The sequence below is a fragment of the Pelobates fuscus genome, chromosome 9, assembly GCF_036172605.1.
Source record: "Pelobates fuscus isolate aPelFus1 chromosome 9, aPelFus1.pri, whole genome shotgun sequence".
NCBI lineage: Eukaryota > Metazoa > Chordata > Amphibia > Anura > Pelobatidae > Pelobates > Pelobates fuscus.
The window spans coordinates 18,741,467-18,813,555 of record NC_086325.1 but is presented as its reverse complement, the minus strand read 5'-3'; the positions used below and the strand labels follow the sequence as shown (position 1 = coordinate 18,813,555).

The 72,089-nt window shown below is 43.3% G+C and overlaps 2 protein-coding genes across 2 annotated transcripts; both read right to left on the bottom strand.

The window, feature by feature from the left end:
* Window positions 1-33,512: 33,512 nt before the first annotated feature.
* On the bottom strand, window positions 33,513-36,849 carry LOC134573484 (CD59 glycoprotein-like). Its single transcript, XM_063433251.1, has 3 exons — window positions 36,790-36,849; window positions 34,808-34,912; window positions 33,513-34,124 (listed from the first exon to the last, which is right to left on the bottom strand). Exons 1-3 carry the CDS (start codon window positions 36,839-36,841, stop codon window positions 33,922-33,924), a joined length of 360 nt encoding a protein of 119 aa, XP_063289321.1. The 5' UTR covers window positions 36,842-36,849; the 3' UTR covers window positions 33,513-33,921.
* Window positions 36,850-44,515: 7,666 nt separating this feature from the next.
* On the bottom strand, window positions 44,516-71,685 carry SPACA4 (sperm acrosome associated 4). Its single transcript, XM_063433250.1, has 3 exons — window positions 71,567-71,685; window positions 46,867-46,971; window positions 44,516-45,231 (listed from the first exon to the last, which is right to left on the bottom strand). Exons 1-3 carry the CDS (start codon window positions 71,616-71,618, stop codon window positions 45,029-45,031), a joined length of 360 nt encoding a protein of 119 aa, XP_063289320.1. The 5' UTR covers window positions 71,619-71,685; the 3' UTR covers window positions 44,516-45,028.
* Between the last annotated feature and the right edge of the window lie 404 nt (window positions 71,686-72,089).

Below are 72,089 nucleotides of genomic sequence, written 5' to 3'. Positions count from 1 at the left end.
AGGGATGGGGGAGTGATGGTGAGAGGGAGGGGGGTGATGGTGAGAGGGAGAGTGGGGGTGATGGTGAGAGGGAGAGGGGGGGTGATGGTGAGAGGGGGGTGATGGTGAGAGGGAGAGGGGGGGTGATGGTGAGAGGGAGAGGGGGGGTGATGGTGAGAGGGAGAGGGGGTTGATGGTGAGAGGGAGAGGGGGTTGATGGTGAGAGGGAGTGGGGGGTTGATGGTGAGAGGGAGCGGGGGGTTGATGGTGAGAGGGAGCGAGGGGTTGATGGTGAGAGGGAGCGGGGGGTTGATGGTGAGAGGGAGCGGGGGGTTGATGGTGAGAGGGAGCGGGGGGTTGATGGTGAGAGGGAGCGGCGGGTTGATGGTGAGAGGGAGCGGGGGGTTGATGGTGAGAGGGAGCGGGGGGTTGATGGTGAGAGGGAGGGTAATGGTAATGTGACAGTGAGAGGGGGGTAATGTGAGAGTGAGAGGGGGGATAATGTGAGAGTGAGAGGGGGGACAATGTGAGAGTGAGAGGGGGGACAATGTGAGAGTGAGAGGGGGTGAGGCTGAGGGTGGTGGGGGGGTGATGCTGAGGGTGGTGGTGGGGGGTGATACTGAGGGTGGTGGTGGGGGGTGATGCTGAGGGTGGTGGGGGGTGATGCTGAGGGTGGTGGGGGTGGTGATGCTGAGGGTGGTGGGGTGGTGATGCTGAGGGTGGTGGGGGTGGTGAGGCTGAGGGTGGTGAGGGTGTGATGCTGAGGGTGGTGAGGGGTGTGATGCTGAGAGTGGTGGGGGATGATGCTGAGGGTGGTGGGGGGTGATGCTGGGGGGGGTAGGTGGTGAGGCTGAGGGTGGTGGGGGTGATGGTGAGGGTGGTGATGGTGGTGATGCTGAGGGTGGTGGGTGGTGAGGGGTGATACTGAAGGTGGTGGGGGATGATGCTGAGGGTGGTGGGGTGATGGTGAGGGGGGTGAGGGTGGTGGGCTAATGGTTAGACTGAGGGTGGTGGGGGTGAGGCTGAGGGGAATGATGCTGAGGGGGGGTGGGGGTGGGCTGATGGGGGCTGGGGGTGAGGCTGAGGGGGGCTGGGGGTGAGACTGAGGGGGGCTGGGGGTGAGACTGAGGGGGGTGATGCTGAGGGTGGTGGAGGCTAGGGGTGGTGAGGCTGAGGGTGGTGGGGGTGATGGTGAGAGTGGTGGGGGGTGATGGTGAGGGTGGTGGGGGGTGAGGCTGAGGGTGGTGGGGGCTAGGGGTAGTGAGGCTGAGGGTGGTGGGGGGGTGATGGTGAGGGGGGTGATGCTGAAGGTGGTGGGGGTGAGGCTGAGTGGGGTGATGCTGAGGGTGGTGGGGGTGGTGGTGAGGGTGGTGGGGGCTAGGGGTGGTGGGGGGTGATGGTGAGGGTGGTGGTGAGGCTGGGGGTGGTGGGGGTGATGGTGAGGGTGGTGGGGGGCTGAGGGTGGTGGTGGCTAGGGGTAATGAGGCTGAGGGTGGTGGGAGGTGAGGCTGAGGGTGGTGGGGGGTGAGGCTGAGGGGGGCTGGGGGTGAGACTGAGGGGGTGATGCTGAGGGTGGTGGGGGTAATGGTGAGGGTGGTGGGGGCTAGGGGTGGTGGGGGGTGATGGTGAGGGTGGTGGGGGCTAGGGGTGGTGAGGCTGAGGGGGGCTGGGGGTGAGACTGAGGGGGGTGATGCTGAGGGTGGTGGGGGTAGTGGTGAGGGTGGTGGGGGCTAGGGGTGGTGGGGGGTGATGGTGAGGGTGGTGGGGGGTGGTGAGGCTGAGGGTAAGGCTGAGTGTGGTGATGGTGACTGGGGGGGTGAGGCTGAGTGTGTTGGGGGGTGATGGGGAGGGAGAGCCTACCTTGATTTCCCTGGTGGTCCAGTGGGCTCCCTGGTGGTCCGGTGGCCACTGCTCTCGGTCTGCAGCTCTGCAGAGCTGCAGACCGAGTAGTCTCGCGAGATTTCAGAGCGTTGCCGTGGTAACCCGCGGCAACGCTCTGATTGGCCAATTCTCGCGAGTCACATGGTCTGCAGCTCTGCACACTGCGGAGCTGCAGACCAGTGTCTGCGATGGTGGCCGGGCAGCCAGGAGGGGCCCCGCACCCGGCGGCATACCGGGCAAGCCACCGGGCCCCCTCCTGGTGTCAGGTCCTCGGTCAGTGACCGAGGACCTGACACACTCTGCCAACAGGCGGTTTAGGCGGCTGCAAGGCCCCAGCCAGCGCGAGGCCTTAGGCGGCCGCCTAAACCGCCTAATTAGAGAGCCGCCTCTGCCAACACTGGCAAGAAGTGTTCTCAAATTTAGGATCCTATAGTATTCCTTTAAGAAACAAAAGGATTGTAATGTTTGTGTCAAATTGCAAAGTCAGGTTGCTTAAAGGGATTCTATAGTGTAAGGAATAGAAAGTTGTGTTGAAAGGCATAATCACTTACCCGATGCCAGCACCAGTCACCTTTGGCGCTGGGCCGACACCCGCCTCTTCTGATATGGGACTAATGTATATGCACAGCAAACACGTTAGGCCCATGGCTTCAATGCTTTCCTATGGGGGTTTTACTGATGCCCCTCATGCAGAGCAGTGCCAGTTAGGCAACCAACAGTTGCTTAACCACCAGCCAGTGCCTCTACAAGCGGTCTTTGTCCTGCAATGTAATCATTGCAATTCCTCCAAAAAAAAATAAATAAAAACCACAATGATTTACATTGCAGGAATAAGTGGGACTCAGACACTGCACCAAAACCACTTTAATGAGAGAGTGGTCTGGGTCCATATAGTATTCCTTTAACCAGATTGCGAGCTCTAGAGTCCATACTTTACCTTAAAAACAGAATCCAAAAACCCTCACCTCATATAGATGGACATACCATAGTGATCAGTGTTTGGCCACTACATTCGCAATGGTAGCAAATTGAGGGGAAAAAATAAAAACCACACAATCTGGAAACAAATTTCCACTGTATCACAGACTCCTTTTACAATACAAAGAGCCTCACGGGTGTTACTAGCTTCCAAAAATAGCACAGGCCTGAATGCAAAGAAAGACTGGCTCAGGTATACCCTCTTTATTTCCAAAATTCTAATTCAAAGCTAGTTAATTTATTCTGTTCAACCCATAATATCACCATCTCCCACAAGAATAAATCACAGCTACAACTCCCCATACACTGGCTGATATCATAACACAATTTAATTTATATACCGGGTTTTCTGTTTTATTTTTTCCCACTGGGTAAAGTCTGTCTGAAATCCATTGTCCATTGGTTGTTTGATAAATATGCAAGTTCTGTATTTTATATAAAAATGGTATTGATTTCAAACCAGACAGAAAATGCATTCAATAGAATGGAGCTTATTCATTCTGAATGAGCACATTTTGGACAGATTTAACTTTAGTGAATGAGAATTGAAAACCTGGTTGGGATTTGGCCCCAAATCCGGCCATCATTCTGTTTATTAAGTAACCTTTTCTAGCTCATTCATAGCCAGAATTGGAAATCATTCAACGGTGTGATCAATGTGTGACTGTTGCAGTCTGAAACCCTTGTACATTTTGTATTTATTTTTTTGCTAATACAGGCTGGAGGCATTCAAACTTTATTAAATAACCCTGCCAGGCTACCTTGGGCTACTGGGATATAAGCTGTGTCAATGGTCAGCACCCATGGCAGGTTAACTAACAAAGCATGGTAAAGTTGCATTCAATAAGTAAAAACTTAAAGGAACGCTATAGGGTCAGGAACAAACATGTATATAGTGTTAATACCACCTTTTAGATGCCTTGCCCCCCTTTAAAAGGTAAGAAACTTACCTTATTTTCAGCACTGGTTCAGCCCCTGATCCACCTCCTTGGCTGACATCATCAGAATTGATGATCTCAGTCAATCCAATGCTTTCCCATAGGAGAAGCATTAAATTGGCTGAGATCATCAAGAAGCAGGGGCCAAACACCAGCTTTGCCAATCAGCCTCTTCTCATAGAAATGCATTGACTCAATGTGTCTCTATGGAGAACGTTCAATTGAACATCAGTGCTGCACTGCCCCATGAAGCACCTCTAGTAGCCATCTGAGGAATGGCCACTGGAGGTGTCCCTAGGCCAGGGATAGGCAACCTTCGGCACTCCAGATGTTGTGGACTACATCCCCCATAATGCTCTTACACACATAATTCTGGCAAAGCATCATGGGAGGTGTAGTCCAAAACATCTGCCATGCTGAAGGTTGCCTATGCCTGCCCTAGGCTTCAATGTAACAGTGTTTACATTAAAGAGCCTGCAGGGACATGCTATACTCAACAGAACAACTACATTAAGCTGTGGTGGCTATAGTGTCCCTTTAAAGGGGAACCGTCCGTTCTCTGGTTACACCACTGTATAAAACATTGAAAATCCCCTATAAAATAACCGTTTCAAGTGGTGATCCGTTTTCTTTCAAAGGAACATTAAAGTTCTGGCAAATTACATCACCAGGTAGTTCAGTCTTGAAACAGCCAGGGCATACAGAACAAATTAGAAGGCACACATAATGATTGATGTTTAACCCCTTAAGGACCGAACTGTTTTTGCGATGTTGTACATTTGCGACCAGGCCTCTTTTTACACTTTTGTGGTGTTTGTGTTTAGCTGTAATTTTCCGCTCTCTCATTTACTGTTCCCATACAAATTATATATTGTTTTTTTCAGGACAAAAGGGGCTTTCTTTACATACCATTATTTATATAATCTCATGTAATTTAATTTAAAAAAAAAATGAAAAAATATGATGAAAAATTGAAAAAAATACAAGTTTTTTGAATTTTATGTGAAAAATATTTTACTCATCTACAAAAGCGAATGAAAAAAAACTGCTAAATAGATTCAAAATGTTGTCCTGAGTTCAAAAATACCCAGTGTTTACATGCTTTTTGCTATTTTTTTTCATGTTATAGGGCTATAAGTACAAGTAGGATATTGCGGTTTCAAAACATACATTTTTAAAATGTATCAATAGTGACATTGTAACACTATTATCTGTCATAAATTGCTAAATAACACCCCACATGTACATATTTTTTTAAAAGTAGACAACCCAGGGTATTCAATATGGGGTATGTCCAGACTTTTTTAGTAGCCACTTATTCGCAAACACTGGCCAAAGTTAGCGTTCATATTTGTTTGTGTGTGAAAAAAGTAAAAAATTAAATTGAACGCTAATTTTGGCCAGTGTTTGTGACTAAGTGGTTACTAAAAAAGACTGGACATAACCCAAGGTATTGCAAATGGGGTGTCTTCTTTTGCAAATGGTATGCCGTCATGGGGGTAATTCTCATTCCTGGGCTACCATACGCTCTCAAAGGCAACGTAACCAACCTGGCCATTTTCAATGTAAAAATATTTGACCCATATATTTGACCCTGTAACTTTCAAAAACGCTATAAAACCTGTACATGGGGGGTCCTGTTCTACTCAGGAGACTTTGCTGAACACAAATATTAGTGTTTCAAAACTGGAAAATGTATCACAACAATTATATCATCAGTAAAAGTGCTGTTTGTGTGTGAAAAATGCAAAAAAAGTCACTTTCACTGACAATATCATCGCTGTGATATGTTTTACTGTTTTGAATCACTAATATTTGTGTTCAGCGAAGTCTCCCGAGTAAAACAGTACCCCCCATGTACAGGTTTTAGGGTGTTGTAGAACGTTACAGGGTAAAATACAGTGATAGCAAATTACATTCTCTGGACTTTCGGCCTGGGTTGGCAGGCAGGTCCCTTAGATTGCAATCAAAAAAATAACTTAATTATGTAAAAATATTACATAAATACGCACGTAGAATTTAAATATATATGCATATTTATATATTTGAAGTCTACGTGTATATTTATATAATTATTTATGTAATTTTGTATATGGACATATGAATAGTTTGCATTCTTTTTATTTATTTATATATACATAGATATATATACAATTTCATTCTAAGTGTATTTTGATATAAATATATATATATATATTAATATCAAAATACAGTTAGAATAAAATTTCGTATAGATATATAATTTTTTTTAATTTTTATTATTTTTATTTTTTTTTATTTAATTTAAATTATTTATTATTCGTATTTTATAATAATATATATATACAATATATATAGTTATTATATATATTATATATATACGTGTGTAAATTAATTATAAGTGTATTTTTATATTAATATATGTACATATTAATATAAAAATACACTTAGCATGACATTATATATATGATATATAGACGTATATTATATAGGTATAATATATGTCTATATATCATATATACACACATATATAATAATATTTTTTTTTATTAACTTTCACTTTATTTTTTTTTTATTTTACACTAGCAGGGAGACTGCCTGTCAGCACAGACAGTCCCCCTGCAGGCAGAGACTAGGACACCTATTGTGACTATGTGGTCGCTCTGTTGGGCGATCACATGGCCACAGGGGTCCTAAACCGCCATGGGGAGACTGTCTGGGCTGCAGGCAGTCTCCCCACACCGGGACCAACACCGATCGCCGCCGGGGGAACGACGGCGATCGGGTAAGTACATTTTAAATTTAGGACGGTTCAGGACCGTCGTCGGTCGGCAAGGGAAAAATGCCGATGACGGTCCTGAACCGTCTAGCGTCCTCAAGGGGTTAATAGCAGACGAGGGCAAGATTTATAATGATGATTGACAGGGAGTCAACATAGATGTGATATGTTCCAGTCTAGAGGTATATGAAGCAGTATTGGTGTATAGATCATGTCTCTGCAGTCTCACTGCTTAATTATCTGATATCTTTGAGTTAAATAACTTTGTTTATGCAGCCCTAGTCACAAGTCCTCTGGCTGCGACTCAAAAAAAGCTGTGATTTTAACTCCTGTACTGTTAATTTAATTTCAATCACACAGGGGAGGCTGCTGTAGGCTATTGCAAGCAATTAACAGAGCAAGATAAAGTCTGCAGCTACTTAATGTTACATTAAAACTTGCTAGAAAGACACCATTCCATGGGGGTGGGTCTAATGAATAAAGATGGATGGAAAGCCTGTGTCTGGTCCCCACATGCCCCAAGCCGTGTGTATCAGGTAATGTCTTAAAGGGACACTCCGGCCACAATATAATTCTAATGTATTTGGCAGGTTTAGGCCTCATTAATATGCTGTATTGTTTTACATGCTCAAATAGTTATAGTTTTTGCACACAGAAAAAAAAACTAAATGCTTTGCATAATACTGCACTATAAGCCTGCAGCATTTGCCATGCCCCTCATGCCAGGAAGACTTTCTTATCAAATGTATGCACACAGTCGCAGTCCAACAGCACTAAGTGAGCGGCTTTTACAATCTGGCTGCAGACAGTCAGAGAAACTACAAACAGATATCTCCCTGGGTGTCCTCTCCTTCTAATGCAGGTTGCTTTATAGTTTAGATCAGGGCTGTCCAACCTGCGGCCCCCCGGATGTTGCTGAACTACAACTCCCATGATTCCATGGCTATCTGTTTCATTGAAAGAATCAAGGAGTTGTAGTTTGGCAACATCTGGGGGGCCGCAGGTTGGACAGGCCTAGTTTAGACCATTTACTAGTGTCAGTGGTTGATCTGTGTGCATAAATTTAATAAGGAAGTATTTTTCTGTTGTGGGGGGGCGTAACTAAAGAGGCGGGGTTATAGTGTAGTATTCTGCAAAACAGTTATTGTTTTATGCAAAAACTATCACTATTTGAGCCTGTCAAACTATCAAATGCATTAACACAGTATTGGTGCCCGGAGTGTCCTTTTAAAATAAACTAGTTTCACCACACTCCCCCTCTGGGATGGGGGCACTAAACTATCTTCGTGAGGCTCACCCATTAGCAGTGGGTGGGGGTTATTTCAAATCAAGAAGAGAGTTGGGCATACCTTTTGTCCATCCACTTACCTCCTACCCATGCACTTCAAGTGGGTGTTAATAACGGCATAAGGGGGGGGAAATGCCATTGTCCAAAAAAGGTCAAATAATAATCAGTTATATCGAATTGCAACAATATAAATTTTAAAAAGACCCAAATCTAAAAAACTAAATTTTTACCTTTCCTCAATGCTGATAATTTGGCATGACATGCGCACAGTCGTTATTCGGCTTGTGGCATTTTCTTCCCCATAACCCACCAATAAACACAGACACCAATTTTCTGTTGGAAAATAAAAGTCCACAGCTTTATTTCAATTTTTCAATAAACAAGATAACAAATTGGGGTCATTGCCAAATAAATTAATTTACCCCCACCCCCATCCGTACAGCATTAACCCAGACAATGACCCCATACCATAAACAATATATAACAATATAAATAACACATAAATATAACACACGGCCTACCAAAGAGGCCCCATAATTATAACTTTATTAACTGTAGGGGTGTACCGAGACACCCCTACACCACCAGGTTCGGAGCCACCGATGAGCTCGAACCAACAGACCACTTCCAACTCTGGCCTAATTCAACTTAAGCTTAGCCTAGCCACTTGCTAATCCACTTCCATCCCAATTACCCTAGCCCTATCCCGCCACAGCCCGAGACTTGATCCCTTAATGTCTCGAGCGCCCCCCACCACACAGAAATAGGGCCCGGGAGATCCCCTCCTGAAAACCGAGGTTAAGCAAGTCACAACCAACCTCCGAAAGGTGGACCCCATCCTTACGATAGTACCCAGGTAACATACCTTCTAGCTCCCAGTGCCTGACCGGGACCCCACCTGACCGCCTAACAAAAACAGACATGGCCTTGTTAACTTTCCCCCGACATCTCGCCACCGCAGCTGTGTCCCTGGCGTGTCTCCAATTAAATCTAGGAACCATCTCAGACCACACTATAACCACTCCCGGCACCCGCTCCCGGAGGCGATCCAAATCCCGCTTCATTCTCCTAATTAGCTCCCTCTGAGGGATAAGCCCTAAATCGTTACCCCCACCATGTATCAGTATTACGTCCGGGGGATTTCCTTCCAACAATTTACCAAAAATCACTCCGCTAATGCTCTGCCAGCTGAAACCACGAAAACCAAACCATTGTAACTGTACAGTGTCCTGAAGAAAGCCCAGTTGTGCTCCATTCCTCCGAACTGCGGCCCTCTTCTGTGCCCAATAAACGTAGGAGTGACCCACCAACCATACAACCCGACCTGGAAAGAAACACAAGTTATTAACTAGCAGAGCATCGACACCACAACTCAAACCCAACCAGACACCCCCTTCAAACCAACTTATCTGTTCGTACATAAGTCCTAAAACGCGCGGACTCCCACCGACCTATCTGTTTAATCCGATCATCCCCGAGTCCGAGCCGCGCTGCTTCCGTTGCAGCCCCGATGCGAAATGAATGAGTCCCAAATTGCATGGGATGCAAACCCAACTGTTGCAGCCCCATGCGAAATACCCTGACAAATTGGAAGCGCGACAGCGCAAGACCATCCTCGTGAACGAGGAAGCACCCCGAGCTTTGAGGGCGCATGCCCAAATATTTGTGCCCACACGCTACTGGGCAGACTACCGACCCTGGCAACGCAAACAAAATTATCGTCTTACCTCTCCCAAAGACATCCGTCTTGGAGCACCTCAGGCGTATCTCGACTTTGTCCTGCCCCAGCACCACATCCTCGAACCGGATCCCGTTCGCCCCGGACTTATTAGAACTGACCAGTTCGCCGATGCGGAACGCCCCAAAAAACGCCCAAACAAAAGCTACGGTAAACAAGAGTACTTCAAACGTAGATGTACAAACGTCATGCAGCCTTTCAGTCAAGCCATTTAGAATGTTAAACGACACAGGCCGTCTCGAGTCTACAGTCCTACGTCCTTTACGAAAGCCTCTCAACACCTGCTTCACCAAAAAAGTTTTTGTAATATCCTCTTTACCCGTGAATTTAAACCAAAATGCTAATGCTGACATGTAACGGTCCACCTTCGCGGGAGAAGCCCCTCCCGCGAATAACCGACACAACAACCATAATAGCGTGTCCAACCTACCAGCCGGCGAATTCGCCCCTCCAGACTGCCCCATCATCTCCTCCCATTCATACCATACCTTGGTGTACGCTGTCCACGTTCCGGTCGCCAGGGAACTTCTTATAAAGCCCCCAAGCAAGACGTCCCGAGCCGCCACATCTCCGCCGGGCATGACTGACCTGTCTCCTGAGCTCCCGGCGCCGCTGCCCGAAAACGTTCCCACTGCGAACGAGATAAGGCGTCAGCGATAACATTCAACAATCCCGGGACGTGTTTCGCCCTAAACACAATATTCCAAGACATGCACAGCAGTACCAAACGCCTCAACAACCGTACCACAGGCAGCGAAGAGGCCGAGATATTATTAACTGCCTGCACCACCGCCATGTTATCAGAATGAAAGATCACCTTCCTGTTCGCGAGCTCTTCGCCCCATAAAGATACCGCCACTACCACAGGAAAGAGCTCAAGGAAGGCCAGGTTCCTGATCAAGGCGCTTTCCTTCCACGCCTCTGGCCACTCTTCTGCGCACCATCTCCCTGCCAGGTAGGCCCCAAAACCTACGCTCCCGGAAGCGTCAGTATATAAGCCTATCGCTTCTGATGATGTCGCCTCATCCCTAAAATACACCCGACCATTGAACTCCTGTAAGAAACACAACCAAACATCCAGATCCGCCTTCATCGCAGCGGAGACTCTGATATAATGACCTGGCAATCGCGCACCGCAGGTTGCTCGAGCCAACTGCCTGCAAAAAACCCTCCCCATAGGGATCACTTTACAAGCAAAGTTCAAGCTCCCCAGCAGGGACTGTAACTGCCTCAAGGTCACCTTCTTCGAACCCCTGACTACCCCCACCCGCTGGCGGAGCGCTGTCAATTTATCCGCAGGTAACCTACATTCACCCTTCACCGAATCTATTTCCAGCCCTAGGAAGCTCAAGCATACCGTCGGGCCCACCGTCTTCTCAGCCGCCAACGGGATCCCAAAGACCTGTGCCACCCATTGCAATACCCCTAGTACTTGCCCACAACGCTCGGACCCTGCCGGACCTACGCACAAAAAGTCGTCCAGATAGTGCACTACTGCACCCCCAGCCGACTCCAGACGCACCACCCATTCAAAGAAAGAGCTGAACTTTTCAAAGTATGAGCACGAAATAGAGCAGCCCATGGGCAAACACAAATCCACGAAAAAACCCTCATCAAAGAAACAACCCAATAAGTGGTGACATGTCGGGTGAATAGGAAGCAACCTGAAAGCCGCCTCCACGTCCACCTTCGCCATCAACGCTCCCGGCCCAGCTCTCCGTACCAACTCAACCGCTTGATCGAATGACGCGTATGACACCGAGCTTAGGGCCGCGTCAATGTCGTCGTTAACAGACGCCCCTTTTGGGTAAGACAAATGGTGTATCAACCGAAATTTGCCTGGTTCCTTCTTGGGGACCACCCCCAACGGAGACACCCTCAAGTTCGGCAAAGGTGGGACCGCATAGGGTCCCGCCATCCTGCCAAGCCGTACCTCCGACATCAATTTGTCCCGCACCACCCCTGGGTGATCCCGAACGGATCGTAAATTCAAACATAAAGTCCCTGACCCCTTCCCTTTAAACGGTATCCTAAACCCCTCTGTGAATCCTTTCCTCAAGAATTCCGCGTCAGCCCGATTAGCGTAGCGCTTTAGCCACGGCAGCATCTCGCCTACCTTCACCGGAGTTGCCCCCAGTGGCAGCGGCAGGGGCCGTGGCGCCACTGGGACCTCCCCCGCTAGTCGATTTGCCTCTCTTGAAGCACCTATTGACTCCATGTGTACCGCCGCAACCGGAACACTCGTGTTTGAATCTGCACGACGAGCCCCATTTACATTGGCCCTCGTTGAAAAGCCAGCAGAAACCCTTCTTTTGTCCGGCCGGCGCCGCTCCTCCAGGTGCTGCACCGGCCGCCCCGTGAAAGGGCGCAGCCTTCTGCGCCATCATGAGCCGCATCCACAGGGGCAGATCCATCTGATCCCATCTCATGCTCGGGTTCGCTGCTAAACGTTGGCGGAACTGCTCATCGTATTTCCACCAAGCAATCCCACCATACGTCCGGTAAGCGTCCCCTATCCCGTCCAAGTAGCAAAAAAGTTGCGAACAGCGATCGGGAAACTTTTCCCCGATGACGCTGGCCAGTATGCAAAAAGCCCGCAACCAGTTCGCAAACGTCTTGGGTATCTTCCGATACCTACGCTTCTTCTCTTCCTCCTCCTTCTTCGCATCCTTTTTATCCTCATCCTTTAGATCAAGGAACTCCTCCAGAGGAAGGAGAGAAAAAACCTCTACAAACTCACCTTTCCAAATCCTGTCTTTCACCTCAGACTTCAGGTGACATCCCAAGGGGCCCGCGAAAGAGACATGTACATTCTGCCGCGCCGCGTCAGAAACCTCCCCTCCTCCTACCGAACTTAAGCCTGTCCTCTCACCTGGTTCGGGCGTGCTCCGTCCGGAGACACCACTCACCGCCCCCTTCGCCTGACCCGACGTCCCGGAACCTACTTCCGGAACCCATACCCTCGAAAATTGCGGTGAAGCCCCCCCCACCGCCCCATGAATCTAACAATGATTTTAGGCAAGTTAACATGGAATCAGAATGTGATGTAACAGGCAACTCACCGCCAGAGCCTCCGGCCGCGGAAGGCCGCGGGGTCGTTTTCCTTCCCTCCGCCGCGTGCGGCTCCGGGGTGTCCAATTGACGCCGACTCCCTTCCACCAGATCCCGCCGTGGGACCGTAGGTGTACCGCTCCATGACCTGTAGGGAGAAGAACACCTGGGTAGTCTGTTCGAGTGCCCATCTACCCGCCCTTCCTCCTTACGTTCCCTGTCGTCAACCCTGCGCCTCTCCCGCCCAGTAGCCAGGCCCTCTGGGCCGTAAGAACTATCCGGCCGTCCTTGGGTGCTCCCGTTGGATGACCCAGACTCGCTGCGCCGTTCCCTTCTCCTCCTGGCCCTGCAGACTGATCCCCGCCTACTGCACCCGTCAGTAGACGGGCTCCTCTCCCTGACACACCCTGCCCGTTTTTGCCTGGCGCCTGCCCCGCGCCGCCTCTTGTAATCCGCAGGCCTAGGGTTGTCTCTGTAATCATGCCGTCCCCGGGAGCAACATTTATGGCCCTCCCGTACACTCCTAACCCCGCTGTCAGAGTGTGTGTCATACCCCTGGGACAATCCCTCACTGTCCGCTCCCCTGTCCACTGGGGAAGCGCTGCGCTGGCCCTGACAAACGGAAGCCCCTTCCGCTGTCGCCCTGACTTGGTCCTGCTGCCCTAGCTGGGTGACCTGTCCTGCCGTCCCCCCGCTGCCTTGCCTGGGCCGTGCCTCGCCCGCATGATCAAGTCCCCCTCCACTGGAATCCCTTGCTGCCCTCTGAGGTGGCGTCAGCCCGTCCTTCCCAATCCCCAGTGCCTTTCCTTGCCGCCCGGTATATAAACCGGCGGCAGACTCACCGGGACGTGTCTGGGCTCCATCCACACCTCCGACATCCTCTGCGGTCCCGGTCTCCTCGGAGGCCGTCGCTACTTTTGCCGCCTTGCCGCCCGCCGTCCTGCAAGCAGCGCTCCTCGTGGTAGGCCGCGACACCATGTCAGGCCTAATCACCGCCCTTGCCTTACCGGCGCCACGTCGCACAGACGGGGCCGGCGGCGTTTGCGTTGGCTCCGACCGGCCTGCTTCCCCAACCGATGATCCGCTCGCCTCCCTGGAAGGACTCCGTCTCCGATGCGCTGCGGGCATCACGCCCGGGCTCAGCCGTTGGGGCGGTCTCGCCCTCCGCACCGAACGCCTCTCCACAGCCGCTGGGGGGTTACCGCTGGTCCCAGGAACCGCCAGTTGCTGCTGCAGCCATGCCATCCCCCTGTCTCTCACTGCTGCTCTCACACCGTCCAGGATCTCTTCAAGCGAAGCCATCTGAAAAACAGAAGAAAAGAAACCACACAGCCTGCCAAAACAATTAACAGGTAAGTGCAGATTCTGAATTAAAATGGCCGTTTGCTAAAATGGCCGCTTAATATACTCGCACTTTCCACACCCTTTAGCATGCTCCACCCTAAACCCCACCCCCGAATCTATAGCTCCACCTGCCTACTCCTTGGCTCTGTCAAGGCCCATTCCCCTGACTGCGCTGATCCATGGGCTTCAGTTCAATCAATTACTCCCTAATTGTCATCTTTACCTGGAACTGGCATAAGTGCCTGCTAGACAAAAAAGTGTCTAAAATGGTGATATATTCTTATTGTTTATAAAGCGCCATCATATACTGCAGCACGTTACACTTATAGAAAGGTGATATTAGGATGACCTCAAACAAGCTCAAACAAGCTTACAATCTATGAGGATTTGAGGTAGTTGAATATATTTATCGTTGGGTGTCTTGACTAAGGACTCTTACTAGTTAGGTGGTCAAAATCTGGATGTCCCTGTTCTATATTTACAGTACACTAACCAGCTGACATATACCTTGGAGGGGTTGATGTGTAGGTACATGAAATAGGAGGAACACCTGGCGGGCACAGGCAGATTGAGAGATGTGTCAATGGGATGAGATAGATGGGACATGTATGGGGGCATAAAATGGTTGGAGACACACACGGGGGGCATAGGGTGGAAGTATGGACAATTGGGGGTAGAAGGAAAGACAAGTGACGAAGGCAGAGAAAAAAATAAGTAGGATAGAGGTAGATACAGGAGTTTCGGATCAAATGTCAGCTGAAGAGACGTGAAGTGAGACAAGTGTCAGGATCGGGACAGGGATCCAACACGCAGAGTACAAAGTGTAGTAGGTACGTATACCGGACCTTAGAATGGCCGGACTTAACGTAAGGAGTAAGTAGAGAATGGTCAGAGACAAGCCGAGGTCGAGGGAACGAGAAGACAGGTAAGCGAGAGACAAGCCGGGTCAAAGGATAACAGAGATAAGCAGAGTAATACAAACAAGCCGGGTCAGAACCAAAGAGACAATAGACATACAAGAGCACTGAGTGACTAGACTGGCTAGAACCACGACAGGGCAATGAGCAAATGCGGGAAGCTCTATTAAATACCCCGGTTCTAGGAGGTAATCACACCCCCGACGAGTCCTGGTTCGTGTTCAGGGTTTGAGTGACAGGTCGAGCAGGGTTGGCGTCATGACGTCGGCTACTGAGCGTCACGTCATAAAAGGGCGTGGATCCCTCGCGGCCGGCGTGTAACCGACCGGAGGAACCGCGAGGAATGGAGGAAACAGCCCTTCTGAACGGGAAAACGTCTAAGTCTCTCCTCTTATCAGAGGTAGAGACTACAGGTACCCTGACAACAAGTCACTGTGTAATTTATTTAAAGTATATACTTGTGTTCACACACAGTCACATGTCTTACTTGACACACACTTTTAGCTCAAATCCCCCACATTCCACTCAGACATGGCGTCTTTCAATGTGTAAAGAGGTTTATTCACTAAAAAGTGAATTGTGTTGCGTTTGCTAAAGAAAAAAAAATGTTTTCCAAATCAGCTACCTGCCAGAGAGCAGATATTTTTGTAATAAAATTAATTGGTCCAGGGCCGGATTATCATAGGGGCTGATGGAGCTGCAGCACCAGGCCCGTGCCTATGGGATAGGCCCATTGATTTAAGATATTTTTAGTTTTTTACACTCTACTCTCCACATGCTCTTGCTTAAGTGTAGAAACTTAAGAGGAATGTAGAGGAACAAAACTGGTGAGGACTGGCTGACAATGAAATTAGATAAGGTAAAGGTGACTTTGCGCACTACGCAAATGCTCTTGCTGCTTGCGTCTGGCTTCCTTCTGCACTCACTACATACACTTTTTCTCTGTCCCAGACGGTATAACAGGAGCTTCTACCTGCAAGTAAGAAGGTTAGGAGAGGAGTGGACCAGCGAGTGCTAGGGGACAGTCCTTAGAAAGCATGGAGTGAGCGCATCATTAGACGCATTTATGCCAAGCTTAGGGTGCTGTCTGCACAGTATGTCCTTGGTTGGTCATCCTGCATGATTGACAGGTAGCCTGATGTGCAATTTACACCAGGCTGACCATCTAATTCTTTGTGCAGCATGTCTGTCCCTTTGGGCGGTTCTGGTTATGTGATTCACATCAGTGGCCCACCCTTTTACCCAGCCAACCGAAATCTATTATCACCGGACACTGCTGTCAGGGGGTATGGATTTACTTAAAAGATGAATGTAAGAGATTAGCATAGGGTATATGGTTTCTGATAGCTATATCCAGTGGTGTTCACACAATCCATGGGGCCCCGGTGCAAAACTGATCCATGGGCCCCCCGACAGACACAGACACATACATACACACAGACAAGCACACATACACAGACATACACACATACAGAGACACGCGCGCACACACAGACAGACACACAAATACAAAATGTTTAAGTCACCCTCCTGTTTCCTACCTTTTAGGTGCAAGAGGGTGACTTTCCCTGGGGTCCAGTGGTGGCTCAGACTGGTAGGAGTCAGAGTTCCCACTTTGGTTCCCTCTCCTTCCTCGAGCGGGCTCTCGCTGATAGCTGGGAGTGGTGATGGGCAGTCACTTCCTCCCAGCTGTGAGGTCATCACAGGGGGCCCGGTCACGCTGTTTAAGCGCTGCAGCGCTGACCGGGGCCCCCTGGAAATTCATCTCTATCGGGTGGCCCTAACAGCATGGTGGCCCTTGATGGTGGTTTGCCGCGCGGGCCGGGGCCACAACACATGGCGGCGGGCACCGGGTCGCAGGGGTCTGCAAGGCAGGCGGGCCCCCTGGAGTGACGGGCCCGGTCGCAACTGCGACCCCTGCGGTATGTACACCACTGGCTATATCCTGTGAGTTTTCTTCCAGCACCACCTCCCCCAGATACATGACGCTTGGGAGGTAAAACTGTTTTAGTGTTTTCTGTCGATAAGATTCTGTAATTAGGTCCATCATATTTGTCAGCACCAGGCCCAATGGGCTCTTAATCCGGTCCTGAATGGGTCATTGAACTAATGGCTAACCAGCAGATACGTAAGAGAAAACACACAACACAGGCTGCAGACATATGTGAGAAATACTGGGGTAGCAAAAAAAAAAAAAAAAGTCCTACCTCATCTCACACTACTATTCGAAAGTGTTATGAAATTGTAAAACCCAAGAAATGGTGCATTATCTCATTGTAATAGGTCACACGTTAAATTGTATACTGACAGCACCCATATGGCACAACTTAATATTGCAATGTCTTCCCCTTTTTTGTTGTTCCCATACTACCCAATTCTCCTGTGGAATTGATTAAATGGGTCGTCAGTCAAAATGAATGGCTCGCCAGTCACCTTATTTATTTAATAAAGATTTCTAGGAAAGAGGACAGCAGTCGGGGACATAGAAATATGGTTTGGGGGGTACATCTCATGACCTTACTGCACCTCTAATACCGTATGATATATGCACTGTGTGTCTAAAGCAGGAGGTAGTATCTACAGGACTCACTTCAGTGATATTTATTCTGAGGTGTGCACCCCTTAAGGACGGAGGCGATTGTACAAGAAGTCTAAACTCAGAAGAGCACCTTTTGGATGTAAAGGAACTGGAGATTTACAGCTTGAATATGCAGCCAACAAAGCGTGCAGTAACTTTGTAATGCTTGCTGAGATCATGTCAACAGAATCCATGACACAAAGTTCAGACTGGGGGATCGGGAGGTAGAGAACGGGAACCACAGGAGTATGTGCTTTATTATAAAAATTCGACCTAATAAAATTTAAACCAGGGGTTGTTTATTCACTAAACTCTGAATGTAAAATTTTAGATTATAAATTCATTTGGACAGGGCCCTCTTTATCTAGTGCATCCGCACGTGAAACATGTTTTGTTATAATTGTTTGTCTTGTTTAAGTACAGTGCTGTGAAGGACGTTGGCACCATACAAATTGTAAAATATAGGCTAAAACATATGACTAAAGCATATAACGAATAGTACAAATAGTTGTGTAGGCGCTTCTGTTAAATAATATGAAAACAATTCAATAAGTGTGTTTGAAGAAAGGTGTAATCCCTTATCACCTTAAAGTCAAACAATGTAAATCAGTGTGAATCACCCACACAAAGTGCATATAATATATTCAATATACCACGTATTGTAGGTATCCACAGTACATTTCCCATCTGAAAAACAAGTGAGGCATACATAGTGCGTTCTATAAAGTATACATTTCAGTGGAATTAAAATATGTAGAATACACTCACAAAGGTGGGACCGTATCAGGCTCTGTGTATACAGCCCTAGGGTGCCTATACAGGCTATCGATATGCCCCAGTCAGGAACACTAGGTCCACAATGATACGAATAGGATTCAAATTTATTTGAACAAATAGTATTAGAAATTGTGATAACAGAAAAAACAAACAAACAACAAAAAATAAGGCACATATAATAATAGTAAATAAAAAGAATAAAAAGAATAAGACAGCGCTAGATAACTTTTGGCAGCAACCTTAAAAAAAGGGAATCCCTCAAACCCTTTGAAATAAGATAAATAAATACAATAAAAAAGGCTGCGCACAAATATAAAATCCAATGGTTAAACAAAAAAGGAGAGAATTAGTCCAGCTATTGTGTCCTTACAAGTGTCCTTGGATGTTGAGGTCTTCTACTTGTATAGTGGTATCACTTGATATGAAAGATAAAAAGGAACAAGGAACAACCAATGGTGTAGTACGTAAAATTCAGGTATAGGTGTGAAAAGAAATAGTATAAAACTCACATTTACCAGAGCTAATATCCAGCTCTGGAGTGAAGTGCGTACAGCGGTTTAATCCCCGCTTATGGGATATAAGGCAGGTTCCTCTCCGTAAGTGGTTTTCGATTCTCGGAATAAAAAGAAGAAACAGCCAATAGTGCTCACTGTATGGCAATATGAATAAGAATAATAAAAAAATTTTGTACTTACAAAATAAGAGCAGGCACACTGCTCTTTGATGACAGCTTGGGTGGATTGATCCCCACCTAAGGATTTCTTTGAGTACAGGAAGCTTCCAGGGGTATTCAAGGTTTTTTATAAAACCAGTAAAAAAAGATAAAAATAACAATAAAAAGCCAGGGTAAAATAGAAATTATGTGTCTATAAAAAAGATAATTGGCACAAACAAATGACCAAATAATACTTTAATATATAAAACACAATATTTAAATATCCATAACGCGTTTCGTCACTCAAGGACTTTTTCAAATGGAATCCATTTGAAAAAGTCCTTGAGTGACGAAACGCGTTATGGATATTTAAATATTGTGTTTTATATATTAAAGTATTATTTGGTCATTTGTTTGTGCCAATTATCTTTTTTATAGACACATAATTTCTATTTTACCCTGGCTTTTTATTGTTATTTTTATCTTTTTTTACTGGTTTTATAAAAAACCTTGAATACCCCTGGAAGCTTCCTGTACTCAAAGAAATCCTTAGGTGGGGATCAATCCACCCAAGCTGTCATCAAAGAGCAGTGTGCCTGCTCTTATTTTGTAAGTACAAAATTTTTTTATTATTCTTATTCATATTGCCATACAGTGAGCACTATTGGCTGTTTCTTCTTTTTATTCCGAGAATCGAAAACCACTTACGGAGAGGAACCTGCCTTATATCCCATAAGCGGGGATTAAACCGCTGTACGCACTTCACTCCAGAGCTGGATATTAGCTCTGGTAAATGTGAGTTTTATACTATTTCTTTTCACACCTATACCTGAATTTTACGTACTACACCATTGGTTGTTCCTTGTTCCTTTTTATCTTTCATATCAAGTGATACCACTATACAAGTAGAAGACCTCAACATCCAAGGACACTTGTAAGGACACAATAGCTGGACTAATTCTCTCCTTTTTTGTTTAACCATTGGATTTTATATTTGTGCGCAGCCTTTTTTATTGTATTTATTTAACATATAATAATAGGTATCAAATAAATACAGCGCACAAATGGCCAATAAAAGCAGTGCATACATAAGGGATAACATAAATACCACCATAACAAGTCCCAATATCAATCAAGTCCAAAGCAAACACCTTTCAGCCCTAGATGGGACCTTCCTCAGTGCTGTCCGACTAGTCTATTTTCAGGGTTTGAATTTGAAGTTAAGTGAATAACACCCTAAACGTAACCAGTAATTTAACATTATACCGACATTGTATCACCTAGGATTGTCCAATGCAGTCGATTCTTTTGGACATATAATGTCTTCCTACTAAAGGACAAACACATGACTAATTCTGACCTGTGGTCTGTCAACATCATGTGCTTCAAGAACAAGTTCAGTCACTGAGCACTTCTAGTAGAACTCCTGCGATTATTCAAATGCATCGACATAGTTTGCAAATTGAGAATTTCACATATCACCAGGCAGCCCTTTTCATGCACTGTCCAAATGCACAACTTGGAGCTTAGTGTCCAGGAATCCATGAGTGGTCTGGTGACTTGTTGTAGCCTGAACACAAGTCCTGTGGAAGAGTATGGGAAGGAAGTGGTGTTCTGGTGAAGAGGTTACTAGCATGAATAATTGCCTGGTCACTGACCTAGTCCTTACAATAAGACAGTGGGTGTAATGAGACTATGTAAAACCTGAGTTGAATTCCCAAGTCTTGATGATGACCAAGAACATCAATGTTTACATAGCAGTGTTTAAATGCCTCTAGGGGCTGTGACTCAGACAATGGTTCTCAGACCATCTGATTGGCACTTTCTTGCCACACATGAACACTGTCCTCCCAAGTCTTGGATTGGCTGTCAGCATGGAGAACAGGTAAGTAAAATAGCTTTTTATGGGGCAAACCTAACTAACAAGTTGCTAATGCATGGGAGTACACATTTCCTAACGCTACAGTGTTCTTTTGACAACTAGGACTGCAACAAGATTAAGGGTCAAAAATTGGGTGGAGGGCTCAGAAGTTGGCATATGTCAAGATAACATGAACGCCACCATTCTCAATATGCCAGGCTTTCCAACATCAAGATTTCCACATCCTGACCCACCATCCCACAGGGGTTCCCTGGTCCCAGAAAGCTGTCCCCAACAAGCATAGCCAAAAAGACATAATTTGATACGACCCCGCCATGTTCAGGGTACTAGCGGTGTATTTTAGTTCTGTGTTGTCCTAAACATGGGCAGTTGGGCACTTTCCAAAATCTAAGTTTGCACCCCCCCACCTTTCCTCTTTAAGACCATTGTTTAAATACACCCAGCCTCCCTATGTTTGGAGAGCTGGAGGGGATTCTTTCCTTGGGGTCCAGTGTGGATCCTGTCCTCCAGGCAGTCAAGGGAGGCAGCGAGTGAGGAGTAATCTTGCTCTGCTCCATTGTACGCTGTTGGGGGGGGGGTGAGATAAATGAAATAAAACATTTTTATCTATGCAAGGCTTAGTGAATATTCCCCTAGACATGTGCGTGTGTATATATATATATATATATATATATATATATCGTTACAGGGTGTCTGTCCCATGTCCTACCTTCTACTACTGTATTTCTTATAACGTAGCTAAAGCATTACTGGATACATAGCTTGAAAGACCAAATGGTCAGTAGGCCTGATTATAATACAAGATACTCATGCTTTGAAAGGGTTAATATTGTTTAAACATACAATATTTTCTGTTCTTCCTGACACCAGCTTTTGCCATCTTTTATAAACATCCTGCACTCGGGAAAAAAAAAAAAATAATAATATTGCATTCTTTCTAGCACCTGCAATTATAATTGGGTTCCTAAATCTTATACTGTCACTTGCATCAGTTAACAGGAGACTAACAGCATTACATAATGTTATATGAAGAATTACACTTTTGAGACTCACATGATTGGTTAATGTATACACCCACAGACAAACGGTTTTATATATACACAATGTACTATGCATTAAAGGACCACTCTAGGCACCCAGACCACTTCAGCTTAATTAAGTGGTCTGGGTGCCAGGTCCTTCTAGGATTAACCCATTTTTTCATAAACATAGCAGTTTCAGAGAAACTGCTATGTTTGTGAATGGGTTAAGCCTTCCCCTATTTCCTCTAGTGGCTCTCTCACTGACAGCCGCTAGAGGCGCTTGCGTGATTCTCACTGTGATTTTCACAGTGAGAGCATGCAAGCGTCCATAGGAAAGCATTATGAATGCTTTCCTATGTGACCGGCTGAATGCGCGCGCAGCTCGTGCCGCGCGTGCGCATTCAGCCGACGGGGAGGAGAAGAGGAGGATCAGAGGAGGAGAGCTCTCCGCCCACTGCTGGAAAAAGGTAAGTTTTAAACACTTTCCCCTTTCCAGAGCCCGGCGGGAGTGGGTCCCTGAGGGTGGGGGCACCCTCAGGGCACTCTAGTGCCAGGAAAACGAGTATGTTTTCCTGGCACTAGAGTGGTCCTTTAAAACCTTTGAATGCTTATTTGATAATCCATCGGAGTTGTGTGACTTCATTGAGTTTTCCCAGCAGCGGATTACAGAGCTATAGGAAAGCAGAAACGGTGTGCACAAGTCCATGGCAGCATAAGGGTTTCCAGACCCGGCTGTGATTTCCAGCCTAACAGGTCATTTAGTGAGGTTATATTCAGGCTCATGGCAGCACAGCAGGGTGTGCGACGGAGCAGAGCACAGAGATCAGCGCGCCTTACCAACAGCAATACACATGGCCGCCTGCCTCAGGGGGCCCTAAGGTGGACAGCTCTTGGGCCCCTCATGGCATTTCTAGTAGTGTTTAACACCCCCTGGAATGTGCCACCCAAGGCATAGGTCTTATAGACTCGTGATAATTAGAGCCACGCTATTACCCTGCAGAGAGCACTGAAACAATGCTCCCGGCAGGGTCCGACCTTAGTGGGCTGGCCTTGCAAGATTAGCAGACAGCCTGGTGAGCCAGCAATTCAGGTCCAACAGTAATTCAGATGGTTCTGCAATTAATCAATGATATGGTCTTTTTGCTTTTTTTTTTTTTATTTTCTTGATAGGATTTACTTACAAAAAAAACTTTATAAACAAAGACTAGAAAATATGATTCTTCACTTGCTGGAAAGATTTGAGAAGAGCCAATGAGAAAGTAAGGATGTTGTGCACACAGGTAACATGGACTAAGCAGGGAATAATAATAATAATTATACAGAGACCGAATATTATAGAGATCGGTCTTGATTAAGAGAGGGATACCATACATGGGGGAGAGATTCTGAAAAATGAAGCTAGGAGAGGACACAGCATAGTAAACTGCTTCTAGATTTGCTTTAGAACACATGGACCACATTTCAATGCAAAGGATGAAAAGAAACAGGATTTCCAAGTGACATTAATTGCTGGCATTGTGTAGAAAGCAGAGGGTGGAGTTACAGTGAGCTGAGGGACAGCAGATTGTGGATTTTCTCTACGCTCCTCCTAATTCAAACTGTACATCTTCTCATACTCTGGATTATCCAACCAACCACATGACAACCAGAACAGCTATTCCAGTGGCTGCAGACAGCCTGGGGACGACGGCAGAGTTACAGAAGTCAGTGGAACAGCAGTATGCAGTCGTTTTGAAATTTGCACCAAGAAGTGTTTGAGACACTCCAGTTGCACACTCAACAGGGGTTCCACAACCTCTCTTCTTTAGAGACACTCCCACTGAAATAGAGAGAGTTTAATATATTACAATACATCAAATAGTGTCAAAGTGAACATTCCTTAGAGCTGCTCTGGGAAACCCTCACTGATTGGTTCCTAGGTGGCATTCTTAACATGGAAGTTGCCCTCCCTTTCCATCATGACCAAGATTACAACAGTAATGTATAAATCACCTTTATATGCTTCCCGAAGGTAATGATTAATTCCATCTACATATTTACAGGCACATTTATCATTTTCATATTGTATTTATCAGCTCAACTGAGGTATTTTGGAGGATCTTAGTGGATCTACCTCACTGGTGGCTAATCAATGATCATGCTGACTGGACGAAACAGACCACCCCAGCACTCCTGATGATCCCGGGAATGGCTGTCGGGTTTATATTGATGTATCTCTTAAACTACGAGGTTCTCAGACTCCAATTTAACTCTTGATAACTTGTAAATATTTCAGCCTCTGGTTTGGGGGATACTTATACCATTTCTGTTGGAGTTATCTCCTACATGGTGGAGCATAGTGGGCCATTTATCTATTTATTAATTTTTTTCATTGCTGTAGTATTGGGCGGAACATGTGCCGGATGACAAATATGTAGGGACAAATCGTTTGGCTGGTTTGTAGACTTGATTCCTTTTACAGAATTTCGGTTACTAGATAGCAACACTTAACTGTTGAGTGACATCTAGAGGCTCATTGGTAACATTGTTATCCACTTACTTTAAACAAGATACTTTTAGGAGAGCCTGCTTATATTTACGATTTTCACTCGTATATATTTAGTATTCGCTTCAGGCGATACCAATTTATTTAAAAAAAATTTATTTTTTCATTTGAGTATTACCATTACTATTTTTTGTGCACTATTGTGATAGTATCCCTATAGGAGGAAACCATTTTTAACTTTAGCAATAAAAGTTAATATGTATCTCACCACTACCTTCTTTCGATTTGCACCCAATTAAGGGCTAAACCACTTCATCTTGTGTGGTGGAACATTTTATGCAACTATTACTATAAATCAAATCGTGACGGACAAGAAATACCTTTAATGTATAAATATATACACATAACTAATGACAGGACAGAAAGCAGATATTCCTTACCAATTGTGGAGGTATAGGTTATGCACGACTGCATAAGTCCACAGACCGCTTTATATTTTATAAGACAGGTTCCATAGTCACATTGGAAGCATTCTAATGAATGGCCTGGAAGACAAATAGAGGTTAAACTGTATTACTGTATTGTGGCGGCAGACAGGAGGGATCACCAGTTACAGGGACACTTACAATTAAACAATAAAAGGATCAGGATACATGGTTTCCTTACAGCACAGCTTCAACATAGAGAAAGCAGAAGGCTACTCTCTCACTCCGGTATGACAATTTATAAAATCCCACCCACTACCAACCTCCAATGGCTGCATGAACCCAAAAAATGCTGGGCAGAACCTTAGAAATAGGATTTGTCCCCCAAATTGACCTGTAAAAAGTTCAGTTAGTCAAAAAATAACACCCCTTCCCCCCTAATGTTTATGTGTATTGACTGTAGTGTGTGTATGGGGCTACAGTGAGTTTGCATTAGGGCAGCTGTGTGTGTGTATAAGGGTCTTTAGTATGTATTTATTGGGCTGTTGTGTAGAGGGGCATAAGGGTTCAGGCTGTAGAGGAAAACAATAAAATAAAAATAATAATTTATGAGTTTAAAGACTATTAGCACATCACATGTTTTAAACTGCCCTTCTTCCCTCCAATTTAATACACTACCCCTCTCCCTACCCCCAATTTAATACACTCCCTATCTCCCTCAATTTCATAAACTGCCCTTCCTCCCTCCCTCAATTCAATACACTACCCTCCCCCTGCTCCACCAATTCAATACAATGCCCTTCCTAACCCCCATCGCCTAATTTAATACATCCTACAACGATGACCCGTTGTTTTTTAAGATCCTCCAGTTCCACGATCTTCTGTGCTCAAGCAGGCTATACTGCGAGCAAGAGGAAGGGGGAGTGGCTGGCTGCGTTCACTGTTGGGCCGCCGCGCAGTATGTGCATACCCGGCGGCAGGCGCGGACAAAGATTTTGAGCTCTTGCAGCCCCAGCGCAGACGGCCTACCGGGATGTAGATAAAGTCTTTCGAAGATAGAAATATTAAACCACTGGCAAGCATGCACTAGATATATGTATTGGACATTGAGTGCATATAGCAATTCCCAATTCTGCCCAACCAGACTCAAACCTCCCACTCATGGTTTTATACCTAGTTAAGTTTGTTTAAAGTCATTTCCTTTGGTAAAATATATGCAGAGGTTTGTATTGTATATCCCCATGTACATTGGAATATAGGGCCTCATCTGTATGGTATAGAAGGATATATCAACAAACAAGTGATTGTAATAGAATTGATACACACTGTAACGGACCGTTTTGCACACAAGAGGTTAAAAACCGTTTAGGCGGGGGGCGGGGCCTGGCTGCCAAGCAGGCTGGTCGCATGCAGAGAGAGCTCTGTCTAAGAAACCTGCTTAACACGTATGAAGCAAGGTTTTGCCACAGAAAACCTGACAACCTACAAGCTGGTGACACCCTACAAACGACTCTGCCTTTCTTTGAAGTGTTTTTGCAGCGTGGCAAGCAGCCTGAACCCGAAGTGGCCTACCTGTGGGTGTGGATGTGGGAGAGGCGGCCGATCTCCCCGCTGATCACTCTACTGGAAACAGTGAGCGCAGTAAGGGTTCCCGTCCCCCCCCCCCTGCCGGTGGGGGTTATCCTGGCGCCAGCACTTGAGCTTTACCTGTCTGTCACTAGTGGAGCTGAAGCCCTGTTGCAGAGGCACAACACTGGTACACAAGCCCAAGCACTAAACGGCATACAAAATGGCGGCGGCTGTGTGCTTCTCGGATCCATGTTGTGAGGAGCTGGATGTGCTGGGAAAACTAAATAAGACTTTCCAACTGTTTTGGGAGAGGCTGGCTGCCCGCATGCACACCGCTGGGCCTCCCACACTACCTACCCATACACCTCAGGTCCCAAAGCCCAAATTTAAGCATGGGGTCTGGGCCACAGCTACCTGGCCGGTCCGAAAAAATGCGTCGGCGTCCAGCCGGGAAAGACAGTCAGACGTCATCTACCTTCAAGGCAACATTTGCAGAGGTCCGTTCCTGACTTCCAGCGTGAACGACTGAGACTTCTGCATGGAGCACCTGGACCTCCCAACCAACAACTATATCAAGCTCCGACTGGGCTAGTGTGCCAGAAATCAAAGCTCCACTGGGTATCCACGGTAGCACCGGTAGTGAGGGTCCCACAATGGCGGAGACGTAAGAGGCAGAACTCACCTGCAGTGACAGCAGCACAGAGGTCTCAGACGTTGCTGGAGCCGGAGACATCGTGGAGAGCCCTGCTCCCGGTCTCTGACCAGACCTGCTGGCTCTCACCTGGGTCCGAGAGCCTGAAGTCTTCCTGTATACCCCTGCCCTCTTATCTACCAACTGCTGGCATCGGGTGACTGTGGACTCACTCTCCATAACTCTGGCTGCTACCCACACATGCAGCCTACTTCACAGTGCAGTTTTCTGGCTGATGCCCTCTCACTTACTGGGCACTTACACCTCCACACTTAACTCCTATCTTTCAGAACAAAAGGTTATTGTGATAAAATACATGTCATAATGTTCTCAGTTATGTCTAATTGTTTTTTTTTTTTAAATCAGTTATGATCTTCTATGAATGTTTGCTTGGGACAAGAGTCTACCTTATCAGTTATCACACCATGAAAAATTAAAATTTATAGAATGAATACGTCTACCTGCATATCTCTATTTTTCTTCATTGACAAGCTATACACAGTATAGCGTTTAGACATGCATGATCAGCTTGAATGTTACTAACCTTAACCTTGAGTAATCACACCAATTATGTTACCTAAATCTTGCTTTACCTAGCCTAATCAAAAATAGTGTACAGCTATAACATGCCTAGATGCTGTGGATATATAGTACATATATGAGCTTGTTTATGTAATCCAAACTACTTTATTTACTAATCTTCATGTCTGATGCCTCTTGTTTTCGAATCCCCTACATGTATGCTCTAGGATGTACAACACTGCATTAATTTGTGGCAATGTGCTCTTACTCCACATGCATACTAACTACATAGCAGTAACCCATCAGTTATGTTAAGCCTGTTTATATTTAAAAATGTGCAAACACTCGTGCCAATGTTAAACCTGTTTAACTCTATACATACAATGTTGTGGCGCTTGACAATCATATGTACCACTTTGCACAACAAAAATACAAAAAATTATATATATATATATATATATATATATATATATAACTGTTTAGGCGATATTCCCCCTTTCCAGATGCACAGGCAGCTACTGTAAGCACCAATCTCCCGAACAGGAAACACACGAATCCGGGAAACAGCCAAACAGGAAAGGCATACACTCAGCTTACACTCCTGGCAATCGGCATACAATCCAAATCCCCCAGTAACGAGACGACACTTCGTTTTGAGGGTCAAGCAGCAGCACAACAAAAATCCATTATGCTGAAATCTGTTATTTCAAGGGCCAAACCTCCCAGGCACCATAATCACAGGGCAAGAAGTCCTCTCCAGGCACAAGTGGCGTGGCTGGTTCCACCACACACACACACTACATTCTCAACTGTATTGGATTGAAAAAAAATTAAACACTGGTTCACACAATCACAGGTCCAGCTTACAATTCACTGTGCTACAAGGGTGTTGCTAGCTTCCAATAATACGAGGGGCCTGAACTCAAAGCAAGACTTTCTTATGTACCCTCTTTATTTCCAGAATTCCAGCCCCTCAGCCAGGTATTCTATAACATTCTCTTAAAAGTATCTTAAGGGGACACTATAGTCACCAAAACAACTGTAGCTTAATGAAGAAGTTTTGGTGTATAGATCATGTCTCTGTAGTCCCACTGCCATTTAGGAGTTAAATCACTTTTATTTCTGTTTATATAGCCCTAGCCACACCTCCCCTGGCTGTAACCGATGCAGCCTACATGAAAACACAATTATTTAATTTCCATCAGATGGAACTTAATTGAAAGGTATATGGCCTGCTCTGTACATTGAACTTAAGTTATATACAGGAAGTTCCTGCAGGGCCTCACATGTGACAGAGCAGGATATAAGGAACTTTAAACTAAACAGAATTTGCAAAAATGGAACTGTAAGCTTTAGATGACTATTTATAGGAAGTGTTTAGGGAGGCTGTGCAAGTCACATGCAGGGGACTGTGTCAAAGCTGGATAAACAAAGTGATTTAACTCCTAAATGGCAGTGAATTGAGCAGTGAGACTGCAGGGATGTGATCTATATACAAAAAACTGTATCATTAAGCTAAAGCGGTTTTGGGGACTATAGTGTCCCTTAAATTCAGAGCTGGTTATTTTCTTCTGATCCAATTAACCCATAACAGCAACCACTCCCACAAGATAATTCCATCTCCTCATTCCATCTCAGTTTCCTACCACCTTTCTAGATCATACAGAGCACCCCCCAGTAACACCTCTGCTGTGCTACATCATAACATAGAATTAGATCACATACACAGTTTCCCATTCATTCATCTCACCTGACTGGAAGCTCAAGAGGACAAAGAATAAAACTGCTATCATAGTCTTCATGTTTCCTTGCTTGTCTTCCTCCCTGATATTATTGCAGGCTCTCTTTCCACTAGCCCTCCTAGCCCATGTGATTGCCTTTTAAAGGAAGGCGATTTGGCTCCCTCCATTGGTGGTCAATTATTTGCCCAATCACAGCTTGTTTACCTGATAAAGCCTTCAGTAAACACTCTCCCTGTGTGGGTCAGCTCCCAGCCTGTAACAGGGAGGAGACTTGCAAGTCACAGTTTATTCATATCGTGGAAATCATATTATTTTATTATTTATATAGCGCCATCAGACTCTGTAGCGCTGTACATATATAACTCGACTATAGGACAGGCCTGGTGCACGAACATATAAATACATTGTAATTCCAGATAGACTACCAAACCTATGGGCATCACGGCTGGTATTATAATGACACACATAGCCCACCCTTGGAGTAGAGACATACATGTTATAGAAAGAGGGAGTCTGCATTTCAATGTATTCACATGCACAAAGCAACTGAATTTATATACCAGGTTTTCTGTTTTCCCACTAGGTAAGGTCTGTCCGAATCCATTGGGTGTTTGATAAATATGCCAGTTCTGTATTTTATATAAAAATGACATTGATTTCAAACCAGACAGCAAATGCATTCAACAGAATGGAGCTTATTCAGTCTGCGCACATTGCGGCCAGATTTAGCTTTAGTGAATATGAAACTGAGAACCGGCTTGGAATTTGGTCATTTCCACAAAATCTGGCCATAATTCTGTGACTAACCTTTTCTAGCTAACCCAGAGCCAGAATTGCTAAATGCGGACATCGTTCAACAGTGTGAATGGATTTTGGCTGATAGAGACTGGGGGCATTCAAACTTTATTACATAACCCTGCCAGGTAACTGGGAGATGAGCTAAGTCAATGGTCAGAGACCATGGCAGGTTAACTAACGGAGCAAGGTAAGATTGCATTCAATAGGTAAAAACGTAAGAAACTGTCAGTTCTCTGGAAATTACGCTACTGCATAAAACATCGAAAATCACATGACGTGTGCTTTTCCAGGTGGTTTCTTTGTTTTCTTTCAAAAGGTACCTTGCGATGTTGTACATTTGCGACCAGGCCTCTTTTTACACTTTTGTGGTGTTTGTGTTTAGCTGTAATTTTCCGCTCTCTCATTTACTGTTCCCATACAAGTTATATATTGGGTTTTTTTCAGGACAAAAAAGGCTTTCTTTACATACCATTATTTATTTATTTAATCTCATGTAATTTAAGGTAAAAAAAAAAAAATATATGAAAAATTGAAAAAAATACGTTTTTTTTACTTGAAAAATATTTTACTCATCTACAAAAGCGAATGAGAAAAAAAAAAACAGCTAAATAGATTCAAAATTTTGTCCTGAGTTTTAAAATACCCAGTGTTTACGTGCTTTTTTGCAAGTTATAGGGCTATAGGTACAAGTAGGATATTGCAGTTTCAAAACATACATTTTTTCAAATTTATCAATAGTGACATTGTAACACTATTATCGGTCATAAATCTCTGAATAACACCCCACATGTACATTTTTTTTTTTTTTTTTAAAGTAGACAACCCAGGGTATTCAATATGGGGTATGTCCAGTCTTTTTTAGTAGCCACCTAGTCGCAAACACTGGCTAAAGTTAGCGTTCATATTTGTTTGTGTGTGAAAAAAGTAAAAAACTAAATTGGACGCTAAGTTTAGCCAGTGTTTGTGACTAAGTGGCTACTAAAAAAGACTGGACATACCCCATTTGCAATACCTTGGGTTGTCTTCTTTTGCAAATGGTATGCCATCATGGGGGTAATTCTCATTCCTGGGCTACCATATGCTCTCAAAGGCAACGTAACCAACCTGGCTTTTTTTAATGTAAAAATATTTGACCCATATATTTGACCCTGTAACTTTCAAAAACACTATCAAATCTGTACATGGGGGGGGAACTGTTATACTCGGGAGACTTTGCTGACTTTGGGCTGCAGGCAGTCTCCCCACACCGGGAGAACCGCCGATCGCCGTTGTTCCCCCTCGGGTAAGTACATCTGACCGTTAGGACGGTTCAGGACTGTCACCGGACTGTCGGCAACGCAAAAATGCTTATGACAGTCCTGAACCGTCCTAGGTCGTTAAGGGGTTAAAGTTATGGCTAATCACATCACAATCTAGTTTAGTGTAGGAAAAGCCAGGGTATACAGCAAGACTGATCCTAGGTGCAGACCTTTTTTTGACACCCCCCATGTGGGAGTGGTCATATTAGTAACCCCTCTCCTTTGCAAATGTCCCGTCCAGACATGCATGTGTCTATGGTAATGACTCCACCTCTCATGGGAGCCCCACATCTATCACAAACACACTGCACCACCCCTCACTGCAGTCTGGGTGTATGTAGTAGACAGCCACTAGGAGGAGTTAACCCTGCAATGTAAATATTGCAGTTTATGAAAACTGCAATATTTACAGTTGCAGGGTTAAGGGTAGTGGGAGTTGGCACCCAGACCACTCCAATGGGCAGAAGTGGTCTGGGTGCCTGGAGAGTCCCTTTAAATATCTATTAAGAGTTAAATCTTTGTTTATCCAGCCCTAGCCACAAGCCCTCTGGCTGTGACTCACACAGCCAACTGTTGATTTAATTTAAATCACAAACAGGATGCTGCTGCAAGGTATAGCAATCAATTAACAGAACAAGATTTAAGAACTTCTAAAATAAACACTTTAGTCAGCAGCTACCCACTGTTACATTAAAAACTAGCTAGAAAAGCACCATTCCATCGTGACCGGTCCTGTGAATAACCAACTTTGTCTTGTCACCTCCCGTCAAAAAACAAGTTTAGGCCTCATTTTTTGCACACTCAAATATTTAATTTTTTTACACACAAAAAAATAAAAGAAGTTTTGCAGAAGGCTTGGAGGTGGGCCATTTCAATAATGGGGTTGATAGGCCTTTTGTTCACCCATTTACCTGCCACCCATGTACATAGGGAGGGTGACATGCCATTGTTCAACATTTCCCCTCTCCCCCCCCCCCCCCCCAATAAGTTTGCCACAAGTGTCCACACCCAGGGGTTTACAAGCCCCTAGACACTTTCCCACATTAGTTGTTTTTTGTTATAAGTCTGCATATTCCCCTTGTCAACTTTTCTAAAAGTTTATTCTTCAGCTAAAAATAAAAAAAAAAATAAAAAAAAAAACACACTTCATAAAAATAGTCCATGTAAACTAAGGTGGGAAGCCAACCAACCAGAATGTTCTGACAGGCAAGGCTCATCTTTTCCGAGACTTTCCTTTCCTCAGTGCTGTTATTTTGGGAGTTTAATAGATTACTCCCTAATCTGGCATCTTTATCTGATATTGACATATTGCCAGCAAGGCCTAATAAGTGCCTGCAAGACAAAAAAATATAAATAAAACCCACTCACCTGTTGTGTCTGGTCTTGTAATGTAATATACACATATATATAGTGCAGCACTTTACAGTGGATATTAAGACAGCCTTGTGCAAACAAGCTTACGATCTATGAGGATTTGAGGTAGTTGAATATATATCGGTGTTTTGACCAAGGACTCTTACTGGTTGGGTGGTCAAAGTCTGGGTGTCCCAGCTATATTTACAGTACACTAACCGGCTGACATACCTTGGAGGGGTGGATGTCTAGGCACGAGTTATGTCAGTGGGATGGGATATGCAGGGGGTGTAGTGTGGTTGGAGAGACACATGGGAAAAAAAAAAAAAACACATTTGCATTGGAAAGGGCTTGTGCCCAAAATGTCTGCCTTTGTCCTTCAATTAACATACTGGTATCAGAGAACTCATTTCCTCTCCTTTTTGCACCAGCACATGTGTCTCCTTCCCACAGTTTACTACCTCCGAGTGGGGTGCGTCTTAACCCCTTTCCTCCATGTTTTTGCTTATCTCACCGCTTTGTAGCATGGCCGAGCACAGACCAGGGTAGAGGCACTTCTATAAACTCCATGGTCTGAGAGGAAGCAGTTCAGCACTTCCTGTCAGACCAGGCTAGGTTACTGAAGCCCCTCTTCCTGGTCAGCAGGATCTTGCACCCGAGACCAGTGCACCCTAAGGCGCCACCTTATGGTAGCACCAGCCCTGTAAATGATAGCCAGTTTCGTTTTGAAATACATTTGCTAGCAATATTAGTCAATGATTTAATAGCAAGACACCATCTGATTTACTTACAAAATTTTATTTAAATAAAAAAAAAAAAAATCCACACAAACTGGAAAAAAGTCAGGTTGTTTAGTTCTTAGAAAGATGTGAGAAGAGCCAGGGAGAAAGTAATGTTATTTACAGACCGGAAACATGGGTCTAATCAGTGACTAGTATTTGTACAGAGATCTGTCGTGATTAAGAAAGTGATACCATACATGGGAGAGAGATTCTGAAAAGCAAAGAAAAATGAAGCTAGGAGAGGACACAGCATGGTAAACTGGTTCTGGATTTGATGTATGACAGACTGACCACAGTCCAATGCAAAGGCTTAAGAAAAAAAAAAAAAAAGTGTCCAAGCCACAGCCAGTGCAGAGACAGATGAATGGTTGTCATTTTGCAGAAGGCAGATCTTTGAAGTACGGGGGCTCTGATGGACCGCAATTGTAGTTATGCTTTCCTCTATATACATACTGGATATCTTCTCAGACTCAGGATAGTTTGAACAACCACAGGGCAACCAGAACAGCTATTCCAGTGACCGCAGATAGCCGGGAGGTGATGGCAGAGTTACAGAGGTCAGTGTCACAGCAATAATGTCTAGTTTTCATGATTGCGCCAACATTCGTCTCAAAGTCGTCCGTATCACACTCAGTTGAATTTCCACAACCTTTCTTCTTCAAGGACAATCCAGCTGAAAGACAATTAAAAAGGGACACAAGTAAAAAATAAATAAAAAAATAATATAAATAAAAAATTTCCTGACCCCATAGTGTTAAACATGTAAAGTGGCTGGCCCCATTCCAATGCTGTAAAACTCTCCATTAGTCCAGCGTCACATGGGTCTGCTGGCACTGGCTCCACCTTTTTGGTGGACATCAGAATTTATGCCTTCAGCCAATCCTATGCCTTCACCATAGGAAAGCATTGGATCGAATGAGATCATCAATTATGATCTCAAAAGGAGGTTGGGGCTGAGCCAAATGCTGCACCATATCAGTCAGAATCTCTTCAGGAGATGCAGCACTGATCCAGGAAGACCCTATTAGCAGCCATCTAAGGAGTGGCCACTGGAGGTGTCCCTAGGCTGTAATGTAACCCTTGCTTTTTTCAGAAAATACAGGCTTTAAAACAAAAAGCTGTCAGGGACTGACTCACTAAGCTGCAATTGTTCTGGTGACTATAGTGTCCCTTTAATCTCCTGCATTTCCAGACCACACTTTATACAATATATCAAATAGTGTCAGTGTCAAAGGGAACCCTCCAGGATTGATTTATTTGAGGCACCCTTAACATGAAAGTTGCCTCCCTTTCCACCATTACAAGAGTATACAAATACATACATAACTAGTAAAAACAGAAAGCCGTATTCTTTACCAGCTGTGTAGGTATAGGATATACAGCTCTCTAGAAGTCCGCAGGCAGTCTTCGATGGTATTAGACAGAATCCAGTTGTACAGCTAAAGCATTCCAATGAGTGACCTGGAATAAGATACAGGCTAAACATTACTGAATCATGGAGTCAGACAGGGTATTACAGAAACATTTACAATAAACGATAAGATGCATTGATTCCTTACAGCACCGCTCCAACATACAGGAGGCTATTGAGCCAGCCATTCACTCTGCTGTATGAAGACAAATTCATAGAATATTAAAAAAATAAGAAAACACACACACACACACACACACTACTAACTTTCAGTGATTGGTTTACCCCCCCCCAAAAAAAGTCTGAGTGCCATTCATTGTCTCCCACACCCATATAGTGGAGGGAGGTTGTAGGGAAGCTACAAAACCGCTCATTGCAAAGAAACAAACAAGAAAGAAAAATTAATCTCTCTCTCATATAATTTTTTCCCTTGAGAGTAAGTTTAAAAACCTGCAGATCTCTTTACCACTCATTAAAAGCCCTCCGCCTTCTTCCCCATCCAATTTCTGGGGCTGTTCAATTAGATTTTCCAATGCAGCTCAATGAGAAGTCTTAGCAAGGCAGGTGCTCTGAGCAATTGCTGCCGCAAGTGTAAGGAACATTAGTGTCAGGAAGACAAACACGTTTAGGCGACGACCCACAATTAAAATAATACTCACCTGTTTTACAGCAGTGCACTGGTCTCACCACAGCTGACCCTTCCTCTATAGATAAGATCATGAATCTCGACATCAGCCAATTTAGTGTTGTCCCATAGGAAAGCGTTGGGAGGCTATTGTGCATGCGCAGCAATGTGCTGCACTAATCAGCATCCCCTCAGATACATCACTGTGGGAAACATTCAGAGTTTCCATGCAAAGCGAAGAGACGCTGAACATAGGTGCCGCACACTGTAGTATCTCCCTGGACTGAAAAGGAAGGGAGGGCATGACTGCAGGCCAGCAGTAAGGGGGGTGTGGCTATACTGTATACATTGTTGCAATGTTAAATATAAAGCAGGGTCAAGGAGGGGCCTTATCAATTGCTCAGTAAAGTGAGGATGAAAAGCTGGTCTGTGTCAATAATTAATAAAGCTGTGGCCGTTGCCCTTAACCATAACTATTGGGTAGTGTTATTATTCCCAGGGGCAGCGGGAGTTGGGGGGTTTTGTTCTGGTCCAGCAGTGAATGTGAGCAGCTCTAGTGGCTGAGTGACTGCCACTAGAGGGGTAACCAGCCAGCAGTGTAAACACTGCATTAGGCTGTAGGGGTTCTGGTGACTAGAATGTCCCTTATAGCTCCACTGAGGGAACACTAACCAACTGGAGAGTAACAGCCAGAGGGGTGTAATCACAACTCTTAAGATTGAGTTCAATAAAAAAAAAAAGTGAGTTCATAGAGAGTTTAGAGTCGGGGACAGAGAAATTATATAATAAAGTTCTGTCCCCAACTCCAAGCTTTATATTAATTCACACATTTTATGCAAGTCTGAGTGGTAAATTAATTGGGATTACAGAATATCCAGATCCAGCTTTCCATTCACTGAGCTACAAGGTGTTGCTAACTTCAAAGCAAAATTCCATCTTTTGTACCCTCATTGTTTCCAGAACTCCAGCCCGGCCCTCAGCCAGTATGTTGCATCCATAACTCCCCCTGGAAGAACCTTAATTCAAAACTGGATCATTTCTCCCAATTAGCCCTGATCATCCACTCCCAAAAGTGTTAGTATCTACCACCCAGGCAGCAAGTGATTTCCACCCCAATAGGCTGTCCCTAATCCCCATCTCACTAGTTTCCTGCTGCCTTGCTAGATCTTGGACCTCAGCCCCAAACCAACAGCTCTGCTGGCTAGATCAGTATTTAGAATCAAATCACAGACCCAGCTCCCTATTCACTCACTGGGATAAATAATTAAATCAAATAAACAGTTTATCAGCCATCACACTCACCTAACTGGAAGCTCCAGAGGACAAAAAGCAAAACTGTTACCAGAGTCTTCATGTTTCCTTGCCAGCCCTCCTAGCCCATGTGATTGCCTTTTAAAGGAAGGAGATTTGGCTCCCTCCATTGGTGGTCAATTATTTGCCTAATCACAGCTTGTTCACCTGATGCACTGTTAGTAAACACTCTCCCTGTGTGGGTCAGCTCCCAGCCTGTAACAGGGAGGATGCTTGCAAGTCACAGTTTATTCATCTGGTGGAAATCATAGAACTCAAATATATAACAGGCCCGACGCAGCAAGCTAAGCCTTAAAGGGACACTCCAGGCACCCAGACCACTTCTGCCCATTGGAGTGGTCTGGGTGCCAACTCCCATCACCCTTAGCCCTGCAAGTGTAATTATTGCAGTTTTCATAAACTGCAATATTTACCTTGCAGGGTTAAGTCCTCCTCTAGTGGCTGTTTACCAGACAGCCACTAGAGGGACTACCGTGTTCTTAGAACACGAAAAGTGTTTTAAGCATCGCTGGACGCCCTCACGCTATGTGACGACCTCCAGCATCACCGAAATCCCCATAGGAAAGCATTGAATAATGCTTCCCTATGGGGAGGTCTTATGCGCGTGCGCAGCCACTGCCGCGCATGCGCATTAGGGAGGAGACTAGGCGGAGAGTGGGCGGAGCCTGACCAGCGCCGAGGGACATCGGCGCTGGACTGCGGTAAGTCACTGAAGGGGTTTTAACCCCTTCAGCAACTTGGGATGGAGGGTGGGAGGGAGAGGGGCACTACAGGGTCCTGCAGTGCCAGGAAAATGAATATGTTTTCCTGGCACTGGAGAATCCCTTGAACTGTTTCTCATTTTCCTGCATGAACAGGTAAATACATTGTAATTTCCAGACAGACAACCAAACCTATGGGCACCATGGCTGGTATTATAATGATACAATTGAACCCTGCCCAACCTGTGGCTGTAGGATGGGTACCAAAATCTAATAGAAATGGGGAGGTATATAGTCCAGATTTAAATAAATTAAATTTAATTAATTTACCAAGTATTTTGGTCTCCGGAAAGATCTGGCGGATTTAGTACCTTCAAAAAATAAATATATTGTGTTGCTTTTTCCTTAAAGAGAATGATGAGCTGCTGTATTAAGGTTATGTTTTACAGTAACGAACATGTAACAAACAAGATGACCTCTCCAACAAGATCAAAATACCAGCCTGACTATGGCAACGCTTCACACAAATCGCGATAAGTCAGGTACAGTATCAATAACTGTGTAACAGTGCAGGTACTTTGCAATTTAAAGAAAACAAGATCTTACTTCTCTCCAGCACTGAGACTTCCTCGGCGCTGCCAATTAAATCATCATCTCTCACTGATGGTCAATCCAATGAACGAGCATTGGAGACTGATGTGCATGCGCTGTGAGTTGGTCAAAGCATTGGATTCAGTGCTTTCCTATGAGCTGCAACCTCATGTGACCAAGTTTCTCTTTCGTGGTCGAGGAAGAGCCTCAGGAAGACAGCCGCTACAGGTGTGTTTAAGACGTCTTCACATTAAGCATGGCCGTTTCTCCAAAACTGCAATGCTTTCTGTTCCACGGTTAAACATATAGGATCACAGCAGACAGCACCCAGTGAGATAAAGTGGCCTGGATGACTTTATTAGATAATACAATTTGTATTTAGCTTTTATTTAGCTCATTATTAGTAATAGTATGTTTCATGTTTCAGTTCTTTGTATTATTTTGGGTATTTGCAGGTTTTGGTGTGTTTTCTTTTTGTTTTGGAGAAATCTGTATTAAGGGGACATTCTACTGGCCAAATATTTATATAAAACATAAAAAAATAATAATTGTGTAGATATACCCCAAATGAAATACATGCATGTGTTTAATTATGCATTTTTTCATTGGAGTTATACTTGAAAACAGCTTGAAAATGCTGCAGATCTCTTATCTGCAGCCTTTGCTGATTCATAGATTGCAGGGTAAAAGTTACCAGGAGAGGTTAAAGGATCTTAACATGTACAGCCAGGGCCGGTGCAAAGAGTTTTGAATACACAGGCGAAGATGCATTTTGACCAGGGGCGGACTGACCGGTCGGGCACTTCGGACATGGTCCGACGGCCCGGCCGGGAGGGGGGCCCGCCATCAGGGGGCCCGGCCGCCCCTTTAAATGCTGGCGCCCCTTTAAGCGCTCTCTTAAGAGCCTCAGGCGGCTGCAGCTTCTCACCTCCCCTCTGTCACGGTAATATACCCCAACACGCAGGAATAGTTCAACAGTCAAGAGACAAGAAACAGAGTTCGTCTTACCGGACCTTAGAATGGCCGGACTAGGACGAGAGAAAGACAGAGTCAGAACAAGCCGAGGTCAAGGGAACTGAGAGACAGCGTAACGTAGAACAAGCCGAGGACTGGTACACAGAGGACAAAACAGCGGATAAGCAAGCAAGGATAAGGAGAGAGCGGAGTCAGGAACAAAGCCAAGGTCAAGCACCAAAAAACCAACTGAACGATACAAGCACTAAAGGGAACTGGACAGAAACCACGATAGGGCAAGGAGCAAGGGAAACAGGTGAGTATAAATACCCTAAGGTTCACTTTGATTGGCCCCTGTCATATCCACGCCCCCAAAATGTGAGTGTATGGGGAATGTGGCCTGACAGGGGCCAATGGGAGACTGATTCTATTTTAGTCTCCCACTGTCCCTTTAAGTGCGCGCCCGAGATGCGCGGCGCGCTCTTAGTGTCGGGCGGGACACGTGACCGCTTCTCGCGGTCACTGCCCGCCTGACTGATCTTATCGTTGGCTGAGCCGCGCGCGGCTCGTGCAGGAGCAGGACCGCGCGCGGCGTGAAGAGAGGACCCCGGCCGGCCCCTGGAGAGGGTAAGTACCGCTACACCCTCCTCTGTAGCTGTGCGGTCCGCGGTGCCCGGCCGGAGTGATAGGAAGGTGCACACTGAGTGTGCACCTTCCTGTGAGTCCGGCCCGGTACAGGAAACAGAAATTCCTGTTCCGGCCGGGTACAGGAAACAGAAATTCCTGTTCCGCGCGGAACAGGAGTTTCTGTTTCCTGTACCCGGCCGGACTCACAGGAAGGTGCACACTCAGTGTGCACCTTCCTATCACTCCGGCCGGGCACCGCGGACCGCACAGCTACAGGGGAGGGGGTGGGTAAGAACAGAGAGGGAGGGGAGGGGAGAGGGAATGAACAGAGAGGGAGGGGAGGGGGAATGAACAGAGAGGGAGGGGGAGGGGGGGAATGAACAGAGAGGGAGGGGGAGGGGGGGATGAACAGAGAGGGAGAGGGGGAATGAACAGAGGGGGGGAATGAACAGAGAGGGAGGGGAGGAGGGGGAATGAACAGAGAGGGAGGGGGGAAATGAACAGAGGGGGAGGGGGGGAATGAACAGGGAGGGGGGGAGGAATGAACAGAGGGGGAGGGGGGAAATGAACAGAGGGGGAGGGGGAAATGAACAGGGGGGGAATGAACAGAGAGGGAGGGGGGGTAAGAAGAAAGAGGGAGGGGGTCAGAAGAGAAAGGGGGGTAAGAAGAAAGAGGGAGGGGGTAAGAAGAAAGAGGGAGGGGGGTAAGAAGAAAGAGGGAGGGGGTAAGAAGAAAGGGAGGGGGGGTAAAAAGAGAAAGGGAGGGGGGTAAGAAGAGAAAGGGTGGGGGGTAAAAAGAGGGATGGGGGGGTAAGAAGAGAAAGGGAGGGGGGTAAGAAGAGAAAGGGAGGGGGGTAAGAAGAGAGAGGGAGGGGGTAGGAAGAGAGAGGGAGGGGGTAGGAAGAGAGAGGGGGTAAGAAGAGAAAGGGAGGGGGTAGGAAGAGAGAGGGGGTAAGAAGAGAAAGGGAGGGGGGTAAGAAGAGAAGGAGGGGGTAAGAAGAGAAAGGGGGGGTAAGAAGAGAGAGTGAGGGGGGTAGGAAGAGAGAGGGAGGGGGGTAGGAAGAGAGAGGGGGTAAGAAGAGAGGGGGGTAAGAAGAGAAAGGGAGGGGGGTAAGAAGAGAAAGGGAGGGGGGGTAAGAAGAGAGAGGGAGAGTAAGAAGGGGTAAGAAGAGGGGGAGGGGGGAGTGAGAGGGGAGGGGGGAGTAAAAAGAGGAAGGGGGGAGTAAGAAGAGGGGGAGGGGGAGTAAGAAGGGAGGGGGGTAAGAAGGGGGTAAGAAGAGGGGGAGGGGGAGTAAAAAGAGGAAGGGGGGAGTAAGAAGAGGGGGGAGGGAAGAGTAAGAAGAGGGGGGAGGGAAGAGTAAGAAGAGGGGGGAGGGAAGAGGGGTAAGGGGAGGGGGAGTAAAAAGAGGAAGGGGGAGTAAGACGAGGGGGAGGGGGGTAAGAAGAGGGGGAGGGGGGAGTAAAAAGAGGAAGGGGGAGTAAGAAGAGGGGGGAGGGGGTAAGAAGAGGGGGTAAGAAGAGTGGGGAGGGGAATAAGAAGAGGGGGGAATAAGAAGAGGGGGGAGTAAGAAGAGGGGGAGAGTAAGAAGGGAGCTACGGGCTAGAGTTCACTCTCAACACTGTGACCACCAGGGATTCCTGGTGGTCGCAGTGGTGAGAGTGAACTCTAGCCCCATAAATACACTGCCCCCACACACCATACACATTCACACACTGCCCCCCATACACCCACACACACCATACACATTTACACACATTGCCTCACACACACACACATACACTGCCCACCCATACACACACAGCCCCCCATACTAACATTGCCACACACATACACAGCCCCTCATACACACATTGCCCCACACACCCTACACATTCACACACACTGAACCTTTCACACACACTGCACCCCTTACACATTGCACCACTACTCCTATACCCTACTACAGCCTCATATCCCAGCAGACCCCAGGTAAGTTGTCAAACTGTTCTTAAACGGTTTGACTACTTACTCTGAAAGGGGGGTCCGGCCCTCCTGGCACCATAACGACTACACAGAGCAGTAGTGGTTATTGTGCATGGATTATTTCTTTAAATAATCTACAAGCGCCCCAGTAGCCAACAAGCAAGCCAGCCCACAGGCCGTCCAGCCAGCCAGCCCACAGGCCGTCCAGCCAGCCAGCCAGCCCACAGGCCACCAGTTAGGCTTACAGCCAGCAAGCCCACAGCCTGCCAACCGCAGCCAGCAAGCCACAGCCAGCAAGCCAACAGCCTGCCAGCCGCAGCCAGCAAGCCAACAGCCTGCCAGCCGCAGCCAGCAAGCCCGCAGCCTGCCGGCAGTAGCCAGCAAGCCCACAGCCTGCCGGCAGTAGCCAGCAAGCCCACAGCCTGCCAGCAAGCCCACAGACTGCCAGCCAGCAACAGTAATTAAGGTAAGAGGAGCTAACTTGGCCTAGGTGTCAGCAAGCTATGTTGTGTTGCTATATTGTGAATAGGAACCAGAGTGTTTGAGAGACCCCCCTCCAGGCCCCATTAGACTCCATTGTAGTCTCTAATGGGACCTGGAGGAAATTCTTTCTAACACACTCTCTAAAGGACACTGAGATAGCCTCTGCTAGAATGCTCCCCCCTCCATGGCCCATTAACCCTCAATTGTAGTCTCTACTGGGGCCTGGAGGCGACTGTTTCCAGCAGGGACACTGAGATGTCCTCTGTTAGAAAGACCCCCTTCCAAGCCTATTAGACTCCATTGTAGTCTCTAATAAGGTCCTGGAGGGGATTCTTTCTAACACACTCTCTAAAGGACACTGATATAGCCTCTGCTAGAAAGACCCCCTTCCATGGCCCATTAGCCCTCAATTGTAGTCTCTACTGGGGCCTCGAAGGGATTATTGCACTTTTGTTCCTTGTGTCTAAAGATTGTGTAGGGTGTGGCTGGAGGCGGGACATGGGTGGCGCTTGCTGTGGAGTATGGGTGGGGCCTGTAAGGGGGCCCTTGATTTATTTTGCCCGGGGGCCCTGAGGGTTCTCAGTCCGCCCCTGATTTTGACAGACCCCTGACACCCCCACCCCCGCCTTAAAAAGAATGCTTCTTTACCTGTGAGTCTTGTAACTCCTTTAACCCTTTTGAATTTGTTACCCTCTTTAGTGTATTTTATCCCCCCTTTACTATGTCTAACACCCTCTTGGGTGTCTCTTACAACCCCCCTTGTGTATCTGTTACTTTCCCCACCCCCGTTTTGTTTCTATTTCCTCCCCCCAGGAGCTGAGAGGGGTGGACAGGGACACATGGGTTGTAGAGGGGTGATAGGAGCTGGAGAGGGTGTGGACAGGAGCTGGAGAGGGGGGTGGACAGGGGCTGTGGTGAGGAGGTGGCACAATGTTTCCCCCCCTACCTGAGGCTTCCCTTGGGTCAGGGAGGGGTGAGACAGGAGCTGGAGCCTGCATCCAGCAGCCATTGAAGTCGGCCGGCCACTTACATTGTGTGACTTACATTGCTCTTCTCCCAAACTCCCCAGCAGTTGAGTAATACTTTCCTATGGGACGGTCTAATGCGCACGCGCGGCCTTTGATGCGCTTTAGGTCTCCACTGCCGGCTGATGATGGCGGAGGAGGAGCGTAGGCGGAGCCTGACCCAGCGCCGAGGGATATCGGCGCTGGATTTAGGTAAATCACTGAAGAGGTTTTAACCCCTTCAGATACATGGGATGGGGAGTTGGAGGGAGAGGGGAAAACGGATATCCACATTTTATAATTGAATTGCGCTGCGGAATATGTTGGCGCTATATAAATGATAATAATAATAATAATGATGTAAAGTGAATTTCACATTTAAGGCGACAGTAGCGGAACTGAAAGCATAGCTGGTTTTGAACAATGTTTCAGTTCGGCTATTCTGACCTTGAATTCTCACTTTAGTAAATAACCAAGACACTTTATTCATATGGTGAACGAACATCATATAAATCAAATATATAAGATGTGTTGTGCAATCAGCAAAACCTTACTTATTTCTTGTTTTCTCCCACGAACAGATAGACACATTGCAATTTCCAGTTCAGGGAAAGGAAAACCCTTGGGCATCAACCATGGCATTATAATGATACAGATGCCCCCTCTCCTACCCTCAGGGCTGGATTTGAAATATTCGTGTCTGATTTCAGCCGTCCTGCAGCGTTTTGTTTGGCTGACACTCTGACCAAATTCCAGGCTGTACAGGGGCTGAATTGCAAAATCCAGACGACATGGTTAAACAGCAAAACCAATGTCCAGATTTTATAGACTAAATGGTCCCGTACACAGCCAGCAGGTTTGCCCGATTCGGTACACAGCCATTGAGACATTTGTGAGTAACCCCCACCAGTAAACAACACTAAATGCTTTATGTGCAGACAGCTTTATATAGGACTGATCTATCCAGGGTGCACCTGTGAATGAAATAATAAGTTTATATATACCCACAAATTATAGTTAATCGGTTATTGTTTTACATATGTCTACAAATCCAGTTGATGGAACACTCCAGGCACCATAACTGCAGTGGTTAGGGTGCCAGGAGAGCTATGGCACACCCTATTGTTCGCAGTATTCAGTGGAGCATCTGCACGTTGGGCACCAGAAAGAGTAGCGCATGTTGTAGGACCAAATGCCCATTCTCGAGTGTTCCCAGATGCCCGTGGTAAGAAGAGATCTTGAAAGTTCATGTGACCTTTTGAAGTCTGCACAGTAATCCTTACTGCACTCCGCGATCTAGAGGTGGCTCTGTGTCAAATGCATTATCCAAACACTACTCTGTGACCCTGTGAAAAATATTTGCTAGCAAGATTAGCAATTAGGAGACAATGAAGAAATCTCAAAAACACCCATAAGACTTTTTTTTTATTTCTCTACAGAATATACTTACAAAACTCTTTAATCAAAAACTAGAAACCTTGAAAATCTGTTTCATTGTTTGACCAGTTTTAGAATAGAAGATTTGAGAAGAGAAAGGAAGGATGTTATGCCCAGACAGGAAACATGGGACTAGGCAGTACAATGGTAATTGTACAGAGACACAGAATGTTACGGAGATCTGTCGTGATTAAGGAAGGCATACTATGCATGGAAGAAAATTCTGAAAAGCATAGAAAAATGAAGACAGGAGAGGACACGGAATGGTAAACTTTCAATGCAAAGGATGAAAAGTAACATTAACAAGCAACATGTTTACTGATTTTCAAGTAATTATAGCGTAGAGACAGGTGAATGGTTGGCGTTGTGCAAAAAGCAGAGCGTTCGTTCTCTGTGAAAGATGGAAGATTGTGTTTGGATCATCTCCATTTTGTCTGTGTTCCTCGAAATACAGACTGGACTTCATAAACTCAGAACAGTTTAGCGAACCACAGGGCAACCAGAACAGCTATTCCAGTGACAGCAGACAGCCTGGGGGTGATGGCAGAGTTGCAGAGTTCGGATATACAGCACGAAGGAGTCGTTTTCACGGTTACGCCAGTATATGTCTCAGAGGATTCCGTTATACACTGAGTGGGAGTCGCACAACCTCTCTTCCTTAAGGTTATTCCAGCTGAAATAGAGACAAACTTTAATTCCAGACCATACTTGATAAGAGTTTAAAAAAGTATATGTAGAGATTGTGTGTACAAGGAAAAAGCTTGCGTACTTCCCACTGTCCCAAATCCTATGCACATTTAAATAGCAAGGTTAGGTATGATCAACCAGATCGCTTGTAAGAAAGATAATAAAAAAGTACAATTGACAAATAAAATAGCTAAAGAAAATTGTCAATAAACATTGGGATCTTTTGTGAAAAGATAAAGAATTATCAAACATATTGCCTGAGAAACTTTTCAGGAATTTTAGAAGCGCACCCGATTTGAAAAATATTTTTAACTCAAGGTAAAATCTGATCTTCGTTAAAGCATTTTTTGTGTGAGTTTTCTTTTACATGTGAATGGTGACTATCACTTAAAATGTTGATGCCCTTTTCAATGCTTACAATGAATTTACACGTAGGGGCTTATTAACTAAATGGTGTGTAGTAACACCATATTAGTATACTTTTGGTTATTGGGTATAACTGAAAATTAGTAGAAAGAGAGAGGGCGTATACCGCGCTTATAGTATTAGAAATAAAATATACAAAGATACATACATATGTTCTTGAGTATTTCAATTAGTCGTGACCTCAAAGGGAAATACAAATAGAAAAATAATAGCGCAATACAGCAAATATATTTATAAAAATAAATGAAGAAGCCTATCAGGCGAAACGCGTTAAGTGGGACTATATTCTATATATTATATTTTATATCTATATTTTAATATTCATTGTTTAGTCTGTTTACATTAAAGTATACTTTTAAGTTACTTTTTTATTATCTTCATTTCCTGGTATCCTGCATATCCTTGGTGGGGATCATACCACCTAAGCTGTTCACACTAGAGCAGGTTACATGCTCTAGAAAGTGTAAGTACATTACTTTTTACTATTTTATTCTACCACTTGGACTTACTTCACCATATTGCTGCTATTTTTTCTTTTTATACCAACTCCATATTTGGCACCTTTGAATACATCTGCGGCAACCACCACGAATCCCAAGACGGGGATTGTACCGTCCAAGCGCTTTTACAGTAGAGCTCTGTTATAGCTCTACTTCATGTGAGTGGACTGTACTTAGTTTCTTATCATTTATTTTTATAAATATATTTGCTGTATTGCGCTATTATTTTTCTATTTGTATTTCCCTTTGAGGTCACGACTAATTGAAATACTCAAGAACATATGTATGTATCTTTGTATATTTTATTTCTAATACTATAAGCGCGGTATACGCCCTCTCTCTTTCTACTATTTCACTCACAAGGTTGGGGAATCCTTGTCCTGTATACTGCTGCCTGGTTTCTATAGTGAGCGCCTATTACCCTTTTTCTTTTATAACTGAAAATTAAGCTGGTTGTAGACACTATATATAATATTATTTATTTAGAGCTACAGTGCACCTTAATTGTGTATTAATTAAATTGAGTGTACTTGTGCGTCTATGCGCTGTACAAGGTTGCTGCTATTGATTTACGTTAGACTGTTTTATATTTTTATCTTTGTATATAGAAGTGGCATTTATTCACTTTGTATCACACGATTACAGGTACTTTAAAAATAAATTCAGTAAAAGGACTGGAGACATGTTTTCCTTACCGACTGTGGCGGAATATGTCACACAGGACTCAAGAGGTCCGCAATTCACCTTAGATTTAATTAGACAGGTTCCATAGTCACATTGATAGCATTCCAATGAATGAGCTGCAAGAGAAAGTACAGGGTAAACATTACTGTATTGTGGAGGTAGACAGGAGGGGTCTGCCTAGGCAAGCACATGAACATTTACAATGTGAAGTATAGGAGATTGATTTGGTTATTCATAGTCTGCAGTCAGGACACTCCAGATACATAGTTTCCTTACAGCAAAGTTCCAACATATAGAGAGGAGACTATCCCTTTACTCTTCTTTATCAAATCATAAATTCGTGTAATCTCAGCTAGTCCTAAAAGTGAAATATCCCGATGGAGAGAGTCTTTTAATAAGGTTTTGTCCAACATGGTTTGTAAATTGTAAGTGGACCGATTCTTTATTTTTATTAAGTTATGGTTAGTCACAAAAGTGTGAAATTACAGGAATTTAAAGGGATTTTAATATGGCTCAAGTGAAAACATATATACAATAAACTCTGAATTGTGCTGTAAAATTTAAACTGACCTAACCAAGTTACGAACATAGCACGTCTAAAGAATTACTGCAAAAGTGTCTAGGTTTGCCTACATTTTCCCACTAATATTTTAATGAACTAGCATTCACATATTAGGGACCCTGTTTGTGTACCAAGTATTAGGGGACAGGTTTGTTTGTTTTTGTTTAGATTAAATAAATATTTAAGATTTCTGAAAAAAAAAATATGGATTAGATATTTTTCTATAAAGGAAAAAACAGAAGTACAGAAACAGCAGGATATACAACCCAGTTGCAAAAATGCAACAACCCCCACCCCCTCCCTCTTTAGTTTATTTTGCATCCTCTACATACAAAGTTGAAGTAAGAATAAAGAAGTGGGGCAAAGATAATCTTACAAATGATAAGATAGGCGAGCGGTTAATGAGGTGCTTGCTCAGGGAAGCTTGCAATCTAGGGGAGGTGATGTGCACAAACCCAGGAGGATGAACAACGTGGGGATGAGATCACAGGTGCAGACAACATCTAACTATACTGAGAAAGAAGTTAAAGAAAGGCTTGCAGTGAGAGTGAAATGGACTGACGAAATACTACGACATGAGAGACAGATTTAAAGAATAAACATTCGCCAGACAGAGACCAGCTTGTCTAAATGGGAGTTTTAATCCCTTAAGGATGGTGGCAATTGTCCAACTTCTGAACCACAGCAAACCTAGAATTTGAATGTTGCTTGTTCCACTGCAATTTAATAGTTTATCTTTGACGGCACCACCCATATATATTGCTTTCTTCTAATATCCTTTATGTACACCTTAGGCAACAATAAGTATGAATATAATGTTATAAATGGAAACAAATATCATCTTGTTACATATCGAGTGTAACTAAAGAAAATAACTCAAAACACATTCACCTGATTGTAATGCCTCATATATATCTAGGATCCAAATTATATTTTTGGTAATTAACAGTAACCCACTTAAACTAACTCTAAGTTTACACCTACCCTAACGTTAATCCTACACTATCCCTAACACTAAAACAGCATTAACCCATACGTTATCCTAACACTATCCCTACCCATAACCCAAACAGATAGATATCCTATGCTGACTTCAGCAGAGTGACTTCCTAGTTAAAACAGTAGGAAGCGCTCTTTGAGTTCCATCAACTGGGTGATTGCAGCATGAGAGGGAGATCTTCATGTCATGCTGTAGCTCTGGCATGCTGACTCTACTGATCACACTGCGATCGGTGCTGGGCAGATAGTCTGATAAAGGAAGTGGGATTTATGGAGCTAATATAGGGAGGGTAGGGGAATTATTAGGAAGGCAATAAGTGCATTTGAAAAACAATGCAATTTCAACAAGTAGAGGCAAGTAGAGGCAGAATATTCAAGGGAAAAAATGAATAATTCCATACTTTTTTATTTTATTTTATAATTGCTCCCAGGATTAATTACAAAAGTGAGGGAAGGGAATTCAAAGTAAAATTTAAATATTGCTTTGTGAGTATTTGTACTTTTTAACTTCATATTTAATTATAAGTATATGTATTAAAAATGTAGATGTCAAGTTGCTTAAATGGATTGAGAAAATATACGGCCCACGCGTTACTTTAAAAAATCCAAAAACCCTTACACCCATGATACACACAAACACACACACACATACACACATCCCCATACACGCATATGATATCAAAGGCAAATGGTCACTAGATTTTCAAATGTGGCAAATTCAAACCGAAAATATAAGCAAGAAAATGTTTTAGCCTGAAATTTGCCAGGTTTCAAATTGTTTAATTTCAGAGTTTAGAGAATATCCCCCTAAGAGTCCAGCTGCTACTCGCAATGCAACATTCGGCATTCTTGCCTATACAGGAGTGAATATTTCCCTGTAGAATGCTGCTCCCCTCATTTCAGGGGGTTCAATTTTTTAATGATAAAACCCTATCACAGTTACAGTGTTAGCATTCATTCACCCCACTTTCACCCCACTTTTCTGATAATGACACAGAATTAGATCAGACCCAGCTCCCCATTTACTGGGATATATAATGACACAGAATTAGATCAGATCCAGCTCCCCATTTACTGGGATATATAATGACACAGAATTAGATCAGATCCAGCTCCCCATTTACTGGGATATATAATGACACAGAATTAGATCAGACCCAGCTCCCCATTTACTGGGATATATAATGACACAGAATTAGATCAGATCCAGCTCCCCATTTACTGGGATCTATAATGACACAGAATTAGATCAGACCCAGCTCCCCATTTACTGGGATATATAATGACACAGAATTAGATCACAGATCCAGCTCCCCATTTACTGGGATATATAATGGCACAGAATTAGATCAGATCCAGCTCCCCATTTACTGGGATATATAATGACACAGGATTAGATCAGACCCAGCTCCCCATTTACTGGGATATATAATGACACAGAATTAGATCAGACCCAGCTCCCCATTTACTGGGATATATAATGACACAGGATTAGATCAGACCCAGCTCCCCATTTACTGGGATATATAATGACACAGAATTAGATCACAGATCCAGCTCCCCATTTACTGGGATATATAATGACACAGAATTAGATCAGATCCAGCTCCCCATTTACTGGGATATATAATGGCACAGAATTAGATCAGATCCACCTCCCCATTTACTGGGATATATAATGACACAGAATTAGATCACAGATCCAGCTCCCCATTTACTGGGATATATAATGGCACAGAATTAGATCAGATCCACCTCCCCATTTACTGGGATATATAATGACACAGAATTAGATCAGATCCAGCTCCCCATTTACTGGGATATATAATGACACAGGATTAGATCAGATCCAGCTCCCCATTTACTGGGATATATAATGACACAGAATTAGATCAGACCCAGCTCCCCATTTACTGGGATATATAATGACACAGAATTAGGTCAGATCCACCTCCCCATTTACTGGGATATATAATGACACAGAATTAGATCAGATCCAGCTCCCCATTTACTGGGATATATAATGACACAGAATTAGATCAGATCCAGCTCCCCATTTACTGGGATATATAATGACACAGAATTAGATCAGATCCACCTCCCCATTTACTGGGATATATAATGACACAGAATTAGATCCCAGATCCAGCTCCCCATTTACTGGGATATATAATAACACAGAATTAGATCCCAGATCCAGCTCCCCATTTACTGGGATATATAATGACACAGAATTAGATCCCAGATCCAGCTCCCCATTTACTGGGATATATAATGACACAGAATTAGATCCCAGATCCAGCTCCCCATTTACTGGGATATATAATGACACAGAATTAGATCCCAGATCCAGCTCCCCATTTACTGGGATATATAATGACACAGAATTAGATCAGATCCAGCTCCCCATTTACTGGGATATATAATGACACAGAATTAGATCAGATCCAGCTCCCCATTTACTGGGATATATAATGACACAGAATTAGATTAGATCCAGCTCCCCATTTACTGGGATATATAATGACACAGTATTAGATCAGATCCAGCTCCCCATTTACTGGGATATATAATGACACAGGATTAGATCACAGACCCAGCTCCCCATTTACTGGGATATATAATGACACAGAATTAGATCAGATCCAGCTCCCCATTTACTGGGATATATAATGACACAGAATTAGATCAGATCCAGCTCCCCATTTACTGGGATATATAATGACACAGGATTAGATCACAGACCCAGCTCCCCATTTACTGGGATATATAATGACACAGAATTAGATCAGATCCACCTTCCCAATTACTGGGATATATAATGACACAGAATTAGATCAGATCCAGCTCCCCATTTACTGGGATATATAATGACACAGAATTAGATCAGATCCAGCTCCCCATTTACTGGGATATATAATGACACAGAATTAGATCAGATCCAGCTCCCCATTTACGGGGATATATAATGACACAGTATTAGATCAGATCCAGCTCCCCATTTACTGGGATATATAATGACACAGGATTAGATCACAGACCCAGCTCCCCATTTACTGGGATATATAATGACACAGAATTAGATCAGATCCAGCTCCCCATTTACTGGGATATATAATGACACAGAATTAGATCAGATCCAGCTCCCCATTTACTGGGATATATAATGACACAGGATTAGATCACAGACCCAGCTCCCCATTTACTGGGATATATAATGACACAGAATTAGATCAGATCCACCTCCCCAATTACTGGGATATATAATGACACAGAATTAGATCAGATCCAGCTCCCCATTTACTGGGATATATAATGACACAGAATTAGATCAGATCCACCTCCCCAATTACTGGGATATATAATGACACAGAATTAGATCAGATCCAGCTCCCCATTTACTGGGATATATAATGACACAGAATTAGATCAGATCCAGCACCCCATTTACTGGGATATATAATGACACAGAATTAGATCAGATCCAGCTCCCCATTTACTGGGATATATAATGACACAGAATTAGATCAGATCCAGCTCCCCATTTACTGGGATATATAATGACACAGAATTAGATCAGATCCAGATCCCCATTTACTGGGATATATAATGACACAGAATTAGATCAGATCCAGCTCCCCATTTACTGGGATATATAATGACACAGAATTACATCAGACCCAGCTCCCCATTTACTGGGATATATAATGACACAGAATTAGATCAGATCCAGCTCCCCATTTACTGGGATATATAATGACACAGAATTAGATCAGATCCACCTCCCCATTTACTGGGATATATAATGACACAGGATTAGATCAGATCCAGCTCCCCATTTACTGGGATATATAATGACACAGAATTAGATCAGATCCAGCTCCCCATTTACTGGGATATATAATGACACAGAATTAGATCAGATCCAGCTCCCCATTTACTGGGATATATAATGACACAGAATTAGATCAGATCCACCTCCCCATTTACTGGGATATATAATGACACACAATTAGATCAGATCCAGCTCCCCATTTACTGGGATATATAATGACACAGAATTAGATCAGACCCAGCTCCCCATTTACTGGGATATATAATGACACAGAATTAGATCCCAGATCCAGCTCCCCATTTACTGGGATATATAATGACAGAGAATTAGATCAGATCCAGCTCCCCATTTACTGGGATATATAATGACACAGAATTAGATCAGACCCAGCTCCCCATTTCCTGGGATATATAATGACACAGAATTAGATCAGATCCAGCTCCCCATTTACTGGGATATATAATGACACAGAATTAGATCAGATCCAGCTCCCCATTTACTGGGATATATAATGACACAGGATTAGATCACAGATCCAGCTCCCCATTTACTGGGATATATAATGACACAGAATTAGATCCCAGATCCAGCTCCCCATTTACTGGGATATATAATGACACAGAATTAGATCAGATCCAGCTCCCAATTTACTGGGATATATAATGACACAGAATTAGATCCCAGATCCAGCTCCCCATTTACTGGGATATATAATGACACAGAATTAGATCAGATCCAGCTCCCCATTTACTGGGATATATAATGACACAGGATTAGATCACAGACCCAGCTCCCCATTTACTGGGATATATAATGACACAGAATTAGATCACAGATCCAGCTCCCCATTTACTGGGATATATAATGACACAGGATTAGATCACAGACCCAGCTCCCCATTTACTGGGATATATAATGACACAGAATTAGATCAGATCCAGCTCCCCATTTACTGGGATCTATAATGACACAGAATTAGATCAGATCCAGCTCCCCATTTACTGGGATATATAATGACACAGGATTAGATCAGATCCAGCACCCCATTTACTGGGATATATAATGACACAGAATTAGATCAGATCCAGCTCCCCATTTACTGGGATATATAATGACACAGAATTAGATCAGACCCAGCTCCCCATTTACTGGGATATATAATGACACAGAATTAGATCAGATCCAGCTCCCCATTTACTGGGATATATAATGACACAGAATTAGATCAGACCCAGCTCCCCATTTACTGGGATATATAATGACACAGAATTAGATCAGACCCAGCTCCACATTTACTGGGATATATAATGACACAGAATTAGATCAGACCCAGCTCCCCATTTACTGGGATATATAATGACACAGAATTCGATCAGATCCAGCTCCCCATTTACTGGGATATATAAAGACACAGAATTAGATCACAGATCCAGCTCCCCATTTACTGGGATATATAATGACACAGAATTAGATCAGATCCAGCTCCCCATTTACTGGGATATATAATGACACAGAATTAGATCGGATCCAGCACCCCATTTACTGGGATATATAATGACACAGGATTAGATCAGACCCAGCTCCCCATTTACTGGGATATATAATGACACAGAATTAGATCAGATCCAGCTCCCCATTTACTGGGATATATAATGACACAGAATTAGATCAGATCCAGCTCCCCATTTACTGGGATATATAATGACACAGAATTAGATCCCAGATCCAGCTCCCCATTTACTGGGATATATAATGACAGAATTAGATCAGATCCAGCTCCCCATTTACTGGGATATATAATGACACAGAATTAGATCAGATCCAGCACCCCATTTACTGGGATATATAATGACACAGAATTAGATCAGATACAGCTCCCCATTTACTGGGATATATAACGACACAGAATTAGATCAGACCCAGCTCCCCATTTACTGGGATATATAATGAAACAGAATTAGATCAGATCCCAGTATATATCCATTTACTGGGATATATAATGACACAGAATTAGATCAGACCCAGCTCCCCATTTACTGGGACATATAATGACACAGAATTAGATCAGATCCGGCTCCCCATTTACTGGGATATATAATGACACAGAATTAGATCCCAGATCCAGCTCCCCATTTACTGGGATATATAATGACACAGAATTAGATCAGATCCAGCTCCCCATTTACTGGGATATATAATGACACAGAATTAGATCAGACCCAGCTCCCCATTTACTGGGATATATAATGACACAGAATTAGATCAGATCCAGCTCCCCATTTACTGGGATATAGAATAACACAGAATTAGATCAGATCCAGCTCCCCATTTACTGGGATATATAATGACACAGAATTAGATCAGATCCAGCTCCCCATTTACTGGGATATATAATGACACAGAATTAGATCAGACCCAGCTCCCCATTTACTGGGATATATAATGACACAGAATTAGATCAGATCCAGCTCCCCATTTACTGGGATATATAATGACACAGAATTAGATCAGACCCAGCTCCCCATTTACTGGGATATATAATGACACAGAATTAGATCAGATCCAGCTCCCCATTTACTGGGATATATAATGACACAGAATTAGATCAGATCCAGCTCCCCATTTACTGGGATATATAATGACACAGAATTAGATCAGACCCAGCTCCCCATTTACTGGGATATATAATGACACAGAATTAGATCAGATCCAGCTCCCCATTTACTGGGATATATAATGACACAGAATTAGATCAGATCCAGCTCCCTATTTACTGGGATATATAATGACACAGAATTAGATCAGACCCAGCTCCCCATTTACTGGGATATATAATGACACAGAATTAGATCAGATCCAGCACCCCATTTACTGGGATATATAATGACACAGAATTAGATCAGATCCAGCTCCCCATTTACTGGGATATATAATGACACAGAATTAGATCAGATCCAGCTCCCCATTTACTGGGATATATAATGACACAGAATTAGATCAGATCCAGATCCCCATTTACTGGGATATATAATGACACAGAATTAGATCAGATCCAGCTCCCCATTTACTGGGATATATAATGACACAGAATTAGATCAGACCCAGCTCCCCATTTACTGGGATATATAATGACACAGAATTAGATCAGATCCAGCTCCCCATTTACTGGGATATATAATGACACAGAATTAGATCAGATCCACCTCCCCATTTACTGGGATATATAATGACACAGGATTAGATCAGATCCAGCTCCCCATTTACTGGGATATATAATGACACAGAATTAGATCAGATCCAGCTCCCCATTTACTGGGATATATAATGACACAGAATTAGATCAGATCCAGCTCCCCATTTACTGGGATATATAATGACACAGAATTAGATCAGATCCACCTCCCCATTTACTGGGATATATAATGACACAGAATTAGATCAGATCCAGCTCCCCATTTACTGTGATATATAATGACACAGAATTAGATCAGATCCAGCTCCCCATTTACTGGGATATATAATGACACAGAATTAGATCAGACCCAGCTCCCCATTTACTGGGATATATAATGACACAGAATTAGATCCCAGATCCAGCTCCCCATTTACTGGGATATATAATGACAGAGAATTAGATCAGATCCAGCTCCCCATTTACTGGGATATATAATGACACAGAATTAGATCAGACCCAGCTCCCCATTTACTGGGATATATAATGACACAGAATTAGATCAGATCCAGCTCCCCATTTACTGGGATATATAATGACACAGAATTAGATCAGATCCAGCTCCCCATTTACTGGGATATATAATGACACAGGATTAGATCACAGATCCAGCTCCCCATTTACTGGGATATATAATGACACAGAATTAGATCCCAGATCCAGCTCCCCATTTACTGGGATATATAATGACACAGAATTAGATCAGATCCAGCTCCCCATTTACTGGGATATATAATGACACAGAATTAGATCCCAGATCCAGCTCCCCATTTACTGGGATATATAATGACACAGAATTAGATCAGATCCAGCTCCCCATTTACTGGGATATATAATGACACAGGATTAGATCACAGACCCAGCTCCCCATTTACTGGGATATATAATGACACAGAATTAGATCACAGATCCAGCTCCCCATTTACTGGGATATATAATGACACAGGATTAGATCACAGACCCAGCTCCCCATTTACTGGGATATATAATGACACAGAATTAGATCAGATCCAGCTCCCCATTTACTGGGATCTATAATGACACAGAATTAGATCAGATCCAGCTCCCCATTTACTGGGATATATAATGACACAGGATTACATCAGATCCAGCACCCCATTTACTGGGATATATAATGACACAGAATTAGATCAGATCCAGCTCCCCATTTACTGGGATATATAATGACACAGAATTAGATCAGACCCAGCTCCCCATTTACTGGGATATATAATGACACAGAATTAGATCAGATCCAGCTCCCCATTTACTGGGATATATAATGACACAGAATTAGATCAGACCCAGCTCCCCATTTACTGGGATATATAATGACACAGAATTAGATCAGACCCAGCTCCACATTTACTGGGATATATAATGACACAGAATTAGATCAGACCCAGCTCCCCATTTACTGGGATATATAATGACACAGAATTAGATCAGATCCAGCTCCCCATTTACTGGGATATATAATGACACAGAATTAGATCACAGATCCAGCTCCCCATTTACTGGGATATATAATGACACAGAATTAGATCAGATCCAGCTCCCCATTTACTGGGATATATAATGACACAGAATTAGATCAGACCCAGCTCCCCATTTACTGGGATATATAATGACACAGAATTAGATCAGATCCAGCTCCCCATTTACTGGGATATATAATGACACAGAATTAGATCAGACCCAGCTCCCCATTTACTGGGATATATAATGACACAGAATTAGATCAGACCCAGCTCCACATTTACTGGGATATATAATGACACAGAATTAGATCAGACCCAGCTCCCCATTTACTGGGATATATAATGACACAGAATTAGATCAGATCCAGCTCCCCATTTACTGGGATATATAATGACACAGAATTAGATCAGATCCAGCTCCCCATTTACTGGGATATATAATGACACAGAATTAGATCAGACCCAGCTCCCCATTTACTGGGATATATAATGACACAGAATTAGATCAGATCCAGCTCCCCATTTACTGGGATATATAATGACACAGAATTAGATCAGATCCAGCTCCCTATTTACTGGGATATATAATGACACAGAATTAGATCAGACCCAGCTCCCCATTTACTGGGATATATAATGACACAGAATTAGATCAGATCCAGCACCCCATTTACTGGGATATATAATGACACAGAATTAGATCAGATCCAGCTCCCCATTTACTGGGATATATAATGACACAGAATTAGATCAGATCCAGCTCCCCATTTACTGGGATATATAATGACACAGAATTAGATCAGATCCAGATCCCCATTTACTGGGATATATAATGACACAGAATTAGATCAGATCCAGCTCCCCATTTACTGGGATATATAATGACACAGAATTAGATCAGACCCAGCTCCCCATTTACTGGGATATATAATGACACAGAATTAGATCAGATCCAGCTCCCCATTTACTGGGATATATAATGACACAGAATTAGATCAGATCCACCTCCCCATTTACTGGGATATATAATGACACAGGATTAGATCAGATCCAGCTCCCCATTTACTGGGATATATAATGACACAGAATTAGATCAGATCCAGCTCCCCATTTACTGGGATATATAATGACACAGAATTAGATCAGATCCAGCTCCCCATTTACTGGGATATATAATGACACAGAATTAGATCAGATCCACCTCCCCATTTACTGGGATATATAATGACACAGAATTAGATCAGATCCAGCTCCCCATTTACTGTGATATATAATGACACAGAATTAGATCAGATCCAGCTCCCCATTTACTGGGATATATAATGACACAGAATTAGATCAGACCCAGCTCCCCATTTACTGGGATATATAATGACACAGAATTAGATCCCAGATCCAGCTCCCCATTTACTGGGATATATAATGACAGAGAATTAGATCAGATCCAGCTCCCCATTTACTGGGATATATAATGACACAGAATTAGATCAGACCCAGCTCCCCATTTACTGGGATATATAATGACACAGAATTAGATCAGATCCAGCTCCCCATTTACTGGGATATATAATGACACAGAATTAGATCAGATCCAGCTCCCCATTTACTGGGATATATAATGACACAGGATTAGATCACAGATCCAGCTCCCCATTTACTGGGATATATAATGACACAGAATTAGATCCCAGATCCAGCTCCCCATTTACTGGGATATATAATGACACAGAATTAGATCAGATCCAGCTCCCCATTTACTGGGATATATAATGACACAGAATTAGATCCCAGATCCAGCTCCCCATTTACTGGGATATATAATGACACAGAATTAGATCAGATCCAGCTCCCCATTTACTGGGATATATAATGACACAGGATTAGATCACAGACCCAGCTCCCCATTTACTGGGATATATAATGACACAGAATTAGATCACAGATCCAGCTCCCCATTTACTGGGATATATAATGACGCAGGATTAGATCACAGACCCAGCTCCCCATTTACTGGGATATATAATGACACAGAATTAGATCAGATCCAGCTCCCCATTTACTGGGATCTATAATGACACAGAATTAGATCAGATCCAGCTCCCCATTTACTGGGATATATAATGACACAGGATTACATCAGATCCAGCACCCCATTTACTGGGATATATAATGACACAGAATTAGATCAGATCCAGCTCCCCATTTACTGGGATATATAATGACACAGAATTAGATCAGACCCAGCTCCCCATTTACTGGGATATATAATGACACAGAATTAGATCAGATCCAGCTCCCCATTTACTGGGATATATAATGACACAGAATTAGATCAGACCCAGCTCCCCATTTACTGGGATATATAATGACACAGAATTAGATCAGACCCAGCTCCACATTTACTGGGATATATAATGACACAGAATTAGATCAGACCCAGCTCCCCATTTACTGGGATATATAATGACACAGAATTCGATCAGATCCAGCTCCCCATTTACTGGGATATATAATGACACAGAATTAGATCACAGATCCAGCTCCCCATTTACTGGGATATATAATGACACAGAATTAGATCAGATCCAGCTCCCCATTTACTGGGATATATAATGACACAGAATTAGATCGGATCCAGCACCCCATTTACTGGGATATATAATGACACAGGATTAGATCAGACCCAGCTCCCCATTTACTGGGATATATAATGACACAGAATTAGATCAGATCCAGCTCCCCATTTACTGGGATATATAATGACACAGAATTAGATCAGATCCAGCTCCCCATTTACTGGGATATATAATGACACAGAATTAGATCCCAGATCCAGCTCCCCATTTACTGGGATATATAATGACAGAATTAGATCAGATCCAGCTCCCCATTTACTGGGATATATAATGACACAGAATTAGATCAGATCCAGCACCCCATTTACTGGGATATATAATGACACAGAATTAGATCAGATACAGCTCCCCATTTACTGGGATATATAACGACACAGAATTAGATCAGACCCAGCTCCCCATTTACTGGGATATATAATGAAACAGAATTAGATCAGATCCCAGTATATATCCATTTACTGGGATATATAATGACACAGAATTAGATCAGACCCAGCTCCCCATTTACTGGGACATATAATGACACAGAATTAGATCAGATCCGGCTCCCCATTTACTGGGATATATAATGACACAGAATTAGATCCCAGATCCAGCTCCCCATTTACTGGGATATATAATGACACAGAATTAGATCAGATCCAGCTCCCCATTTACTGGGATATATAATGACACAGAATTAGATCAGACCCAGCTCCCCATTTACTGGGATATATAATGACACAGAATTAGATCAGATCCAGCTCCCCATTTACTGGGATATATAATAACACAGAATTAGATCAGATCCAGCTCCCCATTTACTGGGATATATAATGACACAGAATTAGATCAGATCCAGCTCCCCATTTATTGGGATATATAATGACACAGAATTAGATCAGACCCAGCTCCCCATTTACTGGGATATATAATGACACAGAATTAGATCAGATCCAGCTCCCCATTTACTGGGATATATAATGACACAGAATTAGATCAGACCCAGCTCCCCATTTACTGGGATATATAATGACACAGAATTAGATCAGACCCAGCTCCCCATTTACTGGGATATATAATGACACAGGATTAGATCAGATCCAGCTCCCCATTTACTGGGATATATAATGACACAGAATTAGATCAGATCCAGCTCCCCATTTACTGGGATATATAATGACACAGAATTAGATCAGATCCAGCTCCCCATTTACTGGGATATATAATGACACAGAATTAGATCAGATCCACCTCCCCATTTACTGGGATATATAATGACACAGAATTAGATCCCAGATCCAGCTCCCCATTTACTGGGATATATAATAACACAGAATTAGATCCCAGATCCAGCTCCCCATTTACTGGGATATATAATGACACAGAATTAGATCCCAGATCCAGCTCCCCATTTACTGGGATATATAATGACACAGAATTAGATCCCAGATCCAGCTCCCCATTTACTGGGATATATAATGACACAGAATTAGATCCCAGATCCAGCTCCCCATTTACTGGGATATATAATGACACAGAATTAGATCAGATCCAGCTCCCCATTTACTGGGATATATAATGACACAGAATTAGATCAGATCCAGCTCCCCATTTACTGGGATATATAATGACACAGAATTAGATTAGATCCAGCTCCCCATTTACTGGGATATATAATGACACAGTATTAGATCAGATCCAGCTCCCCATTTACTGGGATATATAATGACACAGGATTAGATCACAGACCCAGCTCCCCATTTACTGGGATATATAATGACACAGAATTAGATCAGATCCAGCTCCCCATTTACTGGGATATATAATGACACAGAATTAGATCAGATCCAGCTCCCCATTTACTGGGATATATAATGACACAGGATTAGATCACAGACCCAGCTCCCCATTTACTGGGATATATAATGACACAGAATTAGATCAGATCCACCTTCCCAATTACTGGGATATATAATGACACAGAATTAGATCAGATCCAGCTCCCCATTTACTGGGATATATAATGACACAGAATTAGATCAGATCCAGCTCCCCATTTACTGGGATATATAATGACACAGAATTAGATCAGATCCAGCTCCCCATTTACGGGGATATATAATGACACAGTATTAGATCAGATCCAGCTCCCCATTTACTGGGATATATAATGACACAGGATTAGATCACAGACCCAGCTCCCCATTTACTGGGATATATAATGACACAGAATTAGATCAGATCCAGCTCCCCATTTACTGGGATATATAATGACACAGAATTAGATCAGATCCAGCTCCCCATTTACTGGGATATATAATGACACAGGATTAGATCACAGACCCAGCTCCCCATTTACTGGGATATATAATGACACAGAATTAGATCAGATCCACCTCCCCAATTACTGGGATATATAATGACACAGAATTAGATCAGATCCAGCTCCCCATTTACTGGGATATATAATGACACAGAATTAGATCAGATCCACCTCCCCAATTACTGGGATATATAATGACACAGAATTAGATCAGATCCAGCTCCCCATTTACTGGGATATATAATGACACAGAATTAGATCAGATCCAGCACCCCATTTACTGGGATATATAATGACACAGAATTAGATCAGATCCAGCTCCCCATTTACTGGGATATATAATGACACAGAATTAGATCAGATCCAGCTCCCCATTTACTGGGATATATAATGACACAGAATTAGATCAGATCCAGATCCCCATTTACTGGGATATATAATGACACAGAATTAGATCAGATCCAGCTCCCCATTTACTGGGATATATAATGACACAGAATTACATCAGACCCAGCTCCCCATTTACTGGGATATATAATGACACAGAATTAGATCAGATCCAGCTCCCCATTTACTGGGATATATAATGACACAGAATTAGATCAGATCCACCTCCCCATTTACTGGGATATATAATGACACAGGATTAGATCAGATCCAGCTCCCCATTTACTGGGATATATAATGACACAGAATTAGATCAGATCCAGCTCCCCATTTACTGGGATATATAATGACACAGAATTAGATCAGATCCAGCTCCCCATTTACTGGGATATATAATGACACAGAATTAGATCAGATCCACCTCCCCATTTACTGGGATATATAATGACACACAATTAGATCAGATCCAGCTCCCCATTTACTGGGATATATAATGACACAGAATTAGATCAGACCCAGCTCCCCATTTACTGGGATATATAATGACACAGAATTAGATCCCAGATCCAGCTCCCCATTTACTGGGATATATAATGACAGAGAATTAGATCAGATCCAGCTCCCCATTTACTGGGATATATAATGACACAGAATTAGATCAGACCCAGCTCCCCATTTCCTGGGATATATAATGACACAGAATTAGATCAGATCCAGCTCCCCATTTACTGGGATATATAATGACACAGAATTAGATCAGATCCAGCTCCCCATTTACTGGGATATATAATGACACAGGATTAGATCACAGATCCAGCTCCCCATTTACTGGGATATATAATGACACAGAATTAGATCCCAGATCCAGCTCCCCATTTACTGGGATATATAATGACACAGAATTAGATCAGATCCAGCTCCCAATTTACTGGGATATATAATGACACAGAATTAGATCCCAGATCCAGCTCCCCATTTACTGGGATATATAATGACACAGAATTAGATCAGATCCAGCTCCCCATTTACTGGGATATATAATGACACAGGATTAGATCACAGACCCAGCTCCCCATTTACTGGGATATATAATGACACAGAATTAGATCACAGATCCAGCTCCCCATTTACTGGGATATATAATGACACAGGATTAGATCACAGACCCAGCTCCCCATTTACTGGGATATATAATGACACAGAATTAGATCAGATCCAGCTCCCCATTTACTGGGATCTATAATGACACAGAATTAGATCAGATCCAGCTCCCCATTTACTGGGATATATAATGACACAGGATTAGATCAGATCCAGCACCCCATTTACTGGGATATATAATGACACAGAATTAGATCAGATCCAGCTCCCCATTTACTGGGATATATAATGACACAGAATTAGATCAGACCCAGCTCCCCATTTACTGGGATATATAATGACACAGAATTAGATCAGATCCAGCTCCCCATTTACTGGGATATATAATGACACAGAATTAGATCAGACCCAGCTCCCCATTTACTGGGATATATAATGACACAGAATTAGATCAGACCCAGCTCCACATTTACTGGGATATATAATGACACAGAATTAGATCAGACCCAGCTCCCCATTTACTGGGATATATAATGACACAGAATTCGATCAGATCCAGCTCCCCATTTACTGGGATATATAAAGACACAGAATTAGATCACAGATCCAGCTCCCCATTTACTGGGATATATAATGACACAGAATTAGATCAGATCCAGCTCCCCATTTACTGGGATATATAATGACACAGAATTAGATCGGATCCAGCACCCCATTTACTGGGATATATAATGACACAGGATTAGATCAGACCCAGCTCCCCATTTACTGGGATATATAATGACACAGAATTAGATCAGATCCAGCTCCCCATTTACTGGGATATATAATGACACAGAATTAGATCAGATCCAGCTCCCCATTTACTGGGATATATAATGACACAGAATTAGATCCCAGATCCAGCTCCCCATTTACTGGGATATATAATGACAGAATTAGATCAGATCCAGCTCCCCATTTACTGGGATATATAATGACACAGAATTAGATCAGATCCAGCACCCCATTTACTGGGATATATAATGACACAGAATTAGATCAGATACAGCTCCCCATTTACTGGGATATATAACGACACAGAATTAGATCAGACCCAGCTCCCCATTTACTGGGATATATAATGAAACAGAATTAGATCAGATCCCAGTATATATCCATTTACTGGGATATATAATGACACAGAATTAGATCAGACCCAGCTCCCCATTTACTGGGACATATAATGACACAGAATTAGATCAGATCCGGCTCCCCATTTACTGGGATATATAATGACACAGAATTAGATCCCAGATCCAGCTCCCCATTTACTGGGATATATAATGACACAGAATTAGATCAGATCCAGCTCCCCATTTACTGGGATATATAATGACACAGAATTAGATCAGACCCAGCTCCCCATTTACTGGGATATATAATGACACAGAATTAGATCAGATCCAGCTCCCCATTTACTGGGATATAGAATAACACAGAATTAGATCAGATCCAGCTCACCATTTACTGGGATATATAATGACACAGAATTAGATCAGATCCAGCTCCCCATTTACTGGGATATATAATGACACAGAATTAGATCAGACCCAGCTCCCCATTTACTGGGATATATAATGACACAGAATTAGATCAGATCCAGCTCCCCATTTACTGGGATATATAATGACACAGAATTAGATCAGACCCAGCTCCCCATTTACTGGGATATATAATGACACAGAATTAGATCAGATCCAGCTCCCCATTTACTGGGATATATAATGACACAGAATTAGATCAGATCCAGCTCCCCATTTACTGGGATATATAATGACACAGAATTAGATCAGACCCAGCTCCCCATTTACTGGGATATATAATGACACAGAATTAGATCAGATCCAGCTCCCCATTTACTGGGATATATAATGACACAGAATTAGATCAGATCCAGCTCCCTATTTACTGGGATATATAATGACACAGAATTAGATCAGACCCAGCTCCCCATTTACTGGGATATATAATGACACAGAATTAGATCAGATCCAGCACCCCATTTACTGGGATATATAATGACACAGAATTAGATCAGATCCAGCTCCCCATTTACTGGGATATATAATGACACAGAATTAGATCAGATCCAGCTCCCCATTTACTGGGATATATAATGACACAGAATTAGATCAGATCCAGATCCCCATTTACTGGGATATATAATGACACAGAATTAGATCAGATCCAGCTCCCCATTTACTGGGATATATAATGACACAGAATTAGATCAGACCCAGCTCCCCATTTACTGGGATATATAATGACACAGAATTAGATCAGATCCAGCTCCCCATTTACTGGGATATATAATGACACAGAATTAGATCAGATCCACCTCCCCATTTACTGGGATATATAATGACACAGGATTAGATCAGATCCAGCTCCCCATTTACTGGGATATATAATGACACAGAATTAGATCAGATCCAGCTCCCCATTTACTGGGATATATAATGACACAGAATTAGATCAGATCCAGCTCCCCATTTACTGGGATATATAATGACACAGAATTAGATCAGATCCACCTCCCCATTTACTGGGATATATAATGACACAGAATTAGATCAGATCCAGCTCCCCATTTACTGTGATATATAATGACACAGAATTAGATCAGATCCAGCTCCCCATTTACTGGGATATATAATGACACAGAATTAGATCAGACCCAGCTCCCCATTTACTGGGATATATAATGACACAGAATTAGATCCCAGATCCAGCTCCCCATTTACTGGGATATATAATGACAGAGAATTAGATCAGATCCAGCTCCCCATTTACTGGGATATATAATGACACAGAATTAGATCAGACCCAGCTCCCCATTTACTGGGATATATAATGACACAGAATTAGATCAGATCCAGCTCCCCATTTACTGGGATATATAATGACACAGAATTAGATCAGATCCAGCTCCCCATTTACTGGGATATATAATGACACAGGATTAGATCACAGATCCAGCTCCCCATTTACTGGGATATATAATGACACAGAATTAGATCCCAGATCCAGCTCCCCATTTACTGGGATATATAATGACACAGAATTAGATCAGATCCAGCTCCCCATTTACTGGGATATATAATGACACAGAATTAGATCCCAGAACCAGCTCCCCATTTACTGGGATATATAATGACACAGAATTAGATCAGATCCAGCTCCCCATTTACTGGGATATATAATGACACAGGATTAGATCACAGACCCAGCTCCCCATTTACTGGGATATATAATGACACAGAATTAGATCACAGATCCAGCTCCCCATTTACTGGGATATATAATGACACAGGATTAGATCACAGACCCAGCTCCCCATTTACTGGGATATATAATGACACAGAATTAGATCAGATCCAGCTCCCCATTTACTGGGATCTATAATGACACAGAATTAGATCAGATCCAGCTCCCCATTTACTGGGATATATAATGACACAGGATTACATCAGATCCAGCACCCCATTTACTGGGATATATAATGACACAGAATTAGATCAGATCCAGCTCCCCATTTACTGGGATATATAATGACACAGAATTAGATCAGACCCAGCTCCCCATTTACTGGGATATATAATGACACAGAATTAGATCAGATCCAGCTCCCCATTTACTGGGATATATAATGACACAGAATTAGATCAGACCCAGCTCCCCATTTACTGGGATATATAATGACACAGAATTAGATCAGACCCAGCTCCACATTTACTGGGATATATAATGACACAGAATTAGATCAGACCCAGCTCCCCATTTACTGGGATATATAATGACACAGAATTCGATCAGATCCAGCTCCCCATTTACTGGGATATATAATGACACAGAATTAGATCACAGATCCAGCTCCCCATTTACTGGGATATATAATGACACAGAATTAGATCAGATCCAGCTCCCCATTTACTGGGATATATAATGACACAGAATTAGATCGGATCCAGCACCCCATTTACTGGGATATATAATGACACAGGATTAGATCAGACCCAGCTCCCCATTTACTGGGATATATAATGACACAGAATTAGATCAGATCCAGCTCCCCATTTACTGGGATATATAATGACACAGAATTAGATCAGATCCAGCTCCCCATTTACTGGGATATATAATGACACAGAATTAGATCCCAGATCCAGCTCCCCATTTACTGGGATATATAATGACAGAATTAGATCAGATCCAGCTCCCCATTTACTGGGATATATAATGACACAGAATTAGATCAGATCCAGCACGCCATTTACTGGGATATATAATGACACAGAATTAGATCAGATACAGCTCCCCATTTACTGGGATATATAACGACACAGAATTAGATCAGACCCAGCTCCCCATTTACTGGGATATATAATGAAACAGAATTAGATCAGATCCCAGTATATATCCATTTACTGGGATATATAATGACACAGAATTAGATCAGACCCAGCTCCCCATTTACTGGGACATATAATGACACAGAATTAGATCAGATCCGGCTCCCCATTTACTGGGATATATAATGACACAGAATTAGATCCCAGATCCAGCTCCCCATTTACTGGGATATATAATGACACAGAATTAGATCAGATCCAGCTCCCCATTTACTGGGATATATAATGACACAGAATTAGATCAGACCCAGCTCCCCATTTACTGGGATATATAATGACACAGAATTAGATCAGATCCAGCTCCCCATTTACTGGGATATATAATAACACAGAATTAGATCAGATCCAGCTCCCCATTTACTGGGATATATAATGACACAGAATTAGATCAGATCCAGCTCCCCATTTATTGGGATATATAATGACACAGAATTAGATCAGACCCAGCTCCCCATTTACTGGGATATATAATGACACAGAATTAGATCAGATCCAGCTCCCCATTTACTGGGATATATAATGACACAGAATTAGATCAGACCCAGCTCCCCATTTACTGGGATATATAATGACACAGAATTAGATCAGATCCAGCTCCCCATTTACTGGGATATATAATGACACAGAATTAGATCAGACCCAGCTCCCCATTTACTGGGATATATAATGACACAGAATTAGATCAGATCCAGCTCCCCATTTACTGGGATATATAATGACACAGAATTAGATCAGATCCAGCTCCCTATTTACTGGGATATATAATGACACAGAATTAGATCAGATCCAGCTCCCCATTTACTGGGATATATAATGACACAGAATTAGATCACAGATCCAGCTCCCCATTTACTGGGATATATAATGGCACAGAATTAGATCAGATCCAGCTCCCCATTTACTGGGATATATAATGACACAGAATTAGATCAGATCCAGCTCCCCATTTACTGGGATATATAATGACACAGAATTAGATCACAGATCCAGCTCCCCATTTACTGGGATATATAATGACACAGAATTAGATCAGATCCAGCTCCCCATTTACTGGGATATATAATGACACAGAATTAGATCACAGATTCAGCTCCCCATTTACTGGGATATATAATGACACAGAATTAGATCAGATCCAGCTCCCCATTTACTGGGATATATAATGACACAGAATTAGATCAGACCCAGCTCCCCATTTACTGGGATATATAATGACACAGAATTAGATCAGATCCAGCTCCCCATTTACTGGGATATATAATGACACAGAATTAGATCAGACCCAGCTCCCCATTTACTGGGATATATAATGACACAGAATTAGATCAGATCCAGCTCCCCATTTACTGGGATATATAATGACACAGAATTAGATCAGATCCAGCTCCCTATTTACTGGGATATATAATGACACAGAATTAGATCAGATCCAGCTCCCCATTTACTGGGATATATAATGACACAGAATTAGATCACAGATCCAGCTCCCCATTTACTGGGATATATAATGGCACAGAATTAGATCAGATCCAGCTCCCCATTTACTGGGATATATAATGACACAGAATTAGATCAGATCCAGCTCCCCATTTACTGGGATATATAATGACACAGAATTAGATCACAGATCCAGCTCCCCATTTACTGGGATATATAATGACACAGAATTAGATCAGATCCAGCTCCCCATTTACTGGGATATATAATGACACAGAATTAGATCAGATCCAGCTCCCCATTTACTGGGATATATAACGACACAGAATTAGATCCCAGATCCAGCTCCCCATTTACTGGGATATATAATGACACAGAATTAGAGCAGATCCAGCACCCCATTTACTGGGATATATAATGACACAGAATTAGATCAGATCCAGCTCCCCATTTACTGGGATATATAATGACACAGAATTAGATCACAGATCCAGCTCCCCATTTACTGGGATATATAATGACACAGAATTAGATCCCAGATCCAGCTCCAGCTCCCCATTTACTGGGATATATAATGGCACAGAATTAGATCCCAGATCCAGCTCCCCATTTACTGGGATATATAATGACACAGAATTAGATCAGATCCAGCTCCCCATTTACTAGGATATATAATGACACAGAATTAGATCAGATCCAGCTCCCCATTTACTGGGATCTATAATGACACAGAATTAGATCGCAGATCCAGCTCCCCATTTACTGGGATCTATAATGACACAGAATTAGATCGCAGATCCAGCTCCCCATTTACTGGGATCTATAATGGCACAGAATTAGATCAGATCCAGCTCCCCATTTACTGGGATATATAATGACACAGAATTAGATCAGATCCAGCTCCCCATTTACTGGGATATATAATGACACAGAATTAGATCAGATCCAGCTCCCCATTTACTAGGATATATAATGACACAGAATTAGATCAGATCCAGCTCCCCATTTACTGGGATCTATAATGACACAGAATTAGATCGCAGATCCAGCTCCCCATTTACTGGGATCTATAATGACACAGAATTAGATCAGATCCAGCTCCCCATTTACTGGGATATATAATGACACAGAATTAGAGCAGATCCAGCACCCCATTTACTGGGATATATAATGACACATAATTAGATCAGATCCAGCTCCCCATTTACTGGGATATATAATGACACAGAATTAGATCACAGATCCAGCTCCCCATTTACTGGGATATATAATGACACAGAATTAGATCCCAGATCCAGCTCCAGCTCCCCATTTACTGGGATATATAATGGCACAGAATTAGATCCCAGATCCAGCTCCCCATTTACTGGGATATATAATGACACAGAATTAGATCAGATCCAGCTCCCCATTTACTAGGATATATAATGACACAGAATTAGATCAGATCCAGCTCCCCATTTACTGGGATCTATAATGACACAGAATTAGATCGCAGATCCAGCTCCCCATTTACTGGGATCTATAATGACACAGAATTAGATCGCAGATCCAGCTCCCCATTTACTGGGATCTATAATGGCACAGAATTAGATCAGATCCAGCTCCCCATTTACTGGGATATATAATGACACAGAATTAGATCAGATCCAGCTCCCCATTTACTGGGATATATAATGACACAGAATTAGATCAGATCCAGCTCCCCATTTACTAGGATATATAATGACACAGAATTAGATCAGATCCAGCTCCCCATTTACTGGGATCTATAATGACACAGAATTAGATCGCAGATCCAGCTCCCCATTTACTGGGATCTATAATGACACAGAATTAGATCCCAGATCCAGCTCCAGCTCCCCATTTACTGGGATATATAATGGCACAGAATTAGATCCCAGATCCAGCTCCCCATTTACTGGGATATATAATGACACAGAATTAGATCAGATCCAGCTCCCCATTTACTAGGATATATAATGACACAGAATTAGATCAGATCCAGCTCCCCATTTACTGGGATCTATAATGACACAGAATTAGATCGCAGATCCAGCTCCCCATTTACTGGGATCTATAATGACACAGAATTAGATCGCAGATCCAGCTCCCCATTTACTGGGATATATAATGACACAGAATTAGATCACAGATCCAGCTCCCCATTTACTGGGATATATAATGACACAGTATTAGATCACAGATGCAGCTCCCCATTTACTGGGATCTGTAATGGCACAGAATTAGATCAGGTAGAGTTTTTCATTCATTCTACTCACCTAAGTGGAAGCTCAAGAGGACAAAAAACAAGCCTGTTATTAGAGTCTTCATGTTTCCTTGCTCTGATAACCCTCTGTTCTTTCTCACTCCAGGCTCTCTCCTCAGTAACCCTCCCTGATCAGGTGGCAGCCTTTTAAATGTACGTGATTTGGCTCCCCCTACTGTGGTCTTGTATTTACATAATCACTAATATTGTGGAAAAATCAGTTTGTCTGAATCACATTTTAGAGTATAAATAAAGGTGATAGCATACAGATAGTTGTTGTAAGTCACAGCAAAGCGAATATTTTTTGTATTTTCTCAGTATGTTCCCTCTGGATACAGGATCATAATTCAGAGGAACATACTGAGAAAATACAACACACCACATCAACCTGAAAGTGTTGAAAATACCAACAGTGTTCAGAGCCAATCTTGAGGGCTCTTTAATCTGTGAGTGTCCAATATATCTTCCATGCAGATACCACCTTTTACAGTCTATGCTATGTTGCTTTTATGTTTCTTTTAACAAATTTCTACAAA

What these genes read in the sequence shown, in the direction of transcription:
- SPACA4 (XM_063433250.1), bottom strand. Translation starts at nt 71,618, where the DNA reads ATGAAGACTCTAATAACAGGCTTGTTTTTTGTCCTCTTGAGCTTCCAC. An exon ending in CCTCTTGAGCTTCCACTTAG is followed by an intron (nt 46,972 to 71,566) that starts GTGAGTAGAATG and finishes TTTCTCTTGCAG; the next exon opens with CTCATTCATTGGAATGCTAT. An exon ending in GACATATTCCGCCACAGTCG is followed by an intron (nt 45,232 to 46,866) that starts GTAAGGAAAACA and finishes TCTCTATTTCAG; the next exon opens with CTGGAATAACCTTAAGGAAG.
- LOC134573484 (XM_063433251.1), bottom strand. Translation starts at nt 36,841, where the DNA reads ATGAAGACTCTGGTAACAGTTTTGCTTTTTGTCCTCTGGAGCTTCCAG. An exon ending in CCTCTGGAGCTTCCAGTTAG is followed by an intron (nt 34,913 to 36,789) that starts GTGAGTGTGATG and finishes ATCTTATTCCAG; the next exon opens with GTCACTCATTGGAATGCTTT. An exon ending in ATCCTATACCTACACAGCTG is followed by an intron (nt 34,125 to 34,807) that starts GTAAAGAATACG and finishes ATTGTCTTTCAG; the next exon opens with CTGGATTGTCCTTGAAGAAG.